The 72,089-nt window shown below is 37.4% G+C and overlaps 1 long non-coding RNA gene and 1 pseudogene across 1 annotated transcript; one reads left to right on the plus strand and one right to left on the minus strand.

Moving 5' to 3' along the window:
• LOC103694757 (vomeronasal type-2 receptor 116-like) lies at positions 25,577-32,310 on the minus strand (annotated as a pseudogene).
• Positions 62,002-64,548, plus strand: LOC134484244 (uncharacterized). Its single transcript, NR_190861.1, is given in 2 exon segments — positions 62,002-62,084; positions 63,865-64,548. It is a non-coding gene; the product is annotated as an uncharacterized LOC134484244 (long non-coding RNA).
• Positions 64,549-72,089: the final 7,541 nt, after the last annotated feature.

The following is a 72,089-nucleotide window of genomic DNA, read 5'->3' on the forward strand; positions in this document are numbered from 1 at the left end:
GTTTCTCTTTTGTATAGAGGAAGGCAACTGATTTATTTGAGTTAATTTTATACCCAGCCACTTTGCTGAAGTTGTTTATCAGATTTAGTAGTTCTCTGGTGGAATTTATGGTATCACTTAAATATACTATAATATCATCTGCAAATAGTGATATTTTGACCTCTTCTTTTCCGATCTGTATCCCCTTGATCTCCTTTTGTTGTCTGAATGCTCTGGCTAGATCTTCAAGAACTATATTGAATAAGTAGGGAGAGAGTGGGGAGCCTTGTCTAGTCCCGGATTTTAGTGGGATTGCTTCAAGTTTCTCTCCATTTAGTTTAATGTTAGCAACTAGTTTGCTGTATATGGCTTTTACTATGTTTAGGTATGGGCCTTGAATTCCTATTCTTTCCAGGACTTTTATCATGAAGGGGTGTTAAATTTTGTCAAATGCTTTCTCAGCATCTAATGAAATGATCATGTGGTTTTGTTCTTTCAGTTTGTTTATATAATTGATCACATTGATGGTTTTCCGTATATTAAACCATCCCTGCATGCCTGGGATGAAGCCTACTTGATCATGGTGGATGATTGTTTTGATGTGCTCTTCAATACGGTTTGCCATAATTTTATTGAGTATTTTAGCGTCGATATTCATAAGGGAAATTGGTCTGAAGTTCTCTTTCTTTGTTGTGTCTTTGTGTGGTTTAGGTATAAGAGTAATTGTGGCTTTGTAGAAGGTATTCGGTAGTGATACATATGTTTCAATTTTGGGGAATAGTTTGATAATATTGGTATGAGGTCTTCTATGAAGGTTTGATAGAATTCTGCACTAAACCCGTCTGGACCTGGGCTCTTTTTGGTTGGGAGACCTTTAATGACTGCTTCTATTTCCTTAGGAGTTATTGGGTTGTTTAACTGGTTTATCTGTTCCTGCTTTAACTTCGGTTCCTGTTATCTTTCTAGGAAATGGTCCATTTCCTGATGATTTTCAAGTTTTGTTGAATATAGGTTTTTATAGTAAGATCTGATGATTTTTTTAATTTTCTCTGAATTTGTAGTTATGTCTCCCCTTTCATTTCTGATTTTGTTAATTTGGACGCACTCTCTGTGTCCTCTCTTTAGTCTGGCTAAGGGTTTATCTATCTTGTTGATTTAATCAAAGAACCAAGTTTTGGTACTGTTGATTCTTTCTATGGTCCTTTTTGTTTCTACTTGTTTCTACTTCAGATTTCAGCTCTGAGTTTGATTACTTCCTGCCTTCTACTCCTCCTGGGTGTATTTGCATCTTTTTGTTCTAGGGCTTTTAGGTGTGCTGTCAAGCTGCTGACATATGCTCTTTCCTGTATCTTTCTGCAGGCACTCAGCGCTATGAGTTTTCCTCTTAGCACAGCTTTCATTGTGTCCCATAAGTTTGGGTATGTTGTACCTTCATTTTCATTAAATTCTAAAAAGCTTTTATTTTCTCTCTTTATTTCTTCCTTGACCAGGTTATCATTGAGTAGAGCATTGTTCAATTTCCATGTTAATGTGGGCATTCTTCCCTTATTGTTATTGAAGACCAGTTTTAGGCCATGGTGGTCCAATAGCACGCATGGGACTATTTCTATCCTTCTGTACCTGTTGAGGCCCGTTTTTTGACCAATTATATGGTCAATTTTGGAGAAAGTACCATGAGGAGCTGAGAAGAAGGTATATCCTTTTGCTTTAGGATAGAATGTTCTATAAATATCCGTTAAGTACATTTGGCTCATGACTTCTCTTAGTCTGTCGACATCACTGTTTAATTTCTGTTTCCATGATCTGTCCATTGATGAGAGTGGGGTGTTGAAATCTCCCACTATTATTGTGTGAGGTGCAATGTGTGCTTTGAGCTTTAGTAAGGTTTCTTTTACGTATGTAGGTGCCCTTATATTTGGGGCATAGATATTTAGGATTGAGAGTTCATCTTGGTGGATATTCCCGTTGATGAAGATGATGTCCTTCCTTATCTTTTTTCATGACTTTTAGTTGAAAATTGATTTTATTTGATATTAGAATGGCTACTCCAGCTTGCTTCTTCTGACCATTTTCTTGGAAAGTTGTTTTCCAGCCTTTCACTCTGAGGTAGTGTCTGTCTTTGTCTCTGAGGTGTGTTTCCTGTAGGGAGCAGAATGCAGGGTCCTCGTTGCGTATCCAGTTTTTTAATCTATTTCTTTTTATTGGGGAGTTGAGGCCATTGATGTTGAGAGATACTAAGGAATAGTGATTATTGCTTCCCGTTATATTCATTTTTGGATGTGAGGTTATGTTTGTGTGCTTTCATTCTCTTTGTTTTGTTGCCAAGACGATTAGTTTCTTGCTTCTTCTAGGGTTACCATTTAATATCCTTTCTACTGCTGGATTTGTAGAAAGATATTGTGTAAATTTGGTTTTGTCATGGAATATCTTGGTTTCTCCATCTATGATAATTGAGAGTTTTGCAGGATACAGTAACCTGGGCTGGCATTTGTGTTCTCTTAGGGTCAGTATGACATCAGTCCAGGATCGTCTGGCCTTCATAGTTTCTGGCAAGAAGTCTGGTGTGATTCTGATAGGTCTGCCTTTATATGTTACTTGACTTTTTTCCCTTACTGCTTTTAATATTCTTTTTTTATTTTGTGCATTTGGTGTTTTGACAATTATGTGACGGGAGGTGTTTCTTTTCTGGTCCAATCTATTTGGAGTTCTGTAGGCTTTTTGTATGTCTATGCGTATCTCTTTTTTTAGGTTAGGGAAGTTTCCTTAGATGATTTTTTGAAGATATTTACTGGTCCTTTGAGCTGGGAGTCTTCACTCTCTTCTATACCTATTATCCTTAGGTTTGGTCTTCTCATTGAGTCCTAGATTTCCTGTATGTTTTGGACCAGTAGCTTTTTCTGCTTTACATTATCTTTGACAGTTGAGTCAATGATTTCTATGGAATCTTCTGCTCCTGAGATTCTCTCTTCCATCTCTTGTATTCTGTTGGTGAAGCCTGTATCTACAGCTCCTTGTCTCTTCTTTTGGTTTTCTATATCCAGGGTTTTTTCCATGTGTTCTTTCTTGATTGCTTCTATTTCCATTTTTAATTCCTTCAACTGTTTGATTGTGCTTTCCTGGAACTCTTTCAGGGATTTTTGTATCCTCTCTATGGGCATCTACTTGTTTATTTATGTTTTCCTGGAATTCTTTCAGGGATTTTTGTGATTCCTTTCTGTAGGCTTCTACTTGTTTATTAATGTTTTTCTGTGTTTCTCTAAGGGAGTTCTTTACGTCTTTCTTGAAGTCCTCCAGCATCATGATCAAATATGATTTTGAAACTAGATCTTGCTTTTCTGGTGTGTTTGGATTTTCCATGTTTTTTTTGGTGGGAGAATTGGACTCCGATCATGCCATTTAGTCTTTGTTTCTGTTGCTTGGGTTCTTGCGCTTGCCTCTCCGCATCAGATTATCTCTAGTGTTACTTTGTTCTGCTATTTCTGACAGTGGCTAGACTGTCCTATAAGCCTGTGTGTCAGGAGTGCTGTAGACCTGTTTTCCTCTCTTTCAGTCAGTTATGGTGACAGAGTGTTCTGCTTTTGGGCATGTAGTTTTTCCTCTGTACATGTCTACAGCTGTTCTTGTGGGCCTGTGTCTTGAGTTCACCAGGCATGTCACTTGCAGCAGAAAAGTTTGTCTTACCTGTGGTCCTGAGGCTCAAGTTCACTCACAGGGTGCTGCCCACGGGCTCTCTGTGACGGCAGCAACCAGGAAGATCTACGCCACCCTTTCCGGGAGCTTCAGTGCATCAGGGTTCCAGATGGCCTTTTGTTTTTACCTCTTGCTTCTGAGATGTATGTGCAGAGAGCAGTCTATTCTGGTTTCCCAGGCTTGTCTGCCTATCTGAACGTTTAGCTCTCCCTCCCACAGGTTTCGGGTGCAGAGAACTGTTTATCCAGTCTGTTTCCTTCAGGTTCTGGCGGTGTCTCAGGCAGGGGTCCTGCCGCTCCTAGGCCCTCCCTCACGGGAGCCCAGAGGCCTTATACAATTTCCTCTTGGGCCAGGGATGTGGGCAGGGGTGGGCAGTGTTGGTGGTCTCTTCAGCTCTGCAGCCTCAGGAGTGCCCACCTGACCAGGCGGTTGGGTCTCTCTCTCACGGGGTCTGGGAGCAGAGTCACAATTACATTCTTACACAAACACACACACACACACACACACTCACACACACACATGCATACATTCTCATAATTGCATACTTACACAGACATCAATACTTACATATGCATATGGTGCAAAAGACCAAGGACCAGTACAGAAAGATGAACTCCAATCTTTATTACAGAGAGAAAGAAATCGCTTCTACCCTTTTAATGCTAAGTGATTTAAACCCAAGTTTGTAAAAGAAAATGCCTCTTCCTTTTAACAAGACTAATTTTGCATTGCTATTAAGAAATGTCCTTTTCTGTCTCAAGATAAGGAGAAACCTGCCTACACCTTCTGTTCTTTCCATCTTCTTCTTTTGTCCTCTTTTCACCTGCATTCTCTAGATTGCTCTCTTATGTTACATAAGTTATTCCTCTCTACATTACTTCTCAGCCCAGATCTTTTTGTCTTAGTTCTACTTACCTTTGTTCTCCTTATCTCAAACTGGTCTTTTCAGGTCATCCCCTCTCCTGCTCTGTCCATCAGTCTCTGTCCTTCCAGTTCAGACCCTCTGTCTCAGTCCTTCTGTGTGTCTTCTCTTTGTCCTCAGCACCTAAAAATTTTTCAGAATACATGATCAGGTGTTAAATTGTTCACCACAAGTACATATGAAAGATCAAAGCATAAATAGAAATTCAAGTTTACAACCGAGAATGTTTACATGGATATCCATCAGGAGTAATTATCTGGCTAAACATTCATCACCAGTGTCAGCTCTACAGGTTCACTGAATGTCTAAAACCATAGTTGTTAGTGAAGTTATTTACAGATAAACACAGTCAATATCTTATCCCCTGTCCTTGCACCTGTAACAAATCGTTTATGACACTTGATAACTGTTTTTGCAACTTCTTGAATTGTGTTCTGAGCAGTTGTGTTCTTTGACAGTTGAGTCAATGATTTCTATGGAATCTTCTGCTCCTGAGATTCTCTCTTCCATCTCTTGTATTCTGTTGGTGAAGCTTGTATCTACAGCTCCTTGTCTCTTCTTTTGGTTTTCTATATCCAGGGTTTTTTCCATGTGTTCTTTCTTGATTGCTTCTATTTCCATTTTTAATTCCTTCAACTGTTTGATTGTGTTTTCCTGGAATTCTTTCAGGGATTTTTGCGATTCCTCTCTGTAGGCTTTTACTTGTTTATTAATGTTTTCCTGTGCTTCCCTAAGTGTGTTCATGCCTTTCTTGAAGTCCTCCAGCATCATGATCAAATATGATTTTGAAACTAGATCTTGCTTTTCTGGTGTGTTTGGATATTCCATGTTTGTTTTGGTGGGAGAATTGGGCTCCGATGATGGCATGTAGTCTTGGTTTCTGTTGCTTGGGTTCCTGCACTTGCCTCTCGCTATCACATTATCTCTAGTGTTACATTGTTCTGCTATTTCTGCCAGTGGCTAGACTGTCCTATAAGCCTGTGTGTCAGGAGTGCTGTAGACCTGTTTTCCTCTCTTTCAGTCAGTTCTGGGGACAGAGTGTTCTGCTTTCGGGCGTGTAGTTTTTCCTCTCTACAGGTCTTCAGCTGTTCCTGTGGGCCTGTGTCTTGAGTTCACCAGGCAGCTTTCTTGCAGCAGAAAATTTGGTCTTACCTGTGGTCCCGAGGCTCAGGTTTGCTCGTGGGGTGCTGCCCAGGGGCTCTCTGCAGCGGCAGCAACCAGGATGACCTGTGTCGCCCCTTCTGGGAGCTTCAGTGCACCAGGGTTCCAGATGGTCTTTGGCTTTTTCCTCTGGTGTCCGAGATGTGTGTGCAGGGAGCAGTCTCTTCTGGTTTCCCAGGCTTGTCTGCCTCTCTGAAGGTTTAGCTCTCCCTCCCACGGGATTTGGGTGCAGAGAACTGTTTATCCGGTCTGTTTCCTTCAGGGTCCGGTGGTGTCTCTGGCTGGGGTCCTGCCGCTCCCCCACGGGAGCCCAGAGGCCTTATAAAGTTTCCTCTTGGGCCAGGGATGTGGGTAGGGGTGAGCAGTGTTGGTGGTCTCTTCCGCTCTGCAGCCTCAGGAGTGCCCACCTGACCAGGCGGTTGGGTCTCTCTCTCACCGGGTCTGGGAGCAGAGAGCTGCAGCGGGCCGGGATCCGCGGGTGTGGGAGGTAATTTCATAGTAGATTATTGAGGACTGAATATGTCAATCCAGTGACCAGTAAGAACTCAATCACTTTTCCGCAATTTTTACTTTTACAGTAGGCTCCTGGAGAATAGTAGCATTGGCCCCATTACTCTTCTAACTGTAGTACTCAATTTACCTTTTACTTCCAGTTACAGGACTTATTTTCAATGTACACTTTATTTGCAGGAGGCATGTTTGTCTTTCTCCAATGGTTGCTTGGTAGTCTTCTGGCTCTTTTCTTGTTTGTTTCACAAAACTTGTTTATCATTCAGTTTTACTGTTAGGATTGCTACTAATGGCCTTGGTAAGTCTCTTGTCCTCCTGGCTCTCAATCAAGTCTCTTTTACTGCTCATTTTAAGCTACCACTAACCACTGAGGCTCATCCATACCTGCACATCCCTCTAATTATTTTACATCAAATATCTGGTGCCAACTGACTGACAAAAGCACTTTTGAACATCTGCCTATGTCCATGGCCTCTGGGACTATTGGTGTAGATATATGATGAGTCCATAGAAACTATATTAGATAAGAATGTTGTTCTGATGTACCCTGTTTGAACTCACTTACTTTTTACATGTTTTCTGGCCTCTGAGCTGCTGAGTGGAGCTCAGCCAGAAAGTCTGGCAATAGATGACCAGCACCACAGTATCTTGGTAAAGGTCAGAATCCTAAGGGAGATGTGTGGAATGGAAACAGACTATCAAAAAATTATTTTTATCAGTCAGAGATACATATATGGATTCAGTACCACGTTTTTACATTCCAACATTTTTCAGTCCATTTCTTCTGATATGAACAGGTCGGCCAGTAACTGTTGGCAATCATTGTCATTGTGCTGATGAACATAAAAACATTTTCTAAGATAGATGTGAGTGAGTTTTCTCAGAGAAATAGGGTTTCTGTGTGCTCTCGTAGTATTGGTCACTTGTTCTTAAGGAAATACATATCATAACTCAGGATAGGGCCTCCTTACTCAGATCTTTTGTTCCCAAGTGAGAAAGATCAGAGGCTAATTGGAGGCAAATAATTGCAGGAACTGCAGAGATTTAAGCCATATTGGTGTGTTCAGGCCACAAGGAGCATAGATGGTTCAACTGTAGGTATGCAAGTAGACACTTCAGGAGAAAAAGAAGAAAGGGTTCTCTGCATGGCTGATGCACAGCATTATGTCACCAATCCTAAAGAGAAGGAGGATAGGTTAGTTCTTTCTCATGTTAATAGATGTGCAGAATTTTTAATGTTTTTTCACTTGAGGCTTGGTTACTGCAAGACTGATATAATATATTTATTTATTTATTTTACTAACTTGAGTATTTCTTATTTACATTTCGAGTGTTATTCCCTTCCCCGGTTTATGGGCCAACATCTCCCATCCCCTCCCTCTCCCCTCTCCATCTTCCCCCATTGCCACCCTCCCCCCAACAATCACGTTCACTGGGGGTTCAGTCTTAGCAGGACCCAGGGCTTCCCCTTACACTGGTGATCTTACTAGGATATTCGATGCTACCTATGAGGTCAGAGTCCAGGATCATTCCATGTACAGTCTTTAGGTACTGGCTTAGTCCCTGGAAGGAAACTTCATATTCATCAAAGGAAAAATCCACCAAGATGATCTCTCAATCCTATATATCTATGCCCCAAACACAAGTGCACCTACATATGTAAAATAAACATTAATAAAGCTCAAAACACACATTGCACCTCACACAAAAATAGTAGGAGATTTCAACACCCCACTCTTTTTTTTTTTACAGTCATATTTATTTTAATAGTACATAAACTTTTCATTTGTAACAAATGGTTAAAAATGTATACCAAAAATGTATAGCATTTTCAACAAATGGTGCCTGTTCAACTGGAGGTCAGCATGTAGTAGAATGCAAATCGATCCATTTTTTTTTTATTTTTTTTTTTATTAACTTGAGTATTTCTTATATACATTTCGAGTGTTATTCCCTTTCCCGGTTTCCGGGAAAACATCCCCCTCCCCCCTCCCCTTCCTTATGGGTGTTCCCCTCCCAACCCTCCCACCATTGCCGCCCTCCCCCCATAGACTAGTTCACTGGGGGTTCAGTCTTAGCAGGACCCAGGGCTTCCCCTTCCACTGGTGCTCTTACTAGGATATTCATTGCTACCTATGGGGTCAGAGTCCAGGGTCAGTCCATGTATAGTCTTTAGGTAGTGGCTTAGTCCCTGGAAGCTCTGGTTGCTTGGCATTGTTGTACTTTTGGGGTCTCGAGCCCCTTCAAGCTCTTCCAGTTCTTTCTCTGATTCCTTCAATAGGGGACCTATTCTCAGTTCAGTGGTTTGCTGCTGGCATTCGCCTCTGTATTTGCTGTATTCTGGCTGTGTCTCTCAGGAGCGATCTACATCCGGCTCCTGTCGGTCTGCACTTCTTTGCTTCATCCATCTAGTCCAATTGGGTGGCTGTATATGTATGGGCCACATGTGGGACAGGCTCTGAATGGGTGTTCCTTCAGTCTCTGTTTTAATCTTTGCCTCTCCCTTCCCTGCCAAGGGTATTCTTTTTCCTCATTTAAAGAAGGAGTGAAGCATTCACATTTTGATCATCCGTCTTGAGTTTCGTTTGTTCTAGGGATCTAGGGTAATTCAAGCATTTGGGCTAATAGCCACTTATCAATGAGTGCATACAATATATGTCTTTCTGTGATTGGGTTAGTTCACTCAGGATGATATTTTCCAGTTCCAACCATTTGCCTACGAATTTCATAAACTCGTTGTTTTTGATAGCTGAGTAGTATTCCATTGTGTAGATGTACCACATTTTCTGTATCCATTCCTCTGTTGAAGGGCATCTGGGTTCTTTCCATTTTCTGGCTATTATAAATAAGGCTGCGATGAACATAGTGGAGCACGTGTCTCTTTTATATGTTGAGGCATCTTTTGGGTATATGCCCAAGAGAGGTATAGCTGGATCCTCAGGCAGTTCAATGTCCAATTTTCTGAGGAACCTCCAGACTGATTTCCAGAATGGTTTTACCAGTCTGCAATCCCACCAACAATGGAGGAGTGTTCCTCTTTCTCCACAACCTCGCCAGCATCTGCTGTCACCTGAGTTTTTGATCTTAGCCAATCGCACTGGTGTGAGGTGAAATCTCAGGGTTGTTCTGATTTGCATTTCCCTTATGACTAAAGATGTTGAACATTTCTTTAGGTGTTTCTCAGCCATTCGGCATTCCTCAGCTGTGAATTCTTTGTTTAGCTCTGAACCCCATTTTTTAATAGGGTTATTTGTTTCCCTGCGGTCTAACTTCTTGAGTTCTTTGTATATTTTGGATATAAGGCCTCTATCTGTTGTAGGGTTGGTAAAGTTCTTTTCCCAATCTGTTGGTTGCCGTTTTGTCCTAACCACAGTGTCCTTTGCCTTACAGAAGCTTTGCAGTTTTATGAGATCCCATTTGTCAATTCTTGATCTTAGAGCATAAGCCATTGGTGTTTTGTTCAGGAAATTTTTTCCAGTGCCCATGTGTTCCAGATGCTTCCCTAGTTTTTCTTCTATTTGTTTGATTGTGTCTGGTTTGATGTGGAGGTCCTTGATCCACTTGGACTTAAGCTTTGTACAGGGTGATAAGCATGGATCGATCTGCATTCTTCTACATGTTGACCTCCAGTTGAACCAGCACCATTTGCTGAAAATGCTATCTTTTTTCCATTGGATGGTTTTGGCTCCTTTGTCAAAAATCAAGTGACCATAGGTGTGTGGGTTCATTTCTGGGTCTTCAATTCTATTCCATTGGTCTATCTGTCTGTCTCTGTACCAATACCATGCAGTTTTTATCACTATTGCTCTGTAATACTGCTTGAGTTCAGGGATAGTGATTCCCCCTGAAGTCCTTTTATTGTTGAGGATAGCTTTAGCTATCCTGGGTTTTTTGTTATTCCAGATGAATTTGCAAATTGTTCTGTCTAACTCTTTGAAGAATTGGATTGGTATTTTCATGGGGATTGCATTGAATCTGTAGATTGCTTTTGGTAAAATGGCCATTTTTACTATATTAATCCTGCCAATCCATGAGCATGGGAGATCTTTCCATCTTCTGAGGTTTTCTTCAATTTCTTTCCTCAGTGTCTTGAAGTTCTTATTGTACAGATCTTTTACTTGCTTGGTTAAAGTCACACCGAGGTACTTTATATTATTTGGGTCTATTATGAAGGGTGTCGTTTCCCTAATTTCTTTCTCGGCTTGTTTCTCAACACCCCACTCTTATCAGTGAACAGATCATGGAAAGAGAAATTAAACAGAGACATAGACAGACTAAGAGAAGTCATGAACCAAATGGACTTAACAGATATTTATAGAAGATTCTATTATAAAGCAAAAGGATATACCTTCTCAGCTCCTTTTGGTGCTTTCTCCAACATTGATCATATAATTGGTCAAAAATCAGGCCTCAACAGGTACAGAAATTTAGAAATAATCCCTTGAGTGCTATCAGACCGCCATGGGCTAAAGCTGGTCTTCAATAACAATAAGGGAAGAACGCCCACATATACGTGGAAGTTGAACAATGCTCTACTCAACGATAACCTGGTGAAGGAAGAAATAAAGATAGAAATTAAAGACTTTTTAGAATTTAAGGAAAATGAAGGTACAACATACCCAAAATTATGGGACACAATGAAAGTTGTGCTAAGAGGAAAACTCATAGGTCTGAGTGCCTGCAGAAAGAAACAGGAAAGAGCATATGTCAACAGCTTGACAGCACACCTAAAAGCTCTAGAACAAAAAGAAGCAAATACACCCAGGAGGAGTAGAAGGGAGGAAATAATCAAACTCAAAGCTGAAATCAACGAAGTTGAAACAAAAAGGACTATACAATGAATCAACAGAACCAAAAGTTGGTTCTTTGAGAATATCAACAAGATAGATAAACCCTTAGAAAGACTATCAAGAGGAAACAGAGAGTGTGTCCAAATTAACAAAATCAGAAATGAAAAGGGAGACATAACTATAGATTCAGAGGAAATTAAAAAAAATCATCAGATCTTACTATAAAAGCCTATATTCAAGAAAACTTGAAAATCTTCAGGAAATGGACAATTTCCTAGACTGATACCAGGTACGGAAGTTAAATCAGGAACAGATAAACCAGTTAAACCACTCCATAACTCCTAAGGAAATAGGAGTCATTAAAGGTCTCCCAACCAAAAAGAGCCCAGGTCCAGATGGGTTAAGTGCATATTTTATTTATTTTTATTTACATTTTAATTGTTACTCTCTTTACCTGTTTCACCTTCTGGAACCAACTATCTTATCCCTCTTCCCCTGCTTCTATGAGGGAGCTCCTTATACACCTATCCACCCATTCCCTCCACCCTCCATTCCCTGACATTCCCCTACTATGAGATATTGAGCCTTGACAGGACAAAGGACCTCTCCTCCCATTGATGCCTGACAAGTCCTTCTTCTGCTACATAGGTGGCAACAGTCATGGGTCAATATCTGTGTAACCTTGGGAGTGGTTTGTTCCCTGTTATTTCCTGGTGGAAGGAAATATTATTTTTAAAGTTATCGCAGATATAATTTTAAGGAAACAGGTGCAAGCCAGAGAGGAACCTGTCATTATACACCTAAGGACACATCTCTGTAAGGAAACTAATTAGAATGGTCAGGAGTGCTTATGACACCCAGCAATATGTCTCCTGTTTTCCAGTGGTTTTATGTCCCTGCACTCAGCCATTCAATGTAAAAAAAAAAAAAAACACTCTAACATATAGAGTCCATACACAATTCCTTGTCTTTATAGGTTTTCAGGAAATAGTAAAGATAATATGCCAAAGGAGTAAGCTGCTTATTAGATTTAATCAATAATTCTCAATTCACAATGACAAATAGCAGAATGATCAGGAGAGACAGAGATAGACAACACTTGAACAAATAAATTAATATAAGAGGCAAATTATAGATGACTACAATACACTCATACAGTTGGGTAAAGTGTCATTTGGTGACATCTCACTAGAACCTTGATGTCTTTTACCAGCAGCAAAAATTGACCATCACTATGAGTTCAAACAGAAGGTGCTATATCAAGTATTGCTTCTGGAAATGACTAAATAGTTCGCAGTTTCTATAGGAAATTTAGACCAGAGTATCAGAGGGGCGTCAAACTCTGATTTGAGTTTCTTTGCTTGGTTCCTAGTGGAATGACTCAGGTTGCTCTCTTGGAAGAAATCTACACAAATCAGGGTCAAAGTCCATGATTAAATGTATAAGTTGCTCAAACTGGTTAGAATTACAAATAGATGATGTTGTGGCTTCACAATATTATGGGGTAAAAATCAAAAGACCACTCAATATGACCAAGGCTTGGAGGGAAACATTTTCAATAGACTAATTCTAAATGGAAATTACCAGATTTCATTTAAAGACAAAGTATACAAGAAAAAAAAACACATCCTGGTTGACTGATGCAGGGGGAAACTAGAATGCAGTTTAACAAGAGTAAAGAACATGCAGTTAACTAGGTCATTTTGACTCTCATTTTCTAGAAGAGAGTTGTGTGCTCTCTCAAAAAACTTTTCAGGACAAGAGGTAGAAACCAGAGACAGCTTCATGTGGGAAAAGGTGGAGAAGTCTTTGCCCACATACTCAATGTAAAAAGAAAATAACTAATCCCAGGCAAAATGTCAAAGGATGCAAATCCATCAGGTATGGAGATTGGTATCTAATGAGGTGCTTCTTATGGGTGAAGAAAATAGGACAGGGTAGTGAAGAAGGTATTTTACACATGGTAGTCTTTATAACCATAACCAGTTGTAGAAAAATGATTAATAATTGAAATCAATAATTCCTTCGTATTTTGTTAACAAAGTGTTTCTATAGGTTTTTGTGTTTTCTTTCATCAATTTGTCAAGCAATATAATATCAATTAAGACAATACAAAAGGTTTTCATATTCGTTTCAAATTTGAGATCCTAAAAGAATGTGTTGTAGAACACATTTCCAACGATTCTAAATATATAATGTGTTTGAGATTGTAGACTTGATGATTATATCACATCACTATATCTATGTTTGGGTTAAATATATGTTGCATTTCTATTTGTATGTAGGATCATTCTATTTTATCAAGGCACCATTAAGCTCTTTTTATTATTTTCTTTACAAATTATTCACAACATAAGGTAGTATGATGTTGTTTCAAGTTGACAAGAAGTAGACTATTTTTGGTTGCCTACTTGACTACAACTGGAATTATCTAAAAACTATAAAATAATGGGTATACCTTTGAGGGACTTCCACTTTCATTGAAAGTGAGAATATCTACTTCTAGTCTGAATTTTTAAAATAAAAACACACTCCTTGAATCCAGGTATTTAATTCAGCTACAATGTGTGCAATTCCTCCTATTGGAAGCCTATATAATGACATGGAAGAAATAACATTTTGCTCTTATCCTGTTGGCTCTGTCTTTCTAGCAAGTCTATTTCATTACTGTCATTAAATCTTTTTTTGATCTTTATTAACATGAGTATTTCTTATTTACATTTTGATTATTATTTCCCTTCCCAGTTTCTGAGCCAACATCCCCCTAACGCCTCGCTCTCCCCTTCTATATGGGCTTCCGCTACCAACCCTCCCCACATTATCACCCTCCCCCCCAACAATCACGTTAACTGGGGGTTCAGTCTTAGCAGGACCAAAGGTTTTCCCTTCCACTGGTGCTCTTACTAGGTTATTCATGCTACCTATTAGGTTGGAGCCCGGGATCATCCCATGTATAGTCTTTGGGTAGTGGCTTAATCCCTGGAAGCTCTGGTTGGTTGGCATTGTTGTTCATATGGGGACTTGAGGCCCTTCAATCTTCCAGATCTTTCTCCAATTCCTTAAACGGGGGTCCCGATCACAATTAAGTGGATTGCATTGCTGGCATTCGCCTATGTATTTGCTGTATTCTGGCTGTGTCTCTCAGGAGAGAACTACAACCGGTCTGTGTCACCCTGCATTTCTTTGCTTTAACCATCTTATCTAATTGGGTGCCTGTATATGTATTGGCCACATGTGGTGCAGGCTCCAAATGTGTGTTCCTTCTCCCTTTGTTCTAAATTTTGCCTCCCTATTACCTGCCAAGGCCATTCTTGTTCCCCTTTTAAAGAAGGAGTAAAGTATTCACATTTTGATCATCCATCTTGAGTTTCATGTCTTCTGTGCATCTAGGGTAATTCAAGCATTTGGGCTAATAGCCACTTATCAATGAGTGCATATCATATGTGGTTTTCTGTGATTGGGTTACCTCACTCAGGATGAAATTTACTAGTTTCATCCATTTGCCTATGGATTTCATAAAGTCACTGTTTTTGATAGCTGAATAGTATTCCGATTTGTAGATATACCACATTTTCTCTATCCATTCTTCTGTTGAAGGGCATCTGGTTTCTTTCCATCTTGTGACTATTAAAATAAGGCTGCTTTAAACATAGTGGAGCATGTGTCTTTTTTATATTTTGGGGTATCTTTTGGTTACATGCCCAAGAGGGGTATTTCTTGGTCCTAAAGTACTGTAATGTCCAACTTTCTGAGGAACCTCAAGATTGATTTCCAGTCTGCAATCCCACCAACAATGGATGAGTTTTCCTCTTTCTTCACATCCTCGCCAGACTTTGCTGTCATCTGACTTTTTGATTTTAGCCATTCTGACTGCTGTGAGGTGAAATCTCAGGGTTGTTTTGATTTGCATTTCCCACATGGCTAAAGATGTTGAACGTTTCTTTAGGTGTTTCTCAGCCATAAGCCATTCCTCAGCTATGAATTCTTTGTTTAGCACTGAATCCTATTTTTTAATAGGGTTACTTTTCTCCCTGTGGTCTAACTCCTTGAGTTCTTTGTATATTTGGGATATAAGCCCTCTATCTGTTGTAGTATAGGTAAAGATCTTTTCCCAATCTGTTGTTTGCCGTTTTGTCCTAACCACAGTGTCCTCTGTCTTACAGAAGCTTTGCAGTTTTATGAGATCCCGTTTGTTGATTCTTGATCATAGAGCATAAGCCATTGGTATTTTGTTCAGAAAATTTTCTCAAGTGCCCACGTGTTCAAAGCTCTTCCTCATATTTTCTTCTATTAATTTAAGTATATCAAGATTTAAGTAGAGGTCCTTGATCCACTTCAACCCGAGCTTTGAACAGGGGGATAAGAATGACTCAATTTGCATTCCTGTATATGCTGACTTCCAGTTGAACCATTTCTTGAAAATGCTATATATATATTTTTTTGCCATTGGATGGATTTAACTCCTTTGTTAAAGCCCATGTGAGTATAGGTGTGTGGGTTTATATCTGTTTCTTCAATACTTTTCCATTGATCATACTGCCTGTCCTTGTATGACGTCATACAATTTTTATCACTATTGCTCTGTAATATGACTTGAGGTCAGGAATGGTTATTCCCCCAGGACTTCTTTTATCGTTGTGGATAATTTTTGTTCTCCTGTGTTTTTGTTTTTCAAAATGAATTTGTAAATTGCTCTTTCTAACTCTGTGAAGAACTGAGGTAAAATTTTGATGTGGATTTCATTGAATCTGGAGATTGCTTTTGTCAAGTAGCCACTTTTCAATATTAAACCTTCCAGTCCATTTTCATGGTATATCTTTCCATTTTTCGAGACCTTCTTCAATTTCCTTCTTTCAGACATTTGAAATTTTTGAAATACAGATTCTTTGTTTGCTTGTTCAGAGTCACACTGTGGTTTTTGCATTATTTGTGGCTACTGTGAAGGGTGCCATTTTTCTAACTTATTTCTCAGACTCTTTATCCTTTGATAGAGGAAGCCTACTGATTTGTTTGAGTTAATTTTATTTCAAGTCACTTTGCTGAATTTGTTGATCAGGCTTAGTAGTTCTCTGGTTGAACTTTTCAGGTCATTTAATTATACTATCATATGATCTGAAAATAGTGATATTTTGACTTCTTCATTTCCAATTTCTATCCCTTTGACCTCCTTTTGTGGTCTGATTGCTCTGGCTAGGACTTCAAGGAGTATATTCAAATAGTAGGGAGAGAATGTGTAGCCTTGCCTATTTCTTTATTTAGTGGGATTGCTCAAGTCACTCTCCATTTCGTTTAATGTTGGCAACAGGTTTGCTGTATATTGCTTTTACTATGTTTAACTATAGGCCTTCAATTGCAGTTCTTTCCTAGACTTTTAACATGATGTGGTGAAGAATATTGTGAAATGCCCTCAGCATTTGATGAGATGATCACATGGTTTTATTCTTTGAATTTTTTCATATAATGGATTTCTTTGTTACGTTTCCATACATTTAGCCATCCTTGCACTCCTGCGATGAAAATACTGGATCATCCCATAAGGGTTGTTTCGGTGTGTTCTTGGATTCAGTTTGTGAGAACTTTGTAGAGTATTTTCTCCTCAATATTCCTAAGGGATTTTTTCAGAAGCTGTCTTTCTTTGTTGCAATTCTTATATGGTTTATGTATAATCATATTTGTGGCTACATAGAACGATTTCGGTAGTGTTCCTTCTATTTCTGTGGCTGTTTTGTGGAATAGTTTAGACAGTATTGCTGTTAGGGTTCTATGAAAGTCTTTTACTATTCTGCACAAAACCCATCTGGTCCTGGGCTTTTGTTCATTGGAAGATTTTTAATAACTGCTTCTATTTCTTTAGGAGTTGTGGGATTGTTTACACATGTTAAATTATCCTGATTTAACTTTGGTACCTTGTATTTGTGTAGAAAGTTTATCCATTTCCTCCAGATTTTCCATTTTTGCTGAATATGGGATTTTGAAGTAGGATGTGATGATTTTTTTAATTTCCTCAGTATCAGTGATTATGTCTCCTTTTTATTCCTGATTTTGTTACTTTGGATAAACACTCGGTGCCCTCTGTTTAGTCTAGCCAAGGGTTTATCTATCTTGTTGATTTTTTCAAAGAACCAGATCTTGGTTTTGATGATCCTTTGTATGGTCCTTTTTGTTTCTACTTGTTTGATTTCAGCCCTGAGTTTGATTATTTCCTACCTTCTATTGTATTTGCTTTTGTTCTGTTCTACAGATTTTAGGTGTGCTGTCCAATTGCTAATATATGCTCTCTCCAGATTTTTTTTGGAGGCACTCAGAGTTTCGAGATTTCATCTTAGCACTGCTTTGATTGTGTACCATAATTTTGTGCCTTCATTTTTACTAAATTCAAAAAAAAATCTTTAATTTATTTCATTATACTTCCATGACCAAGTTATCATTGAACAAAATTTTGTTCAACTTCCATATATGTGTGGGCTTTCTCTAATTATTTTTCTTATTGAAGACAAACCTTAGTCTTCTTGTATCTGTTGAGGCCTCTTTTGTGACTGACTATATGGTGAATTTTAAAGAAGCTACCATGAGGTCCTGAGAAGAATGTGTGAGTGTGTGTGTGTGTGTGTGTGTGTGTGTGTGTGTGTGTGTGTATTTGTGTGTGTGTGTTTGTTTTAGGATGAAATGTTCTATAAATATTTCTTAAATCCATTTGGTGAATGACTTTTGTTAGTTTCTCTATGTGTCTTTGTTTCTGTTTCCATGATTTGTCCATTGATGAGAGTGTGGTGTGGAAATCTCTTACTATTATCATGTGAGATGCAATGTGTTCTTTCATCTTTAGTAAGGTTTTTTTTTATAAATATAGGTACCCTTGCATTTACAGCATTGATATTGAGGATTGAGAGTTCATTGTGGTGGATTTTTCCTTTGATGAATATGAAGTGTCCTTCCTAATTTTTATGGATATCTTTTAGTTGATAGTTAATATTATTTGATGTTAGAATGACTACTTCAGCTTCTTTCTTTGAACCATTTCATTGGAAAATTGTTTTCCATCATTGCTCTCTGAAAAATATCCTGTATTCAGCAAAATGTTGGGTCCTCTTTATATATCTTTTCTGCAGTTAGTCTATTTCTTATTGGGGGAATTGAGTCCATTAATGTTGAAAGATATTAGGGAGCAACAATTATTGTTTTCCATTATATTTGTTGTTAGAGCTGGAGTTATGTTTGTGTGGCTATCTTCTTTTGGGTTAGTCAAAATTACTTTCCTGAGGTTTTGGGTGTATTTTCTCACCTTGTGTTGAAGTTTTCCATCTACTATCCTTTTTAGAACGATATTGTGTAAATTTTGTTTTGTCATGCAATATCTTTGTTTCTCCATCTATGCTATTTGAGATTATTGCTGAATATAGTAGACTGATTTGGTATTTGTTTTCTCTCAGGGTTTTTTGTCATATATGAACAGGATCTTCTGGCTTTCATTTTCTCTGGTACGAAGTCCGGTTCCATTCTGATAGTTCTGCCTTTATAGTTTCCTTGACCCTTTTCTCTTACTGCTTTTAATATTTGTTCTTTTCTTTTTGTATTTTGTGATGTATTTGGTGTTTTCTCTATTATGTGAGAGGAGGACTTTCTTTTCTTCTCCAATCTATTTGGAATTCTGTATAATTCTTTTAATATTTATGGGCCATTTCCTTCTTTAGGTTCTGGAAGCTTTCTTCCATAATTTTGGTGAATATATTTATTGCCCCTTTAACTTGATAATCTTCCCTCTCTTCTACACTTACTATCCTTAGGTTTAATCCTGTCGTTGTACCTCAGATTTACTGGATGTTTTGTGTTAGGGGCCTTTTGTGTTTCACATTATCTTAGATGCTTGTTTCAATATTTTCTAAGGTATCTTCTGACCCTGACATTTACTCCTCAATCTCTAGTATTCTTTGGGTATTGCTTCAACTCCTACCTATGTTTTCTGTATTTAGGGTTTTCTCCCTTTGTGCCTTTTTATTGTTTCTATTTCCGTTTTTAGGGTCTGGATTATTTTGTCCATTTCCTTCACCAGTTTGGTGTGTTTTCCTGTAATTCTTTAAGGAATTATTGTGTCTCCTTTTAATGGGCTTCTCCTTGTTTTCCTGTGTTGTCTGTATTTCTTTAAGGTCCTTCAAGTCTTCTAACATCACGATGAGCTCTGATTTTAAATCAAAATTTTGCTTTTCCAGTATGCTGACCCCCATCTAGGGCTTGCTGTGGTGAGGGAACTTGGTTCTGATTTTGTCAAGTGTACATGGATCCTGCTAGTTAGTTTCATAACCTTGCCTCTCGCCCTTGTTTTATCTGTGGTGTTAGCTTGTCTTGCTGTCTATGACAGTGGCTAGAGACTCCTGTAATTCTGTCTGTGGGCACTCTGGAGACTGTTTTTTTTTCCAGTGTGATTTGTGTGTGAGAGAGACCTATGTCAGATGGTCAGCTATTTGCACAGGCAGAAACCAGACAGATCCTGTCCTGGACTGCTCATAGGTTCCTGGAGCTCATAGGGCTCCAGGCAGGTAATTCTTGGGCAATGAATGTGATCAGAACTGGTGGTCTCCACTGTGCTCTCAGGACTATTTGCACTCTGGGAATCCCACTTTCTTCCCATGTGGTGTTGTTTTTTTTTTTCTTTTTTCATTCATTCTTTAACTAACTAGCTAAATAAGTAATTAATGTATGCATGTATGTATATATGTATGTGCTGTGCCCAACCTCGACCAGCAAGGAAGACAAGACCACAGGAGAGATCTTCTTCAAGCAGTTTTACTCAGGAACCTTGATACAACCTTCTGACCTCTATATATTCTGATTCTCTCTCCTCTGACTCTCTCTCTCCTTTCTCTCTCTCTCTCTCTCTCTCTCTCTCTCTCTCTCTCTTCTGACTCTCTCTCTCTCTCTCTCTCTCTTCTGACTCTTTCTCTCTTCAGGGAACGCCCTGCACCACACTTAAATAGCTACCACTGGCCATTCCTAGCAAGCCACGTGGGTTATGTAGATAGGCTTTCACTATGGGGAAGCTAGCGCGCCAGGCAGACATAGCCAAATAAGGACTTGTTTACTGAAAGGAGCACTCACCATTGGGAGGGTGGAAGGCAGAAACCAGCGCCATCTTTGAGGCGCGGCATGTCGCAGCTCTCTACATGTATGTATGTATGTATGTATGTATGTATGTATGTATGTATGTATGTTTGTGTATATGAATGTATTAATTTATTCACTTTACATCATAGTTGCTTCCCCCTCTTGGAGTTCTCCTTTCATATATTCTTTTTTAAAGTATTAATTAATTAATTAATTTATTTATTTATATTTACACTCCAGATTTTATTCCAGTTCTGTTCTATTCCCTGGAGAGTTCTACATCCCATAATGACTAAACACTGCCCACCCCATCAGACCTCTAAACTTCTTGGAGTTTCCAGTGTCTTGAGGGTTAGGAGCATTTTCTGCTCTCCACATTTCCTCCATCATTTTGAGAAAGGGTGGGATACCCTATGAATATTCAGTCACCTTGATACATCAAAAGTCTGTAGGTCTAGCTACTTCCTCTCCAACTGAGTACAAATAACATAGCCTAGTCAGGGATGGTGCAAGGGTTGCAGCATTAGGAAGATTGAAAATCGTTCCTTTTATTTAACCACAGATAGGTATACCTACCAACATCCAAATACAGCTACATCGCAGTTACTTTGTCTTTGACTCACAGAACCTAATTGAGGAGGCAGTGGAAAGAATACCAGATCATCTACTGTAAATCATAGTCCCCTAGTAAATGACAAAAGAGACAAAAGCAATAACTGTAATATCAATGTACTTATGAACATGAAAAGGATGAAATTTTATGTGGATCCATGTTTACACCCCCACATAAAGCAGAAAACTACCAAGAACTACACAGAAGAAAATTGACCTATCTTTCAGAATCAGAGGGCTAATTACTGGCTGTAGAATGCAATGTGTTCAATCTTGAAATAAAACACAAACCAACAAGTATTTGTCATTTTAAAGCAGTGGTTCTCCATCTTCCTAATGCCATGAATATTTAATACAATTCCTATAATAATGAGTCGCACTAAAACATTTTCAGTTTCTTTTTCCGAACTCTAATTTTGCAACTGAAGGACCAGTCCAACATGGGATCCATCCAACATGGCCACCAAACCCTGACACTATTATTGATTCCTTGTTGTGTTTGCAGACAGAAGACTATCAGGGCTGTCACTTGTGAGTCTATACTCAGAGCTGACTGAGACAGATACTTATAGTCAATCATTGGACTGAGACACTGATCACTGACAAAGACTTAGAGAAAGGATCGAAGGAGATGAGGTTGTGGAAAGCCCATAGGAAGAAAAACAGTGTCAACTAACGTACATCGCTGAGAACTACCAAAATCTAATACACTATCCAAGAACATTTATGAGCTGGCCTGTTTCCTCCAGCACATATGTTTCAGAGGAGAACATTGTTTATCTCCTGTAAGAGAAGATGTGCCAGATTCTGTAGAGACTTTATGTCACAGGGAAAATTGATGCAGGAGAGGGTGAGGAATGTGTCATTGATGAGCACCAGTAATATTTGGGGGAATACACTGTCAAGGCATATGCTAGAGGTGATGGGTGAGTAACTCCCAGAAAGTGGATCATGGACAGCAAAGTTTGGAATTTAAGTAAATGAAATAATTTAATGAAAAACTTCATCCTGGTGTACTAGCCACAGGTTAACAATTTGTTTTAAAGCCTTTTGCCAAAACTTAGAATCTAATCTGACAATGTAGAAGAGAATTAACAATTTAGAGATATGCTATAAAGAATAAATTTTGAAACAAAAAAGTATAGTTTATTTTTTTAAATGGAAACCTGTAGGTTTTTTTTTTATTTTAATTCAAATACACGTGGTCATAACTCAGGGAACAAGTGATAGTGTTGATTCTAGAAGATTCCAGAAGCCACCAAACTTCATAATCAATATTGACTCTAGGGAAAAAAAAGGTTTCAAAGCTGAGAGAATCTTTGTTTTTACTTGTAAGATATTCTCTAATCTCTCATGTTAGTCATATGTTCACTGTTTAGCAGAAGATTTTTTTTTGATGAACTTACAGGCCTCGCATATCTTCTTACAGAGATTACAGGCATTTGGCAGCAACTCCACGCAGCTTCCTAGAGAACACTTATGTATTTGTGGCTGCTGCTTTTTTTCTTCTTATGTGATTTATACATGGTATTGTTTGTTCACGTTAGGAAGTACACCTGTGCAGTGTGCAGTTTCAGGCCAGAATCATTTAAGGATGTTTGGGTAGAAAAATTGAATGTTCAAGATTAGTATGAGTTCTTGAATTTGAGCCTAAATTTGAATAGTAGAACTTAACTTTGGAGAAAAAAGAAGTAAATCAGAGAACTTATTCATAGAATTTTGGTTGTCTTTTTATTTATTTTCTTTTCCCTATAATTTTAAATCATGTATATGTTGTGGAGAAAGATTCATGTGTCCATGGGTACATGAGGATTAAAGTGGAAAATGATAAATAAGAAGTGTATTAATAGAATCTTGTGAGCCCGCTAAAAAATTCCCTTCATTACCAAACTATCTCCCCAACCCAAAATAGAGAAACATTTGAAAATATTTCTATTCATATTAAAGGTACAGATGCTCACAATTACTAAATGGATCTAGCATCTCTCAGCTCAATTTTTACATTGTTTCTCATTACCATCCTTGCCTCATCCTTCCAATTGAGAAAATTACGATCAAGTACTGCCTTGCCTTCATTGATCATTGAGCTTCAATCATAAGGAAATTTAGAAAACACGTCAATCATATTATTTGTGCTTAAGACTCAGTCCTTAATTTGAATCAAATTTGTCAGCAAGTTTGAAGTCAATATCTGTTGGTGAGCTAAAACACTAACCAAAGCAATTTGGGGAATTTTAGTGTTCATTTGGCTTCCTACTTATACTGTGATGTAGAGAAAAGTTTGTGTGGAACTATACACTACCATGGAGGAATAAAAATCCCTGCTCAGCCTGCTTTTCTATACTGCCCAGGGCCAATGGACTACAGGGAGCATTACCCACATTTGTTTGTTTATCTACTGCATTGATCATTGTTCAAATAAATACCCTTAAATTAAGTACACAGTCCCTCTTCTTAAGTGACTCTAATTTGTATCAAGGTGAAAAAATTAGCCAACATAATATTTTGCTTATGCTTTATCAAATGAACCTGTGTGGATACATGATATGAAATTCACAAAGCAGAAATAAAAAGGTAGAAAGTTAAATTAAAATCAATGAAAAATAAGAACTTGGTAAAAAAGACATCTGAGGAAGAGACGTTTGGATAGATCTTTAAAAAAAGGTAGAAATGTTTTGAGAATAATTGCATCCCGTGTGAATGTTCATCAAATGTTGAACTTGGGACAATATGATAAATGATTAATTACAGTTCCCCAAGAAGTTATTTAACACAGTTATGGATCAAACTAACAAACTTACTCACAGCCAGGGACGTGTGACAGTGGCAGAAAATGGGGATTACATTTTATATCTGTATGTACGACTTGTGTTAGTCTCCAACTAGAAACTTTACCTCTAAAGACTAGAATTGAAATAGTTAGAAATTATATTACATGCAACTAGAGGAAAGATGAAAGGAATAAAGATGAATGTATGCTCTCAAATGTTTTTCCTTCATCCAAGGCACAGGGAAAAGTGCAACAGTTGAAGGGAAAGATCTTGAAAATCAAAGATTGAGGAAGTTGGCTGTGAATACAAATATTGTGAAAGGAGCATACGTAAAACAACAAACTTTGGGAATATGTCTCAAAAAGTACAATCAAATGAAGAATAATTACGCTGTGTATGCCTGTTTGGAAGGTAGTAAGCTCAAAAAAATTTTACCTTAAATAACAATTAACAGGGTAATATATATATATATATATATATATATGTATATATATATATATATATATTGCACACAAACACACACACACATATATATATATATGTGTATATATATATATATATATATATGTGAGCATTTGTCATTGCAAAGGAAAAGAACAAAGATATTTTTTCATGTAGTACCAAGTAATGAGTTATCAGAATATAAATGTATGCAAATTTAGATGTTATCTACAGCTTATATTTTAAAATGTATATGTATATAAGATACATATATGCATTCAGTAATATTGATTGATATATGAGCCCATGTGCATTGTAGGTGTGCGTGGAGAATTACAAATGGTAAGTTGGAATCATGAAATATAAAGAAAAATGCAATTAAATTACAGCCTCAAAAATAAAGTATCAAATCAGAGTTAAAAATAAAGGAACAAGCAATATTTTGTGAAAAATGACGCCGTACATCACCAAATAATGTTGGCAAATAGCAATGGGTTTGTGTTTGTATTTAACTCTTTGTGTATGTAATATTAAACTGAATAGTATTTTGTTACTCCTATTTTGATACAATGTGTAATGAGATTCTTCATGTAAAGTGACTTATTTGTTCCTCGACTTCGGTAACCTAATAGTGATAAAGTTATTGTGCATTACAATATTTTCATTATTGTTTTTTCGCACTGAAAGAAACACATTTCATAGTGAAATGCTGCTTTCATTTAACGTTCAAGAGCCTTATAGATCAGACATAATCTGAACAACACAATACTTTTCATATACTGTGCTCTTCTTAGTATGTTATTGGATATTCTGAACATCTACATAGTACATTTTAACGGTATTCCAGTAAGTCAGGACTCTGTGATATCCATCAAGAATATCCAAAGCTGTAACTTTGCTCCACACTGTACTATGATTCAACATTGTTTCTATTTTTAAATCAATGCCTTTTATTGCATCAGTGATCTAAGATACTCCTATTCCCATCTAAGGCAAATTATTAATTTGCTGATGTCTTAGTTTCTGTTGCTGTAACAAAACACCATGGTCAAAAGGTTATGAGACAAGTGTTATTTTCTTCTATCTCTTGGCCACATATAATTGAACAATGCCAAGATGGATGTAAGGAATCAACAATAGTCCATGTTATAATGCTGATTACTGGCTTTATCTCCATCCTATCTACAGTCTTCTTCCTTATAATTCCCAGAACAACTTGCTTGGAGTAGGCATTGCCTAGAGGCAGCAGGGTCACTTTATAATAATCCTTAATTAGGAACATGCCTTAAACACATAACTACAAGTCAAAGTGATAGTAGCTATTCCTCAATTGATATTTCCTGTTCTCAATATGTTTATGTTTGTGAGAGCTCATTTGCCACCAAATCTTACTAATTGTTATCATTTTAAGCAATACTGCCCTGCAGTTTAAATACTGTCTGTAGGTATACTGCTTAAACTTTTTTTTATGATTAAGGAATACCTTTGTTAAGACAAAATAAAACAGATAAGTTGTGTATCATCTAATATTTTAAAAGTATCAAACTTTTGATAAAGCAATTTATCTTTTTATTTCTGAAGAAATTTAAATCTGGTCAAACTAAAAGAACATAACATTTGGGACAAAGATACAACCTAGCAACACTGTGCTAGAAGTCAAAATAAAGAAAACCTCCACAATTATCATAACCTTCCCCCGCCTGCTGTGGTAGACAGGGAGGAAGGTGATCCAGACACTGCAGAACACCAATATACTGAATGTTAGGAAGTTGTCTTCATTGAATCTGTCAGGAAGGTTCCTAGCCAAGAAAGCCACAGTGAAACTCCCCAGACCCAAGGAACCCAAACATCCCAAGACAAAGTAGAAGGCAATGATTGTGTTTTTTTTTTTTTTTTTTGGTTTTTTTTTTTTTTTTTTTTTTTTTTTTTTTTTTTTTTTTTTGTTTTTTTGCAAATAATGATGACCTTCCCATGTACTGATAGTATATCTCTGTCAATAAAGGGAGGACATGTCACCAACTAGATACCACAGAGAGCTAGTTGGATTAGTATCCAAATGGGAAATGAGAAAGTTATTTGGCCCTCTTATCATCATTCTTCTTACCCTTTTCCCTGGAGTAGTGAGCTTGAAATTTGTAACCACAGTTATTGTTTTGGCCAACACGGCGGAAATAACCACTGTGAAAAATACTCCAAAAGTGGTCTGCTGTAAGATGCAGGTGGTCTGGTTCAAATGTCCAATGAAGAGCAATGAGCAGAGAAAACAGAAAGCTAGAGAGATGAGCAGGATGTAGCTGAGAATGTGGTTATTGGCTTTCACAATGGGAGAATCCTTGTACTTCACAAAAGTGACTAGGACTCGAATTGTGATGGCTGAGAAGGACAGGGCCATGCAGCCTAGAGCCATCCCCAGTGTATCTTCATAAGCTAGAAATGACACAGTTCTTTGGAGGCACTGTGTTTGCTCTAAATTGACGTATGAATCATCTGGACATCACACACACTGTTTCATATCTGCTGCCAAACAACGATAAACCCTTATATATTATCATATTCTGTAGTTAATATTTTTGTTTGTATTATTCAGAGGATATATAAATAAATAATTTGATGTTGAGCATCTATTACATTTCTTACTGATATAGGGACCATTAACTTAATATGGATTTCTGTTCACCTATGCTTTTAGATGGAACAGATTATCATCACAGAGAATGGAACAAAAATGCTTATTAAACCAAGAAGAAAGAAAAATGTGATTAATAATATTTATAATCTCAGGTTATATTATTCTTCAAACCATAAATTTACTACAGACAGACAAAATAATGTGCAGGTATAGTTGTTGATGCCATTTCATGTAAGACACTATGTACTGTGCTTTGAGAGTTGTGCACTGTGTCTGTACCTATGCATAGGCACCAGAGCATATAATTACTTATGCAAAACCCATTCACATAAGGGAATATTGTCCTTGAAGAAGACCAAAGATAGATCTCATAGATCTGTGCATATCCCTCTTGTTGTATAATCTCTTTTTTCCCAACTACACAGTCCAAGGTTATGGATATTGATGGATATGGTGTGAAGGTTATGGGTATTGATATTCATCCTTATTTCCTTAGGTAGACAGTGATTACTGATAATCACTATCCCATGTGTTGCTGCATTCTTGAAATATCTGCCCTTGTTCAAACTTTTAGAAGAAGTCTTAATCCTTTAAGCCATGTAAGGTATTAAAATATATTTCATTAAAGAACAACTGTTATCCTGAGCATCTGGTCTTTGTCAGGCACTAAGCTGTGTTATAGAGAGAAAGATTGTGTACTAATAATGTAGTCAAGATTCTTTGTACAAACGATCAAAGAAGAATAAAGATCTGCAAAGATTATGGTTAAAATTATTGTTTTTAAAAGTATTACACTGGGTTGGGTATTTAGCTCAGTGTTAGGGCGCTTGCCTAGCAAGAGCAAGGCCCTAGGTTCCGTTTCCAGCTCCGAAAATAAGAAAAGAAAAAAAAAAGTGTTACACATGTATGATACCCTAAACATTTTCTGCATAATATAAAATCAGTAGTCACTATATTATGAGAAAAATGAGATTTTTGTATGAGAAATTGCAGTTTATTTCCTAGGGTGCAAAATATATTGACATTATTCAATCATTATATTCTGAAAACTGGAGTTTTAGGTATTCATCTAGGCCATATCATATTTCTAGATTTGAAAGAGACTATATTTTTGTCTATTTTCAAAAAAGTATTTTCAATACTTTTTTGAACAATTTTATCCTTCATGCAGGCATGTACCTTTATCGTTGGAACCGTCGTTATCTGGGCACTGGACACAATCAAAGCAGCAGTCTCCTCTTTCATTCTGATGGATTTTCCTGAATCCAGCAGTACATGTCACACTACACATGGAGCAGGGAACCTGAGGCAATGCACACACACACATACACACACACACACACACACACATATACACACACAAACGTACACACACACACACAAAAGTGTGTGTCAGTGTAGTTAATGTATATATAATATATACAATGACACATAGATTGATAGATATGACATTATCTGTCTTGGCTATAAATATTCCCCTGATTATTTATTATCATATATTACTTTCCAGTGCACTGGAATTTACAAAATATTTACCATATCATGTAATATTATATGTAGCATGTCAGTTATAGCAATTAAATTATTTTTCTTCTTAAACTGATTAATAGAAATGAAAGGTTTATTTGGCATCAGTTTCTCTCAAGATTTATAAGTAAAAAATAAATTAGAGCAGTGAGTTGTATTGAGAGAGAAGGTAGGCTACACCAAGAAAGAGTTGTTCAAATGAATAAGAACAAAGTATGTTATGTAAGACTCTCATACAATTAATGGACTTTTTCTAAATTTAAATGAAAATCTTGAATCTCCAACCCATTCCCCTTCCTCAGCTTTTATGAGGGAGCTTCAACACCAACCTTCCCACTTTGGCATCCCTACTCTAATATTCCCCTATGCTAGGGCATCCAACTTCCACAAGATCCCTCCCACTGATTACAGAAACAGCAATCTTGTGCAGAGGAATGGAAACTGGGAATGGGGATAACATTTAAAATGTAATAAAATATATTGAACAATAAAATATATAAATTAAAAGTAGCATTTGGTCTTCATCGCATGTTTACTATTTCAGTGCCTCATGTTTTAAATTTATATAGATTGAAAAAATAACCATTGTGGCATATCTACCAATGTTCCTACTGTGGCCCATTCCAAGTCTTCAGATATATGAAGTTGTTGACTCTGTGTGAAATAAGGAAAATAACTTCCTATTTTGACTTTTAATCCAAGGCCTTGTGGAAAATTACAAATGATGTAAATGTCATATTCTACACACTGATTTTCCCTGTGATTCATGTTTACCAGTTCTCCAACGGGGTTACTGAATACACTGGTTTTCACTGAGGAAGCCACCTAAATGAGATGCATCATTAGATGATTACATATGCATATCAATGTAGGCAATGCTGAATTGAGAATGTACCATATTTTTTTAATGTCTTTCCAACAAGACAGGTGTGTGAAACTAATCACATGTAGTAAAATACATTATACCTCCTGAATCATTAAAAATTAATATACTTATTAATGTTTGATTTTAAAACATGCTCGAAAAAATAATTACCAGAAAACAAGTAACATGATGTGTGTGTGTGTGTGTGTGTGTGTGTGTGCATGTTTGTCAAAATATTATTTAGGAACTGAAGCCACCTATGTAAGAAATAAGTAGAAGTCTAAAATTCTAGAAGTTGTGGAAATAAAGAATGGTAGTAGGTATTTTATATGCATACTGTATACATATATGAAATAAACAGAAACTTAATAAAATGTGTACTCATAGTCATTTGTGATTTCATAAATAATTATTAATTTAAAAGAATAACTATTAATCAAAGCACATGTACTTATTCTTGAGAAACTATTCTTGAGAAAAATTTTCTACCCTAGTCAATACTTAAGGTTTTCACTCATCTCCTATTTTAAATTTGACATCATGTGGAAAAATGTTGAAACACATTTTCACAAAATACACTGATATTCATAAAAATATATTGTCTCCTATTAAAAGATCACTGTGCATGATATATATACATGTAAAAGATTCATTTGAGAGTTTTGCAGTGTTGAGATCTTTAGTCTAATAGAATAATCTCTAAAATATATGTGAGCTTCTCAGGGGCATGAGAGAGCATATTGATATATCTAATAATAATGAATACATGAAGCTTTACCTGCTGACAGTCAATGAACAATCCTTTGGCTTTTGCCAATTTCTGAGACTGCACTTGTTGTAAAATGAATTCATGTTAAGTGTGGGCCACAGCATACACAACATTATACAAATTGTAACCATCTTCACTCAGGACCATGTCAAATGTGCGCTGTGCTAAGCAATGTATTGTTGAAAGTAAAATAATCCATTTTAACATTGTTCTTTGAGATTGCACAGTTAAAATGATTACACACCAGCATAGACTGTGAAATGTCTACTGGATTCATAGACGTGTTTATTGTTTGCATAAAATTTCTGAACTCAGCAACGTCACTGTGGTGGTGTACAAAAAGGACAATCCCATGAAAGTAATCAAAGATGAAATCTTGTATATTTGTGATAACATCCCATTGCGAGGTTGTGATACAGATTCTCTGAGCACCTAAGTTTCCCCATCTCCTATAGCTGACTTCTAGAGTAGAGTTCATTTCATCATAAATGATAACAATTTTTGCTTGAGATGTCATAAGTTGTTGGTCATAAACCTTAACCCTTGCCATGTATAGTTGCATGTTTTCTGGGATCATATTCACAAAAGCTAAACAGACCGCATGCCTTTGCATTTCTTTTCTCAAGTCCGAGAGAAACTGAGTACCTTGGTCATCATCTGTAATGGCCATTCCTATCCAATTCCATTTACAATGAAGCATCAGGGATGTCATGCCATGGGACAAACACTTGTCCTTTGATGCCAACTGATGGACATAGGGAAACTTGTCATTGCCACTCAGGTTAGGGTTAAATGGTCCAAAGAAGATCTGAAAAGTCTGTAAGAGAGGATGAAATATCCCCTGAGAAATATTATTTTTAGGATGTTTGGAGTCATGTACAATTAATGTTACTCACCATTCATAACTTAGTTTAAGGATAGAATGATTACATTACAAATATTATATATTTTCCTATTATATTCTAGACTATTCTTCACAAGTCTGAGTATTCAGTTTTGCCTGTTAGATCAGTAATTTGAACAACAGATTATTTATATATATATATATATATATATATATATATATATATATATTTGTGTGTGTTTATGTATGTGTGTGTGTGTGTGTGTGTGTGTTGTGTTCGTGTGTGTAACAGCATACTCAAAAATGCATGGGGTCCAAGTTTTCTTGTAGGCACATGTAAAGGTAGTTTTAAAGTTGTTAATTCATAGTGTCTCACATTCTTACCCTTGGAGCTTTGGAATTAATTGCCAATTTTAAGAATGTTTTCCATAATGGTCCTGTAAGCTATACATACATGTTGTCTCCAATCTACAGATAAAATTAGTAAAATCCAAATCTTTGCTTGATTGTGAATATACTTAATTCACAATTCCCAATGTATCTTCACACATACCAAAAATGATTTAAAATAACAAAGACATGTTGGATAAAAGATGAGGATTCTTGTTGATCTCATCAGTAGCAAAAAAACATAACCAGAAAAAACTCCTATTTTCTTTCTGGTATTCAAAAACTAAGCATAGTGATGATTAAAGAGGTGTTAGAAACGTAAAATTTCAATTGTACTATGATAAATATATTTGTCCTCCTAGATTTTCTCTGTTATATTGATCAAAAAAGTAAAAGAAATAGTAAACATCAATATCATACTGTTAATAAGTTTAATATGTGACTGAGTATTTGCATGACTAGACCAAAAAATAATCTAATAAAAAATAGAATGAACCTAGGCAGGCTATTTCCCTATTCAGTGACAACTTCAGAATGACAGGAGGGGCTCATTTAAATAGCATTTATAAAGCACGATATATGTATATTCATAAGTGTATATGTAATAATAATAAGTGGAAGCAAGTACAACAGACCTCCCTACTCCCACCCATATATATTTCAGTATATGAATTTATGCACAACTTTTAAGACCAAAATAAGATAACCTTTTAATAGAATCCTTTGATGCGTGCTCAGACAGGAATCATCGACAGATATTGGAGGATAGGCAGTGGTGCAGTTTCATCGCACTTAAATTTTGCCAAAGGTGGGAAATGCGAATTCAGGGCAAATGAGAACTCATATTTCACCATATGTTATCCACAGAGTCAACAGATATTTTATTTTCCAGCTTTGTGAATTAGAACGCAGTTTAGTAACACTAAGCTAAACTGTGACATATTTGAAAGTATTAAAATAGTGATTGATGTTATAATTATTTTTCAGTGGTTCCCTAGGTTACAGGGAGAAAAACACAATGGAATCTGACAATTTTTTGTCAGAGCTATATATTTCTAATTCATGACATTGAAAGAGAGAATGTTAATGACTTACCTAAAATTAATGTAATTAAGAAGTTTATTATAAAATTTTTCTTCAATAGGTCCTTCGATTGTAAAATGTATAAAACCACAGTCATTTTGCAAATCTCCATCATTATCTTCACTATTCTTTATCCTCCAAAAGCAATTGGGTTCAGTCAAACTGCACAAGAATAGCGAAAACTTCAGGAACCAAAAGGCAACAGTGAACCCACACAGCATCTTCATGTCTGCTAGGATCTAGCCTGGAGCAGCTGTGAAACCTGTTTTTTATGTGTACAAACATAACACCCACATTTACATGTATGTGTTTTTTCTAAGACTTCTGCTGTCTGGAGATTCACTTAATTATATTCAAGAGTTCCTTCCCATTCATCCTATGTTCTGCTCCCTGGATATAGTGGGAAAATTCTGGCCTCAAGCACTACTAGATCTGAGTTCTGAAAACTTTTGATCAAAACATTTCCAAAACCATGTTTTGAAGATCATGTTCTCCATCAAAACCGCCATGATTTCATTCATATCTGTGACACAAATCTTTCAAGGGAAAATATTCTTTTGGACAGCTTGAACCAGATCACGTGTAAACAGCCGTATGTGTGAACCCAATTGATTTCATCAGAACTTCTATAGTAAGACTAGAATTGAGAAGTTATAAATGTTCCATATCATTAAGGGTTTGACTTGAATCATGGGACATTTTGCCTTCCATTTTCTATTGAAGGGAATCACAGTCTCACAGGGAACAATGAGTCAGGAGTAGACCATTTTCTCTCTTCATTCCCTATTGTATGAAATTCATGTTTCCAAAATCTCCTCAATCTTCCTATGGTTCCTTTTATCTGGAAAAGGTGTAATTATGTTAAATCCAATAATGCCTGGAATTATACAGATTCAATATCCATGCTGTCCGATATCTGTTCCAGTGCAGACATTTAATGAGTTTTAATGCTGATCGATTGCCTGATAATCAGTCCTTGACAGTCAATGCCATTTGTTAAAACATTTTTTTTTGGTTGAGTCTGTTCATACCTCATTATGATGAATGAGAACAATTGCATATGTTTTATTTGAAGGAATGAAACAATTTATGTGTCATTTATGACAGAGAATTTTATTGCTAATATTAATAAATACATTATATCATATTTATTTTTGTCTAGTTGGTATTTGTTTTGATATAGTCCTGTCATATTTGATATTGCAACAACATAGATTTATGTCTGATATGTTCACATATGTAACTTGTTTACATTACAATGAGTGACACGGCTGGAGAATTGATTTGCTTTATAACTTTTGAACTGCCTTATTCTTATGTCCATAAGAGCCACACTGAATTCTATTCCAATAGAAATAAAGTGGAAATTTTACTCAATTTTCAGGATAATTTTTACTTCCCTGGCTTACAATAAAATCTTATTATGGGGTTTATTAACTTTACTACTCACTATGGATTTAAATTTGTTCCATATTTTGGTAAATTATGTCTTTGACAGTATAAGTATTTTTTCAGTACCTTAGCACACCTAAAAATGAGTAAATAGAATGTCCTAATGGGAATTTCCATCCTTTTCTATACTCTGTGGTAATGCCATGTTAAATGATTTGGGAACATGCATGGAGGCTGACTCTTTCACTCTGTTGTGACTGCAATTAAAATGCCATCCTGAGCCATGTGACCACTTTGGAACTTATTTGGTGCTCATATGCATTGGACTGAGATCCATACTGTTGTCAGTATATCAAGCATAGTGGTGAAATATGCAGATTTTTTAGTAATATCGAATTTGCTTTTGTCAAGTTTGACAGGTGAAGCTCCATATTGTTTTCACAAGATACAATCTTTATGTTATTTGGAACACAAATAGTACTTCAGAAATCTCTTTCTCGGGGTTGGGGATTTAGCTCAGTGGTAGAGCGCTTGCCTAGGAAGCACAAGGCCTTGGGTTCGGTCCCCAGCTCCGAAAAATAGAACCAAAAAAAAAAAAAAAAGAAATCTCTTTCTCTTTTTGCCTAAATCACATGTTATAGGCTTGATAGGATGAAAAGAATGCACTCACACACTACAGTGTCCCTCTTGATTATTAAGGATATCTTTGGTTCATTTGTTTCCTTTATGTCATACTATTGGATGGCCATCTTAATATTTGCACTATAATATTTGATTGGTATATAAAATAAAAATTTGCTTTCATATTTAAGAGAGAATATTCCATTGTCTCCTTCTAGTTTGTTGTCCCTTTATTTCTTGTGGAATTATATATCTGATTCCTTGCTATGTTACGTAGAACATGTGACAGCCTCTATTTAATTTCATTTCCTAGAATAATATTACAAGTATTGGTGAAGTTCTTTCATTAAATGTTTGATATTATTCATTAGAAAGACGTTCTTTTGCTGCTTGTTGCCCATAAATCCTATGCTGATTTTTGTTTCTTCAATCACTTAGAACTTAGTTTGATACATTACTGAGATAAGAGGTAGTCAAGCATTGAAGAAATTTTGAGTATCTGAACTGAATTCTGTCCATGGATAGAAAGGCTTCTTCTTTCATGACAAAAGTATGAAATAACAAAGATCATTGATTAAGCACAAATATTTGCAAGGCACTGTGATGTCCCTTGTATATGCATGCACCAATAAATATAACTTCAGTATCTTCATTGAAATGGAAGAGCATGTCAGTCAAATATAATGACCCTGATTTATGTAGGAAAGAAACATTCCATTTAGTTTATTGAAACAAATGTAACTAGTTATTGCTCAATTAAAATAGGATTTTTAACACAATGCATCATAACTGATATGACATATTACTTATGTAACACTAAAAGTACATAGTTAGGCAGAGTTATGCTGATGATTTTTCCACGTTGTCCCATTATAAACTTTTTTTCTCTCTTTAATGATTTTTCCATTTTTTTTTTTGGTTATTTTATTTACTTACATTTTTCCCTACATCTTAATTGAATTGGGTATTTCTTTTTGTTCATCTTTATTAACTGAGTATTTGTTGTTTACACTTTTATTGTTATCCCCTTTCCCAGTTTCTGAGACAACATCCCCCTAGCCCTTCCCACTCCCCTTCTCCTTGTGTGTTCCCCTCCCCATCCTCACCCATTTACTGCCCTCCCTGCAACAATCACGTTCACTGGGGTTTCAGTCTTGGCAGGACCAAGGGCTTCCTCTTCTACTGGTGCTCTTACTAGTCTATTCATTGCTACCTATGAGGTTGGAGACCAGGGTCAGTCCATGTATAGTCTTTGGGTAGAGGCTCAGTCCCTGGTAGCTCTGGTTGTTTGGCATCGTTGTTCACATGGGGTCTCAAACCTCTTCAGCTCTTCTCCTCCTTTCTCTGGTTCCTTCAACGGGGGTCTCTTCACACTTCAGTGGCTTGCTACTGGCATTCATCTATGTATTTTCCATATTCTGGCTGTGCCTCTCAGGAGAGATCTATATCCGGTTCCTGTCGGCCTCCACTTCTTTGCTTCATCCATCTTGTCTAGTTTGGTGGTTGTATATGTATGGGTCACATGTGGGGCAGGCTCTGGGTGTTCCTTCTGCCTCTGTTCTACAATTTGCCTCCCTATTCCATGCCAAGCGTTTTATTGCTCCCCTTTTAAAGAAGGATTGAAGCATTCGAATTTTGGTCATCATTCTTGAGTTTCATGTGTTCTGTGCATCCAGGGCATTTCAACCGTTTGGGCTAATAGCCACTTATCAATGAGTACATACCATGTTTGTTTTTCTGTGATTGGGTTACCTCACTCAGAATGATATTTTCCAGTTCCTTCCATTTGCCCATGAATTTCATAAAGTCATTGTTTTTGATAGCTGAGTAATATTCCATTGTGTAGATATACCACATTTTCTGTATCCATTCTACCTTTGAAAGGCACCTGGGATCTATCCGCTTCTGGCTATTATGTATTAGCCTGCTATAAACATAGTCGAGCGTGTGTCTTTGTTGTATGTTGGGGCATCGTTTGGTATATACCCAAGAGAGGTATAGCTGGGTTCTCAGGTAGTTCAATGTCCAATTTTCTGAGGAACCTCCAGACTGATCTCCAAAATGCTTTTACCAGTCTGCAATCCCACCAACAATGGATGAGTTTTCCTCCTATTCTACATCCTCGCCAGCATCTGCTGTGACCTGAGTTTTTGATTTTAGCCATTCTCACTGATGTGAGGTGAAATCTCAGGTTTGTGTTGATTGGCATGTCCCTCTTGGATAAAGATGTTGAAAATTTTTTTAGGTGTTTCTCAACCATTCATCATTCCTCAGTTGTGAATTCTTTGTTTAGCTCTGAACCCCATTTTTAATAGGGTTATTTGTCTCCCTGCAGTGTAACTTCTTGTGTTCTTTGTATATTTTGGATATAAGCCCTCTATCTTTTGTAGGATGGGTAAAGATCTTTTCCCAATCTGTTGGTTGACATGTTGTCCTAACCAGAGTGTCCTTTGCCTTAGAGAAGCTTTGCAGTTTTATGAGGTCCCATTTGTCAATTCTTGATCTTAGATCATAAGCCATTGGTGTATTGTTCAGGAAATTTTCTCCAGTGCCCATGTGTTCGAGATAAGTTAGTTATTTTTACACAGTTCTTTTTGTTTGTGTGTATACACAGTTCCTTGTCGACAACAACTTTTTTGTTTTCCTCAATGAGGACTGTTGCTCATTTGTGAGTCTTCATGAACTCAATGTGAAATGGTTAAAAATATTTATCCTGTTAGAATAAGCTGCATCTTTTTAACAACTCTTTAAAAAGAAGAAAAACGAAAGCAAATCTCTGACTTTAAAGATGACTTACATGAATTCACATTGTTTACCAAGTTGTGGTTTAAGAACACCACTTAAGAGGCAAAATAAACTTGGTTTATATTAAAAAAAAAGTTTTTGGAGCTGCAGAGGAACGGCCTTGAAAGATGCTACTGACATGGAGCCTCAGCCCATGAGGAAGACAACAGAATACAGAAATCTTCTTGTTCCTGCTAGAGCTATGGCAGCGCATCCCTGTGCTCCTGATACTTGGGGAACTGACATAAGAGAGCCTGGAGTTTGAGGCTACAAAGGGAGGCATTGTGGTTTCTCATTACCAAGCCCAGTGAAACACAAAACAGTACAACTCAGAAATTCATCTCTCCTGCTCTTGCAGTTGCAAGGGGAAAAGGGATGTAGCTTTGGACAGTTCTCAAGTTTCTTATGAGTCTCCATTCTCCAGCTCTGAGCCCAGTCTCACCAGTTTGTTGGATGTGAATTGTATGATCCCAAATTGATGTGCAAAAACTTTTTCCTATAATCCAGCTTTTCATCAAAGCCACATCAGAACCAAAATGTAAACAAAAAGCCACCGCTTCTTAAAAACTTTTACTGCTTTCATTTTCAAGGGCTCAGGCCACCATCAAGTTGAATAAAGCTGGGGTGAGCATGCAAAAGTCTCAGAGGTATTGGTCCTGTACTGGGAAGATCTTTTCAGATACCCCTGTAAGATTCTGGACTCATTTGCAGGGGATATACAGGTGGGACTCTTTATCCTAGTATCTAGATGTGAAAATGGCACTTCCAACTCCTGTTTGGGGATGGCTTTCCCAGGGAGATTGGCTCAGTGGTCGAGAGTATTGGCTGTTCTCACAAAGGACCCAAGTTCAATTCTAATAAGTACCTGTCAACTCACAACAGAGATGATCTGACACCTTCTTTGGCTTTTTAAGCATCAGACATTCATGTGGACACCACATACATTCAGACAAAATACCCACTCACATTACATACATAAAAACTGACCATCAAATAAATAAATATAATGTGTGCAACCTGAAAAAAAAAGTGGCTGTTTAAAATAAAGAGAAATCCAATGATAAAGTATATCCCTACCATTGAGAAGTTACTGCTATGGACACTTTATCTGAGCTCCTCCTCAGTAGTGAAGGGTGAGCTGTCACTGAAGTATGACAATGTTTTGTTTCCTACTTGCTTCACTCAACCTTCTGTAACTTTCCATACAGCACAGTTCCACCTGTTAGAATTGATGTTTGATAAAAAGTGTAGAGAACCTTTCCATGCTACTTGCTTCAAGACACTTGGCAGGAATCTCACATTATCAGAACAAAAGAAAAATCCTGGGGAAGAAATCTTGCTTTGGTCTTGAACTAAGAAAATAGGCCCTGATTAAGAACATTTACATTTGAGTTAATGCAAAGCTCAGAGCAGGCTCAGCTGAAGCTTGTGTGGCTGTCCTTTAGTATTAGTCATCCTGATTAGTCCCTAATGGATTTTACAGGATTTTATCATCTCAACTCAGAATTGATCTGGTAATTCTGCATGTAATTAAAGTGACATAAAAGCTGACTGATTAAAATAAAGCTATTTCAGCCTCAGAACTGGCTGGAGTAATGTTAAATGTTGTCTATTTGTCTTTTTTCTTTTTATTCCTCACCCCTGCCCTCGAGAACTTGTTGAATGACTGAGCTGGCTTGGTCAAAAAAGCCAAGGATATGATTTATAGAGTGTACAGGGAGGGCATACATCAGCTGGCACATGCAGAGGCATCCTCCCCTGCACACCCAGACACCAGTCATATGATGGGTACTAGTATAGAATAAAGTTTAATTACGGGCATGTGAAGGGGAGTTGAGATGGGAGGACAGGCAGAGAAAAGGAGGAGACAGAGAGAGCAGAGGAGGGGTGAAAGACTAAAGACTGAGGCGGGGAGGGAAAGAGAGAGAGAGAGAGAGAGAGAGAGAGAGAGAGAGAGAGAGAGAGAGAGAGAGAGAGAGGGAAGAGAAGAGGAGAGGATGCTGGCTGGGAACATGTGAAGAGAGATGGGTGAGGGGAAGGAGAGAAAAGTTAAAGGGGTCTGGGAGAGCATGGGGGTTAGAGAATCAGAGAAAGGAAGAGAGTCCAAATAGTCCCTTTTATAGCAAGCCAGGTCTACCTGGCTGTTGCTAGGTAACTGTTGGGTGGAGTGTAGAATGATTGCCAACATTAACATTAATTCTGGTCCCAGTGCAAATGTCTGCATCAAGTTCTCAAAATATCCTTTGATGATCCATTTGTTCAGACACACCCAGATTCCAAATCTTGTTTTGCCTCAGGACACAGCTCCTTAGAAACATGCAAGACTTGGCCTGCTGCTGCTGCTGAATGGCCTGCTTCTACCTTCTATTCTGCAACACTGACTAGAGGCTAAGATTCATTCTTAGGCATTGTGACGATTGAGTCTTTACAAAATATATTATTTATTCACCTTTACCTGATGAGCTTGTTGGTCCAGTCTGAGCTTTCACTGAACCCTTAGTCACTCTTTCACCACCAGTCACAAGAAAACAATCTCTGCAGTGTTACTTTAGGTCCTACGTGACTTTATAGTTCCCAATAAGTAAACATTTTAACTAGAATTCAACATAATAACTAAATTGCTAAATTTAATAGGAATTACAGAATGTGAGCTTCTCTGATTCTATCTTGCTTTCCATATTCTTAATTAACCGTCTTCTCTACAGTAGAATGGTCATCATTTGAATCTATTTGGTTTTCTTAAGATACATTTTTAGCAAGATTTTAGGAAGTTTGGATGTTTAATTTGCTCCTCAAATACCAATATTCAAACTAGGAAGTGAGTGTTCTATAAACTTCAAATGAGAACTCACTCAATAGATTTTTTAAAAATGCTTTTGAATAATTCAAAAGCTGTTTCTACCTCCTTCTTTGAAGGCCTCAGAATTCTTGGGAGGCCTTTTATTTTCCTAATGAGAAGCAGACTATGGTGTAGCAGTGGATTCACTGACACTGTCTCTCTCTCCTCTTGCTGTACCTTTGATGCAGATACCTGAAGCTTTGAAGGAGCTGAATTGTAGAGTTTCCTGTGTCTTTCAGAGGAGAAGAAAATACCATCCAGAATCCTTGTTCAATCGCAGGCGAGTGCTTGTCACAAGTGTCATGCTGGTTTTCATCTGAAAGGCAGCAGAAAAGCATCATCATGGTGTCCCTACTCTAAAGACAAAATGCAAGTCTGGACATGCTGGTTACATCCCACACTCCCCCTGCTGGCTTATCCTGCTGCATAGGACATCATCTGTAATTGGAACACCTCAGTCTCCAGTAATGGTTCTTCACGTCTCATGTCATGTACTTTTCAGATCATCAAGCTCCTCTTCAGGATACTAAGGCTGAAGACTGTAAGGCATGTGCACATCCATTGTATCCTCAAAGGCTTCAGTCCTTCATGAGTTCTAGGTTACCTTCATGGTTCTCATTTTTCTTGTTATCCTCTATGACTGGAGATATACTCTGATTGCCATTCTAGCAGATCTTTAATAAGGTTCAGGCTCAAAACGAGAACCAAGGAAAGTGACTGATGGTGCTGGTGGATAGGAAATATCCAATAGCCAGCAACATAGAAACTTCACAGGACTCTGTGGACTGTGTGGATGACAGTGCACATCCTTTAAATCTAATCCCCAAGTTTCAGCTACTTCTGTTTGCTATAGTGAATGGTGTGAGCTTTGTCTAGTTTACTACCAGGCACAGATGGAATTCTTAGAAAACTCTCTTAGAAAACATTTAGACATGTGTAGAAATCAAGAAGTAAAGATTGAGTGTTTTGAAAGATAGGAATCCTGCCAATGGAATGATGCAAGCCCAGTGTTTGCTTCCTCCATGTAGTTCTCCATTCCTTCACGATTATCTCTGCCTTCCTTTGAAGTGTGACCTACAGCAAGTAATTTGCCTTCCAAAGCCTCTGACTTACAGATCAATGAAGGAAAACTATGAATTTTAGTTTCAAGTAATAAGTATTAGACTTCTTCAAAGAAAAATAACCAATTGTATATGTCTCTCTCTGGCTGTGTGCTCTGTATACACAGTCATATGATGCACAATGTTTTTGTCTATAGTGTATTTCACAATTAATCTACAAAACAACCTAGGAACAGCTTTCTCTGTCTTTATTCCAACCCTTGACTTACATATGGCTCTCTATGTGTGTCTACATGTAAAGCGAGTGTTATGTTTGAAAGAAATTTCAAAACTGAAGAGCTCACAGTTCAGATTGTAGTCTGCCTAACAAACTGAGAATCAAAAATATCACTGACAGATCAATCACCCAAATCAATCTAGGAATCAACCTTCATCTTTATTCCTCATTCTATTAAGCCAGCAACTGACCAGCTGTCTCTCACACACACACACAGAGACACACACACACACACACACACACACACACACACACACACACACACACAGAGGATCTTTTATGTGCTTCAGTTAGTCCACCAGTGTGGATGCTACGCTCTTTAGGACACTCTTCCAGATACAGTCAGACATACTGTTTAGTCAACTCCTGGGTATCCCATGCCTGACCAAGTTGACATGAAATTACTAATCACAGGATATTCCCCAAACATAATGGTCTCAAGAACAGGAACTGAAAATTAGCAAAGCTTTATGTCTCAATTCTAAAACTGATGGTATCAATAAGTTTTCTGTTAAATTCTAGACTATGTATAAACTAAACTTGTACTGAGATGCTGATGCTGCAATTAGAAGTGGGAAGAAGAGGGTTGGGGATTTAGCTCAGCAGTAGAGCACTTGCCTAGCAACTGCAAGGCCCTGGGTTCGGTCCCCAGCTCCGAAAAAAAGAAAAAAAAAAGAAGTGGGAAGAAGTCATTTTTGAATCACAAAATGAGGATTTAAATTTACTAAGCCAACCTGACAGTCTAACTGCAGAAGTAGAGACTAAGAATCAACCATCCAGTCATATGTCTGAAACACAGAACACAGTAGAACTGCTACCTCTCTCTGTCCAATACTAGAAACAAACAAACAAAAATGGTAACTTGAATATGTGGCAACTGAAAGCACGAAGCCCAGAAGTGTAATTGATAAGATATGAAGTTCTAAGTATTGTAAGACTCAGCTCTGGTCTCTTTCTTGTGAGCAGTCCACCTTTAAGTAGGGATTACTCACGGAAACCCAAAGTGACCTGTCCTGTAGACAAACTTCCCTGCACCTGAGATCAGGGGAAGCCCTGCTTAAATGTTTGCCCTAAGCAATGGTTAGGGGCTTCATACAGGCTGTCTCACATAGCTAGGATGCATATACTAGGGTTTGAGGGGCTGTCATTGAAGAAGTGATGGAGACAGAACTGGTTCATCAGAAACTAGATTGGCCACACACCTCTGTGAGAATCCTCTCACAGAGCACAACGGCGTTGGGGTGGAGACTTGTAAGATAATGGCAGAGGGTGTGAGGATGTGAGTCTCAAATTTTCTCTGTTATCTATTGAAGTCAGCAGAGTCTGGCCACCATGTACTCATGTAGTTAAGAGATAGAGACAATTACATAGAAATAGTGTCACAGAAGCTTTTGTTATAAGGGGAACATGAAAACAGAAAGGGTATAAAAGCATTTGGAAAGTAAACACAGTGGAAAGTGCATCAGAGCCTGCGTGTCCTTCTCATTCCCCAAACTACATGTGATGAAATGGTATAAGATGAAGATGTCACTTTGGGAGGCAGCATTGAGGATGCTACTTGCCTGCAGTTTACATCTTGAAAGAAAAATAGAGGAGTTTCATATCCAATCCTTCTATGCTATACAGAGTTTAGCAGTGGAGCGGATAGCTACTGCTGTGGGAAATGTGCCTGCAGGCTTCATAAATAAATTCTGCTTGCATTATACTGCTAGAAAACCCTCTGCCCTCCAGTCCCCAGGCAATGAAACATAGAAACAAATAGTCCAAACTTTTTAATAAAATTGGTTCTTCTTTTCTTCCTCCCTCTCTCCCTCTCCCTCTCCCTCCCTCCTTCCCTCTCCCCCTCTCTTCTGCCTCCCCCCCTTTTGCTGGAGGCTTGATTTTTCAGTGATGTAAGAACTTTTCCTGAGTATAGATCAGCCTGGTTTCAAAGTCAAGCAATCTGCCTACCTACCTCTGTCTCCAGAGTGCTTGGCTGAAAGATTTATTATCATTTCTTGTTCTTTGACATTATTTTATTGTTGTCAAAAGATAAAATAGAATTCATATTTATTTTTTGAGTGAAATTTTGATGCTTGGCAAAATTCGTTTGACTTTCTAAGTAGTTTCTCTGTAAGTCTAGAATGAAATAAAAATGAGTTGTTGAAAATGAGAAAGCTACAGATGCCTTTCCTTCCCTAGGTGTTGCTTTGATGTTCTACTGGAAATACAATTGTGGTGATGAGAGTACTTACCAGGGCTTCCTATATCCAGACAGGAAAACCCTAAAGATCTCAAGGAAGTCTGTATTGTTTTCAGCGTTCAGGAATGAGAGGTGTCTTATTATCTTTAGTGTGATGTTTTCTCCCATTTTGTACTAGGAGTTTTCCTACATGTTATATTCTGGTTCTCAAACTGGAGTGTAGTTTTACTTAGCCTTTGCTCTTGGCAAATGGCGTTTTGTAATTCCATTTATATCTCAGTCTCAACCTTAAATCATAGGATTGAAAGCCTTTGCCTCACACTTAAAAATGAATGTGAATCACTACTTGTTTTTTAACATTTGTTCCAAAATTTAATAATAGTTGGTAAATTACTGTGTATAGATTATACTCGTGGACTCTTCGAAAAGTAGTTTCCCATTAACAACCCAGCACTGTTTAAATTTGGCAAATGATAAAGGAACAGGTTTGCAGAGATTACAATACTTGATTGTCTCACATGGTTTAAAAGGAACCAGAATTTTTACTTCCCTTTGATTCATGACCCAGGTCTTAAGACTTGTGAGCTTCATTTTAAACAGACAAATTTTGCATTTCTGCCATTTATTTGTAAGTGTGTGTTCCTCAAACTACTGGCAGTATTGTATTATTTCTGCTTAAGAGGATGTTGTCTGATTCCTGGCAGCTGCAGTGACTGGTGTTTGCAGGATGCTGGGATTTGGACTCCAGGCCTTACGATGCAACAGCAAATTCTTTCAACCAGGGAAACATCTTTCTAGTCATCAGAGCTGCAGTTTATAAAGAGACAAACATAGATTTAAACATGGAAACTAAGGAAGGGGAAACACACATGCAAGCATGACAGGCATGAGAGAAGGAGAGGCTGATGTGGGGAAGTGAGCCGTGTAAACACAAGACAGAAGTAAGTTGGGGCCAAGAAGGTGATTTGAAAAACCTTTAATTAATTAATTAATTAATCTGTTAATGCATTATCGTATTCTGTGTGCATATGTCTATATGTGTTAGTGTGCATTTATGGAGGTCAGAGGCCAATGACTGAGGAGGTCATCCTCCTACCACATGGATTTTAGTGATAGAAATTGGATCCCCATGGTTGATGACACGTTCCTTATCCCCCTTGTAAAAATTACATTTATTATTTGTGTGTGTAGGGGGCAGGAGTTGTGTTTATAGATGTTGTAGATATTATTTAATCCAAACCCAGGATTTCTCCTCTTTCTCTGACCACTCAGTTTCCAGATAAAAGACATCCACAAGCTTTATGTTTACATTAAGCCTTAATCAGCACAGGAGCTGGGCAGATATGGAATCTCTGGCTGTTATGTCTGTTTCCCAGCTAATGTTCCCACTTTATAATTTGCTGTGTTTCATCTGGGTTACTCTTAACTCCAATTAGCCAACCCACGTCGCTTCACCTATTTTACCACTTGTGGTTCTTCTCTGATGCCAGAAGTCCTGGGATGCTAAACACTGCATGTGTGTCTTCTGCCCTGCTGTTGACTGTTGGCCTCTTTATTCACCTATTCTCCAAAATAATTTGGAGACACAAGTTTACATAGTATCACCTGGGTCTACATGTGAACTCTCTGGTCTCTGGGACAATCAGGCCTTGCAGGTCTGCAGTTAGCATTACATACAGAGCAGCAGAGAAACCTCAAAGAATGGAGGTCAGGGGTGTCTGGTACAAGTCAGATTCCCATGTATGTCCCAGGTATTGAACTGATTATGTCAGGCTGAGCCACACAAGAACCCTTACCCATTGAGTTATCTTCCAGGCTCATGAAAAACCTTTTACAGGCTAACTTGGTCATATGGCTCTGCATATGTGAGCTTGCATGTGTGGAGGCCAGAAGACTACTTTAGGTGTTACTCTTCAGGTGCCATCCACCATTTTTATAAAACAGGAGTATTCATTGACTTGCCACCAAACCAGGTTTCTTTATTGTTGTTGTTATTTTAATTGGCTTACTTTGTCTGGACTGAAGTTTATCATCTGAGTTTCTGTCTCCATGACTTTCCATGTGAGTAGCAGAGGACAAAAGAAAATGTCTGTGATTTATGTGTGTATTGTATATGATTGTGCGTGAGTCTAGTATACAAGTGAACCGGAATGTTGCTTTCTGGCTCAGTCTTGCTTGGTCACACTCAAGGTTTAAGGGGAACTTCTTGAAGGTTCAGTTATAAAACAAAGGTTGTTTAATTCTCTAAAGTCCCTGACTCTTACCTTTGAGATTACTAAGAATTTACTTCCTTTCAATTATCCCATTTTAGGCACAGTCTGAAATATGTAGCTGAAATGTGGAACAACTTACTAATACTAAATTACTAAGTGTTCTTAAGTTAATTGGGGCACAGACCAAGGTATTGGAAAAGACTAGATCTGGTGTAAATACTGAGACTTTTTCCTTGCCTGTGAAAGCCCAAAAGTAGGCAGCCAATCCACAGAGGGCAGCATTTCTCTGGCTATTCAGGGCCAATGGTCCCTCTGTCTGCTAGCCATTTTCTAGGGATAAGGGTTGACACTATTTTTCTTTAATTTAGAGAAATGTCATGAGGCAACTGCTCCTAGCTTGCCAGCTGCAGTGCACCCTAAGATGGTAAGATCATTCTCACCACACTGAGATACTAAGGAGGGATACTGAGGAGGCAACTTCCTCAAGCAGAGGATCCTCATGCTCTGCCTGCCAAATCAGCTGTAAACCTGAGGACATGGACTTCCTGGTCATTTTCTCATGAGAAAGTAACTTTGTTTATAGACTAATTAGACAGCAGCAACTCTAATACATCTAAGAGTTGGACTGTTGACAGATTTCTCAGTCTCCACGGAGGTTCGGGTCACTTTGATAAAAGATGTTCTATTGCTAGAGAAATAGTTTCTGGTGACAACTAGAAACAGTGGGAATCTTTTATCCTACTTTTCCTTTAAAAGAAGTTGAAACTGAATAAACTGTACATTGGATGACTGGGCTGTGTAACCACTGTGTCAAGGTTAATGCAACCCTCACTTGGGACCTCAATGTACCAGACTGTAGTGAATTAATTAATCATCTTTGGCTCCATAGTACAGTCATGGCACCTGCCCAAGAGTTCTCTGGCTTCAAGAATGAAAGACAGACAGACAAACAGACACACACACACACACACACACATATTCAATGTCAGGACATTTCTAACCTTCCTGACAGCTACCATCTCCCTTCTACCCAGCATCCCAGGTTTAAAACCTTTTACATCTGTTTTATCTTTGGTGCCCTGTTACCTTCTGGGAAACACCCCACTCCCCAATAGGGTTCTATTCCCTTTCATCTACATTGTAGGCTGCTTTCTCTCCTTAGCTCTTCACTCTGATCCTTCTAACCCTGGATCATGGTGCTTCTCTTCATCCTCCCCTCTCTCCTCATCCCTTGCCCTGTCTTTCTCTCTTTCTGCCCAGCTATTGGCTATGGCAACTCTTTATTATCAGTTGTAGCTCTCAGGGACTGTCATGTCTGGAAATGTGGAATTTTGGGAGCCAAAATAAAACAATTCCCAACACCAGATATTGTTACTTTACACATACATTCTTGATATTGAATAAAGAAACTATATTTAAGAATATAGGAATTCGATCCTCAGTTCTAGGGAGGGTAAACATAAACAAGAAAATGGCAGACATTTTGACTGTGGCCTCTGTTCATATGTTGCTGGCTAGAAATTAGTCACATGCATACACTTGTTTAGTGAGCCATATTGAATTTGGGCCTGGTGTTTTGTGACTGTTTAGCTCAAAGTGGCTACGTGACACTTGGCCACACATACTCCTCTAAGACCCTCTCCCAGGAAGACCCTGGAAGCAATGACAGGATGTTTCAGACTGAGCAAAACACTGGATGTCCCTGAGCAGATTCCTGAGAAGGGTTCGACCTTTTCAAAGAACATGTCCCCGGAAGACTGTAACCTCTTTGTTATAGGAGGATATCTTGCAGTGTAGTGATTTACCTTATATCCTTTGGCACTTCACAAACTCCCCCACCCTAAGCTTCAGTTCCCGCTTCTATTCCTGCCTCAGAGCTTTAAATGGTGTACATTTCTCTCAATAAACGAGACCTTGACAACAGAAATTTTGCTTGATCTCCTTCTCTCGCCCCCCATTGACGGCCAAGGGTAGCGCCCCTTCGGGACCCTGAATAACTGGGTCCTCGCTGGTGGGGACACTCTTGATTTGATAGTTACTTAGGAAATTTAATCCACAGTTCCCAATTCTGTAACCTATTAAAGATATAGGAAATATGAAAGGAAGATAGAAAATAACAGTACAGACTCTCTTAAAATTATCTTAGGCCTCTGGGTTTCTATTCCATTTATTTAACCATTCCAGAGTGCTCTGTATTCTCTTAGTGGCCAATCTCTGATCCACATTTTTATTTTTAAGCCATTAAATACAGCATTTAAAACTGTGGTGAAGTGCTAAAATGCTGAAAACATTAAAATGTAACATTTTGATGATCCTTTTTTATTTTTTTTGTTTTATGTATAAAGGTGTTTTTGTTTGCTTGCATGTCTCTACCACATTCTTGCCTGGTAACTACAGAAACTAGAAGACAGCATTGGGTACTCCCGGTACTAAAGTTAAAGAGAGTTGTGAATCACTATGTGGGTGATGGCAATGGAGCCACCACAGTCCTCTGAGAGAGAAGCCACATCCCTTGGCATCTCAGCCATCCCTTTGGTCAAAACCATTTTTACATGGGTTGTTCAGTAACATTGCAGCAAAACCATGAACGTTTTCAATACTTAAAAACTGAGCAGTAAATAACGTCAGCTAGCTTTATTTTTAATTTGCCTTATTTATTTATTTATTTATTTATTTATTTATTTATTTATATTTAATGTCTATGAGGACATTGTCACTCTATTCAGGCAAACCAGAAAAAGTCATCAGACAAAATGCAGATGGATGTGAGCCACCATACACATATGTACATATATACATACATACATACATACATACATACATACATACAAACATACATACATACATACATAAATACATACATACATACATACATATGTGTGTAGACATAATATGTATATGTTTTTCAAGTGATTTCTTTGGTTGGAACAAAATTGCTGACAAGAAGAAAGTAAAAAGAAGAGAACTTCCTTTGGCTCATCCTGGTGAAAACATGGTGGCAGGAGCTTAAATGAGTGCAGCATGTAGAATTCACAGTCAAGGAGGAGAAAGAAATGAATATGGCCACTCCTCTGGATTTATCTTCCTCTCTTTTTCAGTTCAGCCTATGTGCCTACTCCATGTCAACAATCATGTTGAATTTTCCTTTTTCAGCTAGACTTCTGGGGAAATCCTCAAAGATAGGTCCAAGTTGATGATGGTCAAGTGGATCATGTATATTAATAGTCACACTTTATGAGGAAGAAACAAACAAGGGTGACTAACTTTCAAATTATGTTTAATAAAGACTATTTCCTGTACTATCTAAGTAACAAAATATTACTGTGTGTACTTTTTGTTTCTTTGTTTTTAGTTTTAATTTTTTTAAGATTTATTTATTATTTTTGAGTTACAGTGCATCAGATTTCATTACAGATGGTTGTGAGCCACTATGTGGTTGCTGTGATATGATCTCAAGATCAGTGGAAGAGCAGTCAGTGTTCTTAACCATTGAGCCATCTCTCCAGCACTTGTTTTAATTTTTTGAGACTGAGTTTCTCTGTGAATCATTGTTTGTTGTGGAACTTATTCTGTTAACCAGGCTGGCCTCACACTGCCAGTCATCCACCTGCTTCTGCCTCATAAATACTGTGATTAAATGCATGTATAACTACTGCCTAGTGAAGTGGATTATTTTTAAAACTATTTTATTGTTGTTCTAATTGTAGGCATGTGCATCACAGTGTATACATACATATGCTTTAAAGTGCATGTGGAAGACAGAGATGTACATATAAAGACAGACCTTTCAGAATAACACCAGACTTCTCACCAGAGATTATCAAAGCCAGAAGATCCTGGACAGATGTCACATAGACCTTAAGAGAACACAAATGTCAGCCCAGGTTACTGTATGCTGCAAAACTCTCAATTAATGTAGATGGGGAAACAAAGATATTCCATGACAAAACCAAATTTACACAATATCGTTCTACTAATCCAGCCCTACAAAAGATAAGAAATGGTAAAGCCCAACATAAGGAAGAAAGTTCAACCCTAGGAAAAACAAGAAACTAATCGTCTTGGCAACAAAACAAAGAGAAGAAAAGCACACAAACTTAACCTCACATTCAAATATGAATATAACAGGAAGCAAAAATCCCTATTCCTTAATATCTTTCAATATCAATGGTCTCAACTACCCAATTATAAGACATTGATTAAGAAACTGGATACGCGGCGGCACAGGTCTTCCTGGTTGCTGCCGCTGCAGAGAGCCCGTGGGCAGCACCCCACGAGCGAACCTGAGCCTCGGGACCACAGATAAGACCAAATTTTCTGCTGCCATAAAGCTGCCTGGTGAGCTTGGGACACACGGAAGCAGAATTTCTCTAGGACCGGGCACGTTCTGTGTTTACAGGAAGTCCCACACCCGCGGATCCCGGCCCGCAGCAGCTCTCTGCTCCCAGACCCGGTGAGAGAGAGACCCAACCGCCTGGTCAGGTGGGCACTCCTGAGGCTGCAAAGCGGAAGAGACCACCAACTCTGCTCACCCCTGCCCACATCCCTGGCCCAAGAGGAAACTGTAAGAGGCCTCTGGGCTCCCGTGGGGGAGGGCCCAGGAGCGGCAGGACCCCTGCCGGAGACACCGCCGGACCCTGAAAGAAACAGACCAGATAAACAGTTCTCTGCACCCAAATCCCGTGGGAGGGAGAGCTAACTAAACCTTGAGAGAGGCAGACAAGCCTGGGAAACCAGAAGAGACTGCTCCCTGCACCCACATCTCAGACACCAGAGGAAAAAGCCAAAGACCATCTGGAACCCTGGTGCACTGAAGCTCCCGGAAGGGGCGGCACAGGTCTTCCTGGTTGCTGCCGCTCCAGAGAGCCCGTAAGACCAAATTTTCTGCTGCAAGAAAGCTGCATGCTGAACTCAAGACACAGGCCCACAGGAACAGCTGAAGACCTGTAGAGAGGAAAAACTACACGCCCGAAAGCAGAACACTCTGTCCCCATAACTGACTGAAAGAGAGGAAAACAGGTCTACAGCACTCCTGACACACAGGCTTATAGGACAGTCTAGCCACTGGCAGAAATAGCAGAACAAAGTAACACTAGAGATAATCTGATGGCGAGAGGAAAGCACAGGAACCCAAGCAACAGAAACCAAGACTACATGGCACCATCGGAGCCCAATTCTCCCATCAAAACAAACATGGAATATCCAAACACACCAGAAAAGCAAGATCTATTTTCAAAATCATATTTGATCATGATGTAGGACTTCAAGAAAGACATGAAGAACTCCCTTAGAGAACAAGTAGAAGCCTCCAGAGAGGAATCGCAAAAATTCCTGAAAGAATCGCAAAAATCCCTGAAAGAATTCCAGGAAAACATAAATAAACAAGTAGAAGCCCATAGAGAGGAGACACAAAAATCCCTGAAAGAATTCCAGGAAAACACCATCAAACAGTTGAAGGAATTAAAAATGGAAATAGAAGCAATCAAGAAAGAACACATGGAAACAACCCTGGATATAGAAAACCAAAAGAGGAGACAAGGAACTGTAGATACAAGCTTCACCAACAGAATACAAGAGATGGAAGAGAGAATCTCAGGAGCAGAAGATTCCATAGAAATCATTGACTCAACTGTCAAAGATAATGTAAAGCGGAAAAAGCTACTGTTCCAAAATATACAGGAAATCCAGGACTCAATGAGAAGATCAAACCTAAGGATAATAGGTATAGAAGAGAGGGAAGACTCCCAGCTCCAAGGACCAGTAAATATCTTCAACAAAATCATAGAAGAATACTTCCCTAACCTAAAAAAAGAGATACCCATAGACATACAAGAAGCCTACAGAACTCCGAATAGATTGGAACAGAAAAGAACACCTCCCGTCACATAATTGTCAAAACACCAAACGCACAAAATAAAGAAAGAATATTAAAAGCAGTAAGGGAAAAAGGTCAAGTAACATATAAAGGGAGACCTATCAGAATCACACCAGACTTCTCGCCAGAAACTATGAAGGCCAGAAGATCCTGGACTGATGTCATACAGACCCTAAGAGAACACAAATGCCAGCCCAGGTTACTGTATCCAGCAAAACTCTCAATTAACATTGATGGAGAAACCAATATATTCCATGAAAAAACCAAATTTACACAATATCTTTCTACAAATCCAGCACTACAAAGGCTAATAAATGGTAAAGCCCAACATAAGGAGGCAAGCTATACCCTAGAAGAAGCAAGAATCTAATCGTCTTGGCAACAAAACAAAGAGAATGAAAGCACACAAACATAACCTCACATCCAAATATGAATATAAAGGGAAGCAATAATCACAATTCCTTAATATCTCTCAATATCAATGGCCTCAACTCCCCAATAAAAAGAAATAGATTGACAAACTCATACGCAACGAGGACCCTGCATTCTGCTGCCTACAGGAAACACACCTCAGAGACAAAGACAGACACTACCTCAGAGTGAAAGGCTGGAAAACAACTTTCCAAGCAAATGGTCAGAAGAAGCAAGCTGGAGTAGCCATTCTAATATCAAATAAAATCAATTTCCAACTAAAAGTCATCAAAAAAGATAAGGAAGGCACTTCATATTCATCAAAGGAAAAATCACCAAGATGAACTCTCAATCCTAAATATCTATGCCCCAAATACAAGGGCACCTACATACGTAAAAGAAACCTTACTAAAGCTCAAAACACACATTGCACCTCACACAATAATAGTGGGAGATTTCAACACCCCACTCTCATCAATGGACAGATCATGGAAACAGAAATTAAACAGTGATGTCGACAGACTAAGAGAAGTCATGAGCCAAATGGACTTAACGGATATTTATAGAACATTCTATCCTAAAGCAAAAGGATATAACTTCTTCTCAGCTCCTCATGGTACTTTCTCCAAAATTGACCATATAATTGGTCAAAAAACGGGCCTCAAGAGGTACAGAAAGATAGAAATAATACCATGCGTGCTATCGGACCACCACAGCCTAAAACTGGTCTTCAATAACAATAAGGGAAGAATGCCCACATATACGTGGAAATTGAACAATGCTCTACTCAATGATAACCTGGTCAAGGAAGAAATAAAGAAAGAAATTAAAAACTTTTTTAGAATTTAATGAAAATGAAGGTACAACATACCCAAACTTATGGGACACAATGAAAGCTGTGCTAAGAGGAAAACTCATAGGGCTGAGTGCCTGCAGAAAGAAACAGGAAAGAGCATATGTCAGCAGCTTGACAGCACACCTAAAAGCTCTAGAACAAAAAGAAGCAAATACACCCAGGAGGAGTAGAAGGCAGGAAATAATCAAACTCAGAGCTGTAATTAACCAAGTAGAAACAAAAAGGACCATAGAAAGAATCAACAGAACCAAAAGTTGATTATTTGAGAAAATCAACAAGATAGATAATCCCTTAGCCAGACTAATGAGAGGACATAGAGAGTGCGTCCAAATTAGCAAAATCGAAATGAAAAGGGAGACATAACTATAGATTCAGAGGAAATTCAAAAAATCATCAGATCTTACTGTAAAAACCTATATTCAACAAAACTCGAAAATCTACAGGAAATGGACAATTTCCTAGACAGATACCAGGTATCAAAGTTAAATCAGGAACAGATAAACCAGTTAAAGAACCCCATAACTCCTAAGGAAATAGAAGCAGTCATTAAAGGTCTCCCACCCAAAAAGAGCCCAGGTCCAGACAGGTTTAGTGCAGAATTCTATCAAACCTTCATAGAAGACCTCATACCAATATTATCCAAACTATTCCACAAAATTGAAACAGATGGAGCACTACCGAATACCTTCAATGAAGCCACAATTACTCTTATACCTAAACCACACAAAGACACAACAAAGAAAGAGAACTTCAGACCAATTTCCCTTATGAATATCGACGCAAAAATACTCAACAAAATTCTGGCATACCGAATTCAAGAGCACATCAAAACAATCATTCACCATGATCAAGTAGGCTTCATCCCAGGCATGCAGGGATGGTTTAATATACGGAAAACCATCAACGTGATCCATTATATAAACAAAGTGAAAGAACAGAACCACATGATCATTTCATTAGAAGTTGAGAAAGCATTTGGCAAAATTCAACACCCCTTCATGATAAAAGTCCTGGAAAGAACAGGAATTCAAGGCCCATACCTAAACATAGTAAAAGCCAAATACAGCAAACCAGTTGCTAACATTAAACTAAGTAGAGAGGAACTTGAAGCAATCCCACTCAAATCAGGGACTAGACAAGGCTGCCCACTTTCTCCCTACTTATTCAATATAGTTTTTGAAGTTCTAGCCAGAGCAATCAGACAACAAAAGGAGATCAAGGGGATACAGATCGGAAAAGAAGAGGTCAAAATATCACTATTTGCAGATGATATGATAGTATATTTAAGTGATCCCAAAAGTTCCACCAGAGAACTACTAAAGCTGAAAAACAACTTCAGCAAAGTGGCTGGGTATAAAATTAACTCAAATAAATCTGTTGCCTTCCTCTATACAAAAGAGAAACAAGCAGAGAAAGAAATTAGGGAAACGACACCCTTCATAATAGACCCAAATAATATAAAGTACCTCGGTGTGACTTTAACTAAGCAAGTAAAAGATCTGTACAATAAGAACTTCAAGACACTGAGGAAAGAAATTGAAGAAGACCTCAGAAGATGGAAAGATCTCCCATGCTCATGGAGTGGCAGGATTAATATAGTAAAAATGGCCAATTTACCAAAAGCAATCTACAGATTCAATGCAGTCCCCATCAAAATACCAATCCAATTCTTCAAAGAGATAGAAAGAACAATTTGCAAATTCATCTGGAATAACAAAAAACCCAGGATAGCTAAAGCTATCCTCAACAATAAAAGGAATTCAGGGGGAATCACTATCCCTGAAATCAAGCAGTATTACAGAGCAATAGTGATAAAAACTGCATGGTATTGGTACAGAGACAGACAGATAGACCAATGGAATAGAATTGAAGACCCAGAAATGAACCCACGCACCTATGGTCACTTGATTTTTGACAAAGGAGCCAAAACCATCCAGTGGAAAAAAGATAGCATTTTCAGCAAATGGTGCTGGTTCAACTGGAGGTCAACATGTAGAAGAATGCAGATCGATCCATGCTTTTCACCCTGTACAAAGCTTAAGTCCAAGTGGATCAAGGACCTCCACATCAAACCAGACACACTCAAACTAATAGAAGAAAAACTAGGGAAGCATCTGGAACACATGGGCACTGGAAAAAATTTCCTGAACAAAACACCAATGGCTTACACTCTAAGATCAAGAATCGACAAATGGGATCTCACTAAACTGCAAAGCTTCTGTGAGGCGAAGGACACTGTGGTTAGGACAAAACGGCAACCAACAGATTGGGAAAAGACCTTTACCAATCCTACAACAGATAGAGGCCTTATATCCAAAATATAAAAAGAACTCAAAAAGTTAGACCGCAGGGAAACAAATAACCCTATTAAAAAATGGGGTTCAGAGCTAAACAAAGAATTCACAGCTGAGGAATGCCGAATGGCTGAGAAACACCTAAAGAAATGTTCAACATCTTTAGTCATAAGGGAAATGGAAATCAAAACAACCCTGAGATTTCACCTCATACCAGTGAGAATGGCTAAGATCATAAACTCAGGTGACAGCAGATGCTGGCGAGGATGTGGAGAAAGAGGAACACTCCTCCATTGTTGGTGGGATTGCAGACTGGTACAACCATTCTGGAAATCAGTCTGGAGGTTCCTCAGAAAATTGGACATTGAACTGCCTGAGGATCCAGCTATACCTCTCTTGGGCATATATCCAAAAGATGCCTCAACATATAAAAGAGACACGTGCTCCACTATGTTCATTGCAGCCTTGTTTATAATAGCCAGAAACTGGAAAGAACCCAGATGCCCTTCAACAGAGGAATGGATACAGAAAATGTGGTACATCTACACAATGGAATATTACTCAGCTATCAAAAACAACGAGTTTATGAAATTCGTAGGCAAATGGTTGGAAGTGGAAAATGTCATCCTGAGTGAGCCAACCCAATCACAGAAAGACATACATGGTATGCACTCATAGATAAGTGGCTATTAGCCCAAATGCTTGAATTACCCTAGATCCCTAGAACAAACGAAACTCAAGACGGATGATCAAAATGTGAATGCTTCACTCCTTCTTTAAATGAGGAAAAAGAATACCCTTGGCAGGGAAGGGAGAGGCACAGATTAAAACAGAGAGAGAAGGAACACCCATCCAGAGCCTGCCCCACATGTGGCCCATACATATACAGCCACCCAATTAGACAAGATGGATGAAGCAAAGAAGTGCAGACCAACAGGAGCCGGATGTAGATCGCTCCTGAGAGACACAGCCAGAATACAGCAAACACAGAGGCGAATGCCAGCAGCAAACCACTGAACTGAGAATAGGTCCCCCGTTGAAGGAATCAGAGAAAGTACTGGAAGAGCTTGAAGGGGCTGGAGACCCCATATGTACAACAATGTCAAGCAACCAGAGCTTCCAGGGACTAAGCCACTATCTAAAGACTATACATGGACTGACCCTGGACTCTGACCCCATAGGTAGCAATGAATATCCTTGTAAGAGCACCAGTGGAAGGGGAAGCCCTGGGTCCTGCTAAGACTGAACCCCCAGTGAACTAGACTATGGGGGGGAGGGCGGCAATGGGGGGAGTGTTGGGAGGGGAACACCCATAAGGAAGGGGAGGGGGGAGGGTGATGTTTGCCCGGAAACCGGGAAAGGGAATAACACTCGAAATGTATATAAGAAATACTCAAGTTAATAAAAAATAAAAATAAAAATAAAAGAAGGGCATTCTTCCAGGAACCGGATATAAATATTTCCTGAGTGACACAAATATACCATGTCAAACACCTAAGTGAATGCTAGTAGTAAACCAGTGGACTGAATACCGTCCTCTTGTTGGTAAATTTTGAAAAAGGATAGAGGAACTGAGGGTGTTTTCAACCCCATACTAACAACAATGCCAATGAACCAGAGCTTTCTTGTACTAGCCCAACATACAAAAAAAGTACATGGACTGACCAATGGCTCCAAATGCATATGTGGCTGAGGATGGCCTTTTTGGGCAACATTGGAAAGAGAGGCCTTGTCCTCCACAGTTTGTCTCCCAGTTCAAGGGAATTTCATGTGGTAGAAAGGCTGGTTAGAGAAGAAGGTAATGGAACGGGCAGGGATCTTATGGGTAGGAAATTGGGAAAGGAAATATTTTAAATGTATATATAGAAACATCTACTTAAAGAAGAAAAATATTGCTAAAATATAAAAAGAAACATTAATGATATAAAAGAAAAGAAAGCTGCCAAGTAATCTCACATATTGACTCAGAAATCTGAAGTGGTATTCAAGATAATACTAATATAAAGACTGAGATGATGAAGTCTCAACTAGAAGCACTTCTCTGTCCCAGGTATCAGTGTCAGACACAAAGTGCACGATAGATTTCCAAAGCATTGAGAAGTTTAACTTGAGTTAGGGACACAATACTTGTTTTTCCCTTGTTCCTTAGGACCTTTTCTTCTTGACAAAAAGTGTACAGTCATGAGCTCTCAGGAAATCAACTGTGTCCTTCATAAAACTTGGTTATGAAATAAAGAAATAAATGATATAAACCCTCTGACATCAGGAACCATAAGAACAGGGAAGTCCAGAAGCTTCTGAGAGTCTCCCAGCTCCTGTTTCCCTTATGTGGAAGGCTCAGATCAAGTCTATCTCTTCAGAGATCCAACTCAATCCCTACTAAGGATTCCCTGAGCTTTCCAAAGGGCCTCATATTTCTTCCTTGTTTTTTATACCAAGACAGAAGGCCAGCTTCCTCCCCCCCATTTCCAATCTCATCATCCACTTTGTTATCACTCTCCAATTTTCTCTGAATTAGAGGCCAATTAGTAAACCATAGAGGTACTGAAGGATATCTGAGAGACAGTTGCAGTCATGACAACAGTTATGACATCACAGAAGAAGCCAGGGCTCTCCAGGTTACAAGAGAATTTTCAGGGAGGACCTAATGATCATGTCACTGAGAAATGTCATGTCATACATTCTGAACAGCTTTCCTTACATTGACAAGATTCAAGGTTCCCTCCAGGTGTGTCTCCTTTGACACGGAGGAAAACTTTATGTACTCCATCTCTCTAAAGCAGAGACTTCTCTTTGCTTCACTAGTGGTTACATGCTCTAAATGCAGAAAGTAATTAAGGGGCATGGCATGGGTCAAAAATATTTAGGAACATGGAGTGTAGGAGATTCTTCTAGATAATATTTTTATTCTATATGTCACAGGTTCATTCTTGTGACATACAGTTCAATATTCTAGTGTTTCTCCGTGTCTCAAAGGTCAGTATTTTCCCTACATACCTTGAATAGAATGAATATTGTATTTCAATTTCTTACTGTACATTCCTTGATAAGGGACTTTGTAAATATTCTTCAATGTGTACTCAAAAATTTTGTTGTCCAATTCCATTTTCTTCAAAGATTTTGGTCACAAGTGAGTCCAGGTATAGAGTGATTATAAAAGTGTCAATACTGTGAACCTACTACAAATGATAAACTCCAAAATCCTTATTTTATTGAAAATTATCCAGACATCAGGAAAGCAAAGGACATTTTGCACTATTGAATTTGGTTCTCTATCCCATTTGATATCAGTACTACGCTGCATAGCTTCAAGTTTTCCCATGGTCAGACTTGAGGGTTTAGAATGTTTCACCATGATTCTTTCTTCAGGCCAATCCTAAGATATTGGATGATGTGCAGTGAGAAACAGGGCTTGGGGAACAGTAAAATGTCTATTTCAATAGGTTCACAAAAACAGGACTATTTGAAATTGTCATTTGTGAATTCTACTTGACATAGATGGGCAGAACCCATGTTAACTTTCCCCTTAACCACAGAGGTGTAGGAGCCAACAAAATCATATATATATATATATATATATATATATATATATATATATATATACACATCAGCCAACCTAACTAGATAAGATTGATGAAGGTAAGAATTGCATTCTGCCAGGAATCGGAAAAAGATATTTCTTGAGAGACACAGATACAGCATGTCAAATACAGAAGTGAGTGCTAGTAGCAAACCAGTGATCTGAAAATGGACCTGTTCTTGGTAAACTTTGAAAAAGGATTAGAAGAGCTGAAGGTACTTTCAACCCCATACGAACAACAATGCCAATGAACCAGGGCTTTGTTGTACTATACCAATATAGAAAGAAAGTACATGGACTGAGGAATGGCTCCAAATGCATATGTGCCAATGGATGGAATTTTTGGGCAACTTAGGAAAGAGAAGCCTTTGTCCTCCCTTGTACATCTTTCAGTACAAGGAAATGTCATGCGGGAGAAAGGCTTGTTAGAGAAGAAGGAAATGGGAATGTGTAGGGATCTTATGTGCAGGAAACTGGGAAAGGAAATAATATTTGAAATTTAAATATAGAAATATCAGTTTAAAAAAAAACAATAAAATTTGCTAATAAATAAAAAAAAAGATGTAAAAGACAGTAAAAGCTGCCAAGTAATCACACATATTGACTTGTAAATCTGAAGTGGTCGAGTAATACTAGGGGAAAGACTAAGATGATGAAGTCTCAACTAGAAGCACTTCTGTGTTCGTAATATTAGTGTCAGACAAAAAAAATTCACTCTAGGTGTCCAAAGCATGGTGTTTACTCCGAAATAGCAACACAATATTAGTGCTTCCCTTCTTCGTTAGTTCCTTTCTTCTTGAGAAAAACAGGAAAGGTCATGAGCTCAGGAAAACAATTGTGCTCTTCACAATACTTGGCTTTTGTAATAAAGAAATGAATGATATAAACTCTCTGAATTTTAGGAACCATAAGAACAGGGAAGTTGAGATGCTTCTGACACACTCGCAGCTCATGATTCTCATATGGGGAAGGTTCAGGTAAAGGCTATCTCTTTATCGATCCCACACAACTCCTATCTTGGCCTCACTGAGCTTTCCAAGGACCACATATGTCTTTCTTTTTTTTTTTATACAAAGACAGAAAGCCAGCTCAATCCCCTTCTCATATCTCTTCATCTTCTTTTTTCTCACTCCCAAATGACTGTTTACTCTGAATTAGAGGCCAATTAGTAAACCCTAGAGGTAATGAAGGAACATCTGAAGATCAGGTGCAGTCACAGAAATACTTGTAACATCACAGAAGCAGCTTTGGCTCTACCAGAGATTTTTCATGAATGAACTAAAGATGATGTCTGTAAGACTTGCCATGGCCTATCTGCTAAAGAATTTTCCTTACATTGACTAGATTTAAGGGTGCCCTTTCCAGGTATGTCTTCTGTAACACAGTGGAAATGTTTACATACTCCATCTCTCTAAAGCTAGTGACTTCTCTTTGCTTCATTAGTGGTTACATCCTCTGAATGGACAAAGTTATTCAGGGTCTTGGCATGGGGCGATGAGATTTAGGAACAGGAGTGTAGAAGATTCTTCTAGATAATATTTTCATTCTCAGGTTCTTTCCTGTGGCACACAATTCAATTTTCTTCTTTTTCTCTGTTTCCTATAGGCCAGTATTTTCCCTACAGACCTTTATTTGAATGCATGTGTATTTCAATTTTTATTGTATATTCCTTTATAGGTGACTTTATACATATTCCTGAATGTGTACTCAAAAATTCTCTTTTCCACTTCTATTTTCTGCAATGATTTTCGCAACAAAGGCGCCCAGCTCTAGTGTAAATTGGGTGTACCTACTTCAAGTGGTAAACTCCAAATTCCTATTTCATCCAAAAATTTCCACATATCAGTAAAGCATAGGACCAAATGGAGTACAGAATTTGGTTCTCAGGTCCCTTTTGATTTCGGTTAATCAATATCTCTGTTCCAGTGTCTCAGGGTTAGATTTGAGGTTTTTGGATGTTTTACCATGATTCTTTCTTGAGGCCAAACATAAGATAGAGAAGGATGGGAAGTGATAAGAATGGTTTCAGGACCAGGGAAACTCCAACTTCAATAGTTTCATAAGAACAGGAGGGAATCTATTTGCCAATGCAATTTGTGGATTCTACATTCTTGACCTAGTTGCACTGAATCCATGTTAAAATTCCCCCTAACTTCATAACTGTTGGAGCTACCAAAAGTATATACATATATATATATATATATATATATATAATATATATTTCATATGTATATCATATATATATATATATATATATATATACACACATATATCAGCCACCAAAACTAGATTAGATTTATGAAGCTAAGAAATGCATTCAACCTGGAACTGGATATAGATATTTCCTGAGAGACACAGTTAGAGCATGTCAAATACAGAAGTGAATGTTAGTGGCAAACCAGTGAACTGAAAACGGACATCTTGTTGGTAGATTTTGAGACAGGATTACAATAGTTGAAGGAGCTGTTAACTCCAAAAGAACAACATTGTCAATGACCCAGAGCTTTCTGGTACTAGACCAATATTCAAACAATGAACATAGACAGAACTATGGCTCCAAATGCATATGTGGCAGAGGATGGGCACCAATGGAAAGAGAAGACTTGGTCCTACCTTGGTTTGTCTCCCAGTTCAAGGGAATGTCAAGGGGCAGAATTATGGTTAGAGATGAAGGGATTGTGAACAGGTTGTTATCTTATGGGCAGGAAACTGAGAAGGGAAATAATATTTTAAATGTAAATATAGACTCATCCAGTTTAAAAACACTAAAATTTGATAAAAAAATTAAAAAAAGAAAGATATAAAAGTAAAGAAAACTGCTAACTAATCACACTTATTTACTCAGAAATCTAAATTGGTATTCAGAGTAATACTAGTGGAAAGACAAAGATGATGAAGTCTCAACTAGAAGCACTTCTTTCTCCGAGATATCCGTATCAGACACAAAAGGCACTATAGGTATTCAAAGCTTGGAGGAGTTTACTCTGAGCTGATTACCCAATACTTGTCTTTACCTCCTTCCTTAGGACCTTTTTCTTCTGGGCAAAAAGAATAAAGGCCATAGCTCTCAGAAAAACAACTGTGCCCTCTCAAAATCTATTTTTTGCAATAAAGAAATGAATTATATAAACCTTTTGACATCCAGAAACAATAAAAACAGGGAAGTCCAGATGCTTCTGTGAAGCTTCCAGCTCTTGATTCCCATATGTGTAAGGCTTAGATCAAGTCTATCTCTTCAGTGATACCTCTCCATCCCTTCCAAAGGCTCTCTGAACTTTTCAAAGTACCACTTATTTCTTCATTTTTTTCATACAAAGGCAGAAGGCCAGCTTCCTTCTTCCCATCTCTGATCTCTTCATCCTGTTTGTTTTCTCTCCCAAATGGCTGTTTATTCTGAATTAGTGGCCAATTAGCAAGCCAGAGAGAGACTGAGGTAATATGTGAGAGTCAGTTCCTGTCAGAACAATAATTGTTACATCACAGAAGAAGCTAGGGCTCTCCTAGTTACAACAGATTTTTTCATGAAGGTCCTATTTATGATGTCACTGAGAACTGCCATCTCCTACCTGCTAAACAGCTTTCCTTACACTTACCAGATTCGAGGGTGTCATTTCCAGGTATGTTTCCTGTGACACAGTGGAAACCTTTACATACTCCATCTCTCTTAAGCTAGAGATTTATCTCTGCTTCACAAGTGGTTACATGCTCTGAATGGAGAAAGTTAATCAGGGGCTTGGCATGGGTCCCTAAGATCTAGGAATATGGAGTGCAGGAGATTCTACTGGATAATAATTTTATTCCCAGTTCCATTCCTCTGGCCTATAATTCAATTTCCTTCTCTTTTCTAAAAGCCAGTATTTTCCCTAAAGACCTTTAATTGAGTGAATATTTTATTACATTTTCTTAGTGTACATTCCTTGATAGTGGACTTTATATATATTGCTGAATGTGTACTCAAATGTTCTATTATCCTATTCTATTTTTTTTTTTGCTCTGATTTTGAAAAAAAGGGGGCCCAGTTCTAAAGTGAATATAACAGTGTATATATTCTGTATCTACTTAAATGATAAACTCCCAAATCCTTATTTTATCCAAAAATTACCACACATTAGTAAAGCAAAGGACAACATAGACTATATAATGTGGTTCTGTGGTCGCATTATATAGCAGTTCTCTAATATCTACCTTCCAGTGTTTCCGTGGCCAGACTTGAGGGTTTTGGATATTTTACCATGATTTTTTATTCAGTCCAAACATAAAGTTCATGACATGGGCTGGGTGATGAGTGGCTTGAAGTCCAGTAAATCTTCTACTTCAGTAGGTTCATAAGAATAGGATGGAGTCTATATGGCTTCGTCATTTGCGGATTCTAAAATCTTAACTTAGTTGCGCAGAATCCATGTTAAAAATCCACCAAACACCATAGCTATACAAGGGTTCAAATATATCCTAGTCATTCTGATTGGTGTGCTATGGAAACTCAGGATTTTTTTTTTTTTTGATTTCCATTCACCTGATGGCTAAGGATGTTGATATTCCTCAGTTGAGAATTCATAGTTTAGCTCTACACACACACACACACACTCTCAGCAACCAAATGTAGACAAGAGTGATGAAGCTAAGGAGTCTATGCTTCCAGTGAACTGAAAATGGACATCTTGTTGGTAGGGTTTGAGAAAGGATTAGAAGAGCTAAAGGTACTTCCAACACCATAAGAACAACAATGCAAATGAAACAGATATTTCTGGTACTGAACCAATATTCAAAGACTGTACATGGACAGAAGTATGGCTCTAACTGCATATGTTACAAAGGATGGTCTTGGGGTCACCAATGGAAGGAGAAGCCATTGGGTTTGACTCCATCCAAGTCCAAGGCAATGTCAGGGGGCAGTAAGGTGGGTTATAGAAGAAGGGGAGCAGAATTGGATAGGGCAATTATGGAAAAGAAACTGGGAAAGGAAATAACATTTGAAATTCAAATTTAGAAATATCCAGTTAAAAAAGCAATAAAATTTTATAAAAAATAAAAAAATGAAAGAAAGAAAAGAAATCTGCCAGCTAATCAAACCTATTGACACAGAAATCTAAATAGTCACTGTCAGGGAATGGTATTCAGAGTAATACTAATAGAAAGACTGAGATGATGAAGTCTCAACTAGAAGCTCTTCTTCTCCAGATATCAGTGTCATAAACAAATTGCACAATGGGAATCCAAAGCATGGAGGCGTTTACACTGAGCTGAGGAGACAATACTTGTCTTTCCTTTGTTTCTTTGGACCTTTTCTTCAGGGCAAAAAGAGTAAAAGCCATGAGCTCTGAGAAGGACAACTGTGCCCTTCCCAACAACTGGCTTTTGTAATGAAGAAATTGATTATATAAACTCTCTAACTTCCAGGAACCTTATCAAGTAGTGAAGTCCAGATGATTCTGAGAAGATCGCAGCGCATGATTCCCATGTGTGGAAGGCTAAGATCAAGGCTATTTCTTCAGAGAAACCACTCAATCCCTATTCAAGACTCACTGAACTTTCCCATGGACCAGATTTGAGGGTGCCCTTTCCAAGAGTGTCTCCTGTGACATACTGGAAAACTTTACATACTATATATCTCTAAAGCTAGAGACTTCTCTTTGCTTCATTAGTACTTGCATGCTCGGAATAGAGAATGTTGGTCGGGGCTTGGCATTGGTAAAAAAGATCTAGGAACATGGTGTGGAGGAGATTATTCAGGATAATAATTCCACTTCCACGTCCATTCCTGTGACATACAGTTCAAGCTCCTAGGTTTTTTCTGTTTCCCAAAGTCCAATATTTTCCCTCCAGACGTTTAATTGAATGAATATTGTATTACATTTTCTTATTGTACATTCTTTGAAAGAGGACTTTATATATATTCCTGAATGTGTACTCAAAAATACTGTTTTCCAATTTTATTTTTTGCAATGATATTGTTAACAAAGTGGTCCACATAAAGCGTGAATATAACAATATAAATATTGTATACCTACTTCTAATGATAATGTCCTAAATCCTTATTTTATACAAAAATTACCAGCCATCAATAAAGCAAAGGAGAACATAGACCCTAGAATGCGGTTCTGAATTTCTTTTAGGCTTGAAAAATTTTGTCTAGAAAGTTTTGCGTGTATATTTGTGTCTTTATCCCTCCAGTGGTGTCCTTCCGGGCTACAGGAGTTGGCCTCTAAATGTTCCATATCACCAATGTAAGTCACAGCTTAGGTAACCCCCATTGATTCGTGGGTACCTCCATTATTCCGACTCTTTCTCTTCCTGGAGATTTCCCCTATCTCCTCATCTCTAATAGTTCAAGATTTCCTTTCCTTCTCCTGAATATCGGGTCATATCTCCTGTCCCTTCCTACACAGGATCCATTCTCCTCTTCCTTCCATCTCCCATCTAGTTCCTTCCCTCAATCTGCCTCCTAGACTATTTTATTCCCCTTTCTACATGAGACTCAATCATATGCACTTGGGATATTCTTCTTGAGTATCTTCTTTGTATCTATGAGCTTTGTGGAGAATGTCCTGTAGTTTATGAATTATATTACTTATAATTGAGCAATTTCAAAAACCCTGCTGGATCATATTTTTATAGTAGTATTCAACATTGAAAATGATAATTTATTATGAGTGAATGTCAGGAGGAACAAATTTAAGTAAAAAGAAACTTAAAACTTAGATCAAATCACAGATTTTAAAAATTGACCTAATAATAAAAATTCTCTACTATCATAAAGATTGATTATATCACAGGCAATTTTTTAAGTGGTACCATAAATTTGACAGACAAATGATGTTTTACCAAATAAGTATGGATAATATGACTAAGATCAAATAAGATAAGTATATTGTTTCTATTTTGATATCACTTGCTGGCATTTTTCCTCAAACATGATGTATACAGCATTAAATATAATGGTATTAGTTTTAAATTTTAATATTTATTTTAACCTAACCTATAAAGTAACAGGTTCCCTTATTTTGTTTTTGTAGACATTCAACCTCATCCTCGCTTTTTCCGTTCTTTGTTCCCTCCTATGCTATGTCCCTCACCACTTATACTAGTCTCTCTTCATTATTCTTACTTCTACATCCATAACTCACATGTTCAATATCTACCACAGCACACTGTTTAAAACCCAACTTTCTAATTTCTGCGACCTATACCAGTTAAATAAACTCAAACCAGTCACAGCTTCACATAAATACAAGTATATTAAAAGGAAATTCTTTGATATGTATGAGAAAGAACACATGGTATTTGCCTTTCTGAGTCTTTGCTACCTTACTCGGTATATTTTCTAGTTACATTTATTTTCCTGAAACCATGATAGTTTAGTTTTCCTAGCGCTTAATGAAATACCATTGAGTATATTGTCATATTCTTATGTATCTACGTATCAATGAACATTCCTTACTATTCTCAATAAAACAGCAATAGATTTTTTTTGTGAATAATGATGAGAAACCTCAGATAGAGAAGTCAAGATTAATTACTGACAAACTAAGGAAAAATTTTCTAAGATAAAAATTTGTAGTTATGTTAACTTGATCAGTGTACTTTAAGGTTAATAAAGGATGTGGTATTTATAATGTTTTAATACTAATTAAAATTGTAGAATATTCAATACTTTAGAGAATGCTTATAAAATTGTCCATCACTAAGTGTTATTTCCACTAAAAATTTAATATTTTTATAAAATATTTCGGATATATATATATATATATATATATATAACCTTCAAAATAAAGAACATTAAAAAGTTACTGTCATAAAATTCAAAAACAACACCAAAGACCGGTTATATGAATTTAAAACGGACTAGAAGTTATTGAAAACCTCTCCAGTTAATTTAAGAGACTTAGAAAAGAAAGGCGCATGTCAAACAAGATACAATAAAATCCTGAAACTATACTAAGATGGTTACTATTAATTCCTATGTGCTGAGGTTTCATCAACAAGCATGGTACATGAAGAGAAGGTATATATCAGAAAAATTAATTCATGTTTAACATAGTAACTTTCTTCATAAAACCCAAGCAGACACTTCTCTTTTTTGTTGCTTAAAAAGTATGTACAAAGCACGGCTTTTGATTTTAACACTAATATTTCAAAACTATCATTAAATATGCAAAGATCTTAACACAAAACCCAGAGTTTTCATAGCAACCATACAAACTTAAGAAAGAAAAGAAAATATTTTTAAGTTCGTAGGTATGCGTAATGAAGTCCTCGCCTTACCAGTAAAAGACGGGTCAAATTTATTGTTTTAAGTATGACATAGAATACTCTATCACAGTTCATTGTTCCTTAGAATATGTTTTTCCTCATCTTTCTCTGTTTCTTATCTTCTGAAAGCAGGTAATTTTTCTCATAAAATTAGTTCAAATCATCCAATCTTCACTCCAACAAAAAGAAGGTGTTGACATTAGACGAAAACCAATTAAAGGTTCTCATTCTTTATTGTGAAAAATTTTATATTTGATTTTGTATGCTTAATATGCTTCCACACCTTAGTGATGACCATTCAAGATTGGCCTGAAATCCAACATTCTTAATTCACAATGTAAAAGCCCTTTAGCTAATCACAGAAAAGCCTTCAAAGTGTATTTACATAGGTTTTTTTAATAAAAATTCAACTTATAGTTTAAGGGGAATAGTGATGTAAAACATCTTTTCTTACATTTTCGGTGCCTTCACATTATTTTATAGCTAAGACATTTCATTAGAGTCAAGAAAGAATTATTAACATCTTACTAAAATAAAATGAGATTTTTTTTCTCTGTATAATACAGAACTTATTCTTGAACATTTTTGTGACAGTGTTTCTTTTATATCCCTGGCAGTACCAGAACTCTCTCTCTCACCTTTTCTCTCTTTCTCTCTCTGTAGACCAAGCTGGACTTGAACTTAGAGTTCTGCCTGCTTTTGCTCCCCAGTGCTAAGATTAAAGGCCTGTGTCACAACACCCCATGCTTTTCTCCATCTTTTACAAGCTCTTGTCTGATTATATTCCAAATCTTATGAAGATAGTTCCCTAAAGTACCTGGAAGAAATCCAATACCAAAAATATATTTTGCATATCTAAGTCCCTCTTCCCGAGTTCCTGATTGATCTAGTCACCTAGCAAGGTCTCTGAGGGAACTGAAAACAACAAATTTTTGCTTTCATTATAGGAATAAAGAAAAGGACTGTTTACTGCACAATCTCATGATATCACGGAACAATTCTTCCAACACTACAAAGTGAAATCTCATAAAGAGATGGGTACCCGAAGCTGCAGTTTCTTACCTTCTATTTGGTTGTGCACACTGTGACCACCATTTCATTTTAACCAGGTTAAACACAAAGGTATTCTCTGCCCCAAGAATACAATTCTACTATATTGACATATTCAACCATGCTCAGTTAAATTTAATCACCAACTACACCAAAGTAAGGATTTATAAAATATCCAACAGAAACATGGGAAGAAATGCTACAAAAATAAATTTATACCGTATAAATAAACAAAAGGTCTTTTACTTTTTTAACACAACATCTATCCATTTTCATTGTATTGATTGGTTCTGTGTATATTCAGAAGCCAAGAAAATTGTATTTAAGACAGGAAACAACTAGTGAGATTTAGTTCTCTCTATTATATAGACTATGAAGACTAAACTTAGATATCAATGCTTAATAGAAAGCAATTTTACAGGTTGTGTCATTTAACTGTTTCTCAGATTTTTTTGTATATTTGAAAAAGTATAGCTAAATCTTGTTATTTAATATTTTTCCCACTCCATTTCATTTCTACTTTAACTCTGAGTAATAAGTCAAATGGGATCTGATTACATATATTAGCCACATACGTATTTTTCTAAAAATTATAAGGGAAAGTTTTATATGCTAGAAAGTACACTTTGGGGAGTACTGGAATTTAGCTCATCCTTTTTCATTAGTTTTCTCTGAAAGATTATTATTTACATATTTGTTTTAAATTTTTAGAAGTATTTTGTGTGTGTGTGTTCCTGTGTGAGTATACATACATACATATACATGTATATTTGATAATTCAAATATAACAAGACCAGAGAAAGTAGCTTGAGTGTTATTGATAATTTATGGACACAGTGAATTTTTGTATATGCTGTATATACAACCTTGAAAAAATTTTCTGAGTATTCTTTCAAAAGCAATTTTTAGTATATGTGCTGCCGAAGCCAGCACTTCAAAAGCAATTTTTAAATATGTATACTATATCAAACATGCTAATTGCAGTTTTAGCTTTTTCCACAGTAATTTTATCTCATTAGATGTCTAGAAAGAAATACATGGATCCATGAATCATATCTTAACTCCAACTGTAGATAGAATCAATGATATATCTTACTCTTACTCACCTTTATTCATAAATTATATATTCAATTTGTTCTATTTATATTAGAAATGTGTGGCACTATATATATATATATATATTCATTGATAACTTCCTTTTGTCAACAAATATTAAGAATTAATGATTTATATGCATTATTACAAAATCCAAGAACATTCAGTTTCTTCTATAATCAACTACCATAGTGCATAAATATTAGAACCATTTCTTGACTGAAGATATTAACAAAAAGTACTTGATGTACCATTCCTATAAACATATTTTGATATTATCCATCAGAGTTTCTTCAAGGAGATGTCTAACTTTTAGTAAAGGGAAATATAGTAAAATTGTTTGTATCTTTGAATCACAAATGATGTCAGTATTTTTTTTCATTCTATATTTCTTTAAATTGTACAGTGCAGTTTTGTTTAAATAAGTCGTAACAAAAAGGGACATATTGACTATAGACAGCAAAAGTGATCAAAGGAAATTAATGCCAATTTCTAATATTTGAGCCAATATCAGAAATGGGAAATGATATTTTACTATTAGTTTAATGACACATAATGTCATTTTTATTTAATAGTTTTTCCTGTATATTTTATGTATTTTTAGTTCAAGTGGTATCTCCTTTCCTCCCTCTCCCATAAACCCCCCCTCCAGCTTCTTTGAGGATGTTCCCATTCCACTCACCCACTTCAACCTCAAGGCCCTGGCATTACCCTACACTGGGGAAACAAGTCTTCACAGGATTAAAGATTTTTCCTTCGAATCATGCTGGACAGTGCATTTCTCTGCCACACATGTGGCTGGTATCGTGGGTTCCTCAATCTGTACTCACTAGTGGGTAGTTTAATCCCCCGAATTTCTGGTGGGATCTTGTTAGTTGATATTGTTGTTCTTCCTGGGGTTTTGCAAATCCCTACAGCTCATTAAGTATTTTCTCTAAAACTTCCATTGAAACTCCCATGTTTAATCCAATGGTTAGCTGCAACCATCCTCATTTATATCAGTAGGCATTTGTCAGAGCCTCTCAGGAGACATTCATATCTGATTTCTATCAGCAAGGATTTGTTGGCATCAGCAATAAAGTCTGGATTGGGTAGAGGCATAGTGGTTGTATCCCTATGTGGGGCAGTCTCTGGTTGACCCTTTCTTCACTCCCTACTTGACTCTTTATCATTGTATTTCCTCCCATGAATATTTTGTTCCTTCTTCTTAGAAAAAATGTAGCATCCACATTTTGTTCTTCTTTATGCTTGGGCTTCATATGACCTGTGGATTCCTGCTTATGAATTCCACACTTTTGGGTTGATACACACTTCCAATTAATTTATACTATTTGTTTTCTTACCTCACACAGAATGATAATTTCTAATTCCTTCCTAAGAATTTTATGCAAACACTGATTTGCTAGCTTAGAAGTACAGGTGTGTAAATATACCACATTTCCTTTATCCATTACTTTGTTGAGGGACATCTGGGTTCTTTTCAGCTTCTAGCAAATATATATATGTACGTATGCATATATACACACACACACACACACACACACACACACACACACACACATCTATATATATATATATATATATATATATATATATATATATATATATATATATATATAGTTTCTGTCCACATATAGCATCATGTGTCCTTTTTATATGTTGGATCATCTTTTGGGTAAATAACCAAGAAGTGGTATTGCCGGATCCTCATGTAGTACCAATTTTGTTAGAAAACTCCAGACTGATTTCCAGAGTGGTTATACCAACTTGCAATCCCACCAGCATTGGAGGAGTGTTCCTTTTCTCCACACCCTTTTAAGTATCATTTGTCAACTGAATTTGTTTTTATCTTAGCCATTCTGATTGGTGTGCTGTGGAATCTCAGTTGTTGTTTTTTTTGTTTGTTTTGTTTTGTTTTGTTTTTGTTTGTTTGTTTTTCATTTCCATTTGCCCGATGGCTAAGGATTTTGATATTCCTCAGTTAAAAATTCATTGTTTAGCTCTAACACCATTTTGAAAAGACTATTTGATTCCACATAACATAATTTCTTGAGTCTTTGTATAGATTGAATATAGCCCTCTATCATACGTAGGATTGGTAAAGATCATTTCTTAATCGGTTGGTTGCTCCTATTTTCTAATGACAGTGCCCCTTGCCTTACAAAAGTTTTACAATTTTATGAAGCTCCATTTGTCAAATCTTGATCTTAGAGCATAAGCCATTGGTTTTATATTCAGGAAATTTCCCCAGTGCCCAAGTGTCTGAGACTCTTTCCCATTTTTCTTCTATTAGTGTTAGGTTATATGGTTTATGTGGAGACCCTTGATCCACTTTGACTTGAGCTTTGTATGCGGTGATAAGAATTGATTGATTTCCCTTCTTCTACATGCTTATTTCTAGTTAAACCAGCACTATTTGTTGAAAATGCTATGTTTTTTTTCCATTGGATGGTTTTGGTTCCTTTGTCAAATATCAAGTGCCTTCATTTCTGGGTCTTCAAATCTATTCCATTGATCTGGATATCTGTCTCTGTACGATAACAATTAAATTTTTATCATTATTTTTCTGTTATACAGTTTGAGGTAAGGGATAGTGATTCCCAAAGAAGGAAAAGATCTTTACCAATCCTGCAACAGATAGAGGCTTTATATCAAAAATATAAAAGAACTCAAGAAGTTAGACTGCAGGGAGACAAATAACCCTATTAAAAGTGGGGTTCAGAGCTAAACAAAGAATTCACAGCTGAGGAATGCTTAATGACTGAGAAACACCTAAAGAAATGTTAACATCTTTAGTCTTAAGGGAAATGTAAATCAAAACCACCCTGAGATTTCACCTCACACCTTGAGAATGACTAAGATCAAAAACTCAGGTGACAGAAAATGCTGGCAAAGGTGTAGACAAAAGGATCACTCCTCCCTTGTTGGTGGGATTGCAGACTGCTACAACCATTCTGGAAATCAGTCTGGAGGTTCCTCAGAAAATTGGACATTGAACTGCCTGAGGATCCAGCTATACCTCTCTTGGGCATATACCCAAAAGATGTCCCCAACATATAAAAAAGACATGTGCTCCACTATGTTTATAGCAGCCTTATTTATAATAGCAAGAAGCTGGAAAGAACCTGGATGCCCTTCAACAGAGGAATGGATACAGAAAATGTGGTACATCTACACAAAGGAATATTATTCAGCTTTCAAAAACAATTACTTTATGAAATTCATAG

The sequence above is a fragment of the Rattus norvegicus genome, chromosome Y (assembly GCF_021556685.1).
Source record: "Rattus norvegicus strain SHRSP/BbbUtx chromosome Y, alternate assembly SHRSP_T2T, whole genome shotgun sequence".
NCBI classification, from domain to species: domain Eukaryota; kingdom Metazoa; phylum Chordata; class Mammalia; order Rodentia; family Muridae; genus Rattus; species Rattus norvegicus.